Consider the following 72,089-nt stretch of genomic DNA (forward strand, 5'->3'; position numbering starts at 1 on the left):
AAAAAAGACTAACAACTAGTATAGGAACAACTGCTAAATATTAATCTAATGCTAGTATGAAAATGTCTACATTAATATCAGTGCTAAGCCTCTGAATATGTGTAGCACGAACTGGATGCTTCCAGAAGCCTAAGCAAGTTCAGACAGAGGTGCGTATTTATGCAGTTAAAACAAATGCTGTGACTTCTTTCCAACGAGCCTGTCTCTTGAGTGTTTTGTAAACATTCAAGGTCTCTGCATGGAGCAAATGTTTTAACAATTAAAACAGTTTCACATAAAATTGGGCTTATTTTCACTGAAAATAGTATACATTTTAATTTAAGAATGGAATTATCACAACAACAAAAATCAAAAATTGCTCAAACTTTAAACATTTTACATTTTTGCCAATATTTAACCCACCTCTCATAATGAGAACATATTTGAGAGAGAGGAAAAGCTACAAAACATTAGTGGCCCAGAGAAAAAGAGTGACAAGTGACTTCTTCCTTAAAATTCTTTTGCAGTCCAAACAATCTGTCTATAGATTTATGTATTTTAAAACCCAAGAGAGACCATTATGATCATCTAATTTGGCCTCCTGCACCTCAAGTCATAACTCATGGCTGAATTGGAGCATATCTTTTTAGAAAGCCATCCAGTCTTAATTTAAAGACTTCAAATGTTGAAAAATCTTCCATAGTCCTTAGTTAAATTTTTCCAATTGGTAATTACCTTCTCTTAAAAATATGCACCTTATTTTTTGTTTGAATTTGCCTAACTTCAACTTCCAGCCATTATACCTTGTAGTACCTTCATCTGCAAGGTTAAAGAACTGTCCAGCATCAGATATCTCCTCCTCATGAAGGTATATATGCAAGGTGATCAAGTCCCCTCTTAACCTTCTCTCGGTCAACTGAAATAAATTGAGTTTCTTAAGTCTCTCACTCTGATCATGCTAGAGAAAAGGGTACGCGGATTGTGAAAACTGGGGCAGAAGAAACAGGACAAGTGAAGAGAGCTGTGGTGATGCTAGTGCTGATTTCCCTCAATTCCCCAAGGCAACTCCCATCTCAGTGTCCCATTCTGCAATAAAAGGTGGTGCACACCCAAATCCTACAGCGGCATTAGGGAGTCCTCCAGGTATCAAAGCCAAAAATGACACAATGGGTGTAGCTGTTTTATTAACAATGATTCAGCTGATCACAAAAGAAGTTTGTTACTTGTGATAGCAGAAGATTAGCCGAAGACTTGAGTCTAAATCAAAGCCATAAGGGTACCTCCATTTTATTATTAACTATTGTTATTATTAATCATTTATAGGGTACTGTAAATGTATACAGCACTTTTTCATAACAGAGTAAGGCACGTTCCTTGCACTGCAGAGCTCTTTTAGCCAAACACCTGCAGCACAGACATACTGTTGCATTCAAGGAACACCAGCATGGAAGTCAGCGTTTTAAGGAGAAGCTTGCGGTCTCATTTTCATGTATACACACACACACGTATGGAGAAGACATCTCTTCCCAGTTGATTCTGGCAGGATAAAGAGAGCATCTCTCAGCTGGCAATTCAACAGCCCAAGCCTGACTAGATGTACCCTTTTGGTCTCACATCTCAACTCTGAGACAGAGAGGCTGCATGTACCTCAGAAGATTCTTCCTGAGGATTTGAAGGAAAGTAGGACTTTCCTTGTTAGCCCCCTGAATAATGGAGGTTGGAACCGGCCTGATCAGCACCCAAAGTTATTGGGAGAGGAGGCCCCTAGAATAAAGCAAAATGCAAGGACCTGTTGGTGGGAAGGGGGCCAGTGAAAAGGGTAATCCTGGTTTAAAATTTTAGATCAAGACCTGGAGAAGAAACTCAGTGCTTTTGGCTGAACTTCTCATACCAAGAGAGCATGGGCCAAATCCCAGAGGTCTTGCTTAAACCTCCTATTAAGTTAGTAGTGCTTTTGCCTGAGGAAGGGCTGAGTAAAGATGTAGGACTGTAACTATGTGACAGAAGGAAGATGCAGTTACATTTATAAGAATGGGGAACTGCAAAATTCCTGAGTAGTGAAGGATAGCAGGAACTGCAAGGCAAAGGCAAAGGAAAGTTGGGGGGGGGACCAATTTTCCATTCTAAATGGAATACTCTGACACCTACTCTTAATAGCAAATACAAAACACCTTTCCCAAAAGAGACCATGTCCCAATAATTAAATTTAAAACTAGAGTTGGGAAGATTCAGTGGGATCTGTGCTGATTTATTTCTTTGACTTTTTATTAAAAAAAAAAAAAAGACTCATTCATAAATAAACCCAAACCCAGTCCACAAACTCAGTTCATCAGCAGGAGGGCAGGATATTGTAAAGATACGTTTGTAGAAGATAATATAAAGATGATCCCTCATAAGGGACATGTCATAAATATAAAGGGAAGGGTAAACCCCTTTGAAATCCCTCCTGGCCAGGGGAAAGCTCCTCTCACCTGTAAAGGGTTAAGAAGCTAAAGGTAACCTCGCTGGCACCTGACCAAAATGACCAATGAGGAGACCAGATACTTTCAAAAGCTGGGAGGAGGGAGAGAAACAAAGGGTCTGTGTCTGTCTGTATGCTGCGCTTGCCAGGGACAGAACAGGAATGGAGTCTTAGAACTTTTAGTAAGTAATCTAGCTAGGTATGTGTTAGATTATGATTTCTTTAAATGGCTGAGAAAAGAATTGTGCTGAATAGAATAACTATTTCTGTCTGTGTATCTTTTTTGTAACTTAAGGTTTTGCCTAGAGGGGTTCTCTATGTTTTTGAATCTAATTACCCTGTAAGATATCTACCATCCTGATTTTACAGGGGGGATTTCTTTATTTCTATTTACTTCTATTTTTTATTAAAAGTCTTCTTGTAAAACACTGAATGCTTTTTCATTGTTCTCAGATCCAAGGGTTTGGGTCTGTGGTCACCTATGCAAATTGGTGAGGCTTTTTATCCAACATTTCCCAGGAAAGGGGGAGTGCAAGTGTTGGGAGGATTGTTCATTGTTCTTAAGATCCAAGGGTCTGGGTCTGTAGTCACCTAGGCAAATTGGTGAGGCTTTTTACCAAACCTTGTCCAGGAAGTGGGGTGCAAGGTTTTGGGAAGTATTTTGGGGGGAAGGACGCGTCCAAACAGCTCTTCCCCAGTAACCAGTATTAGTTTGGTGGTGGTAGCGGCCATTCCAAGGATAACGGGGGTAATATTTTGTACCTTGGGGAAGTTTTGACCTAAGCTGGTAAAGATAAGCTTAGGAGGTTTTTCATGCAGGTCCCCACATCTGTACCCTAGAGTTCAGAGTGGGGGAGGAACCTTGACAGGACAGTATTAGGAACATAGAAATTTGGAGATGTGCCCTGGAGATGGGTGTTGGGAATACCACATGGCTGTGTGCAGTAACTCACTACAGAAGCTCTCCAGTTTGTTTTTCTTAAACTTTTATTTCTTTCTCATTCACTGGCTTGTTATTTAATAAACCCTAAGATTGTTATATGGTGTCAGAATTGCTGAATGAGAAGGAAACTGTAGTGATTTTGAAGTTAACTCCTGTGTTTGCAACTGAAAGCAAAGACAAAGGGAGGCACCAGAGAACTACATGGAGCACCAGGCACAGACGCTTTTGCCTGTATTTGGTGAGCACAATAGTAGCTTGACTAGTTTAAGGAGGGGAAATAAAAGCCAAAAATGGATGTTGCTGTTAGGATATAGATATTCAAGCCTGTCTGTAAAGGCCTATACTCTAAGAATTTAGGTGTATTCTTATCACTTGGCTAATTATAGAGGTATTAAAGAAAGAATCAAAATCACTGTCTGTCGGTGTAAGAGCCTTCTCTTACTGAGACAGTCTGAGGCCCTGTTCTTAGGCTAAGGCCTTTGGCTAAGCAGCAGAGGCAGCCATAAGCTGGGAAGCGACCGGTCACATCCTCACATTCCAAACTAGTCACATTGAAATAAGGTGCTATTGGGCTGTTAAGAATACAATCCTGTCCTGATAATGCCTATCACCTCCAGAGAAAGGGAAGAGCCTAGAAGATGTAAAAGGAAACTTAGTTTGATAGCATCCTGTCTGGCAAGAACTCACTTTCAATAGCTGGGTTGTGAAATCCTCAATTCTGTATTGTTTTGTCATTATAGTTCCCACTTTGCCATTGTTTGTCTGTATAATCTCTGTCTGGTTCTGTGATTGTTCCTGTCTGCTGTATAATTAATTTTGCTAGGTGTAAACTAATTAAGGTGGTGGGATATAACTGGTTACATAATCATGATACAGTATGTTAGGATTGGTTAGTTAAATTTCAGGAAAATGATTGGTTAAGGTATAGCTAAGCAGAACTCAAGTTTTACTATATAGTCTGCAGTCAATCAGGAAGTGAGTGTGGCGGGGGGAAATGGGAACAGGGAATGGGGCTGAGGAAATTGGAATCATGTTTAGCTAAGGGCAGGAATGGGAACAGGGACACAGGTGTAAGGCTCTGTGGTGTCAGAGCTGGGAAGGGGGCCACTAAGGAAGGAAACTGGAATCATGCTTGCTGGAAGTTCACCCCAATAAACATTGAATTGTTTGCACCTTTGGACTTTGAGTATTGTTGCTCTCTGTTCATGCGAGAAGGACCAGGGAAGTAAAGTGGGTGAAGGAATAAGCCCCCTAACAGTTCCAACTGCCTTCCAGTCTGCAACATTACCTGATAATTGCAGACAACTGGGAAAAAAAAAATCAGAGATTTGAATTCTATTTAGCAGCCATAGGGGCACAGGAGAAAAATGATAAAGTGAAATCATCAATCTTTTTGCATGTTGTTGGGGAGGAAGCATTGGATATTTATAACAACTAAGTTTGAAGAAGGTGAAAGCATGAAGCTAAGTAAAATACTGACTAAATTTGAGGAACATTGCTTGCAAAAAAGGAATGAAAACTTTGAGAGAGAGAGTTTTTTACATGCATGCAAAAAAACTGACACCATATGGTAATATGTCACAGAATTAAGGAAACTCAGTAAAACCTGTGACTTTGGTGAGCTGACAAGGTTTCTGGCCAGAGAGAGAATCATTTATGGCATTAAAGACAAGGTGTTAAGAGAGAGAAACTGCTCTATGAAGGAGACTTAACTTTATAAAAAGCTCTACAAATATGCAGGGCAGCAGAAACTCTGAAAGCACAAGCCAAAGAATTCACCAGAAGAGGTTATCCATGTAATAAGTGCAAAAGAATATAGCCTGAATAGGTCAATTCAAATAGTGGAACCACTTGCTATGAAGACCACTGCTAAGGGGAAGACTGGGTACAGATGGTCATGTGGAAGGTGTGAATCACAGCAAGGCCCATAATAGTGTGTTGCCTTTGGGAAACTTTCATAAATATGGGGAAAATAATCATATTGCAAAATGCTGCAGATCCCAAATGCAGAAAAAAGTCAAGCGCATTCAGTTAAAGACAATCTGGCTGAGGAGTTTTTCATAGACTTACTGGGATCTAGCAAGCCTGATGAGAGGGACTGGATACTGCCTCTGACAGTGAATGAAACAGTTATTCCCCTAAAACTGGACACAGACGCTCAGGTTCTTTCTGAACAAGATTATGAGAGACTGAAAATAAGACCAAAACTGGAACCAATATAAAAATAACTGGTTATTCTGGAACAAATATATCAGTGAAGGGGAGGTGCATTGCTAGCTTCAACCATAAAACCACGATGTACAGGCTCCTGTTCATTATAGTGTCAAAGGAGGTGACATCGATATTAACCCTGGATGTATGTGAGAAACTCAGTGTGGTAAAATGAGTGCTCTCACTACAAAATCATAGTGAACCTGGCTATAAAACACTCTTTCAGGAATATCATGCCCTGTTTCAAGGGTTGGGTTGCTTGCAGGGTGAACATACAATCTGGATAAACAAGCAGGTCCCTTCAGTTATCCATCCATGTAGAAAGGTACCATTTGCACTCCATGATAAACTCAAGGCTGAGTCTGCAAGGATGGAAGCAATGCAAGTAATACAAAAAAATTGAGGAGCCAACAGAATGGGTGAGCTCCCTTGTCATCACAGAGAAAAGTAATGGCCAGCTATGCATATACATAGATCCCAGAGACCTTAATAAGGCTATTAAAAAACAGAACATTTGAAACTATCAACCAGAGAAGAGATCATGGCTCAATTTGCAAATGCTCAATATTTCAGTAAATTGGGTGCCTCCTCTGGTTTTTGGCAGCTAAAATTAATGGAGAAAGCTCAAAACTATACACAATTAATACTCCATTTGGAAGATACAGATTCTCATGCTTACCTTTTGGCATAGCTTCAGCACCTGAAGTGTACCACAAAACCATACATCTGATCTATGAACATATTCATAGCGTTGACACTTCAATGCATGATATCATCATCTGGGGCTCAACGAAAGAGGAACATGATCATAGACTTTGGGAAGCCCTGGATGCAACTAGAATAGCAAACTTCAAACTAAATAGGGAGAAATGTGTTTTAGGAGGTACAGAACTGACTTTTGTTGGGGACATTATTTCCAACAAAGATGTAAAATCTGATAGAGGAAAATTTCAGCCATTGAAATTATGCCACGTCCTCAGTCAAAGAAAGATGTCCAGCGGTTCCTGGGAATGGTTAATCATCTTGGAAAATTCATACCTACTCTATCTACCAAAGCAGCAGCTTTGAGAAAACTTCTAGAGAATAAAACTGAATGATATTGGGGTGCAGAACAGGAGGAATCATGGGATCATTCAATTTATACAAAAACCAGTGTTGAAGTTTTATGCACCTGGAAGGCCTATTAAAATTTCAGCAGATGCTTCACAGTCTGGGTTAAGTGCAGTGATTTTTCAGAAGCATGAGAAGTGTTGGCAACCAGTGGCTTATGTATCCAAATCACTGACTAAGGAAGAAACCATATATGCAGAGATCAAAAAGGAGCTTTTAGGAATACTGTTTGCCTGTGAGAGATTCAATCAGTATATTTATGGACAGAAAATGGAAGTTGAAACGGACCACAAGCCCCTAATAGCATTATTTAGCAAACCGCTAAATGACTGTACCTTAATGATTCAAAGAATGATGATAAAGCTGCAAAAGTATGATTTGGTTGTGACCTACATGCCCGGTAAATTCATGTTCAGTGCAGATGCATTTTCCAGAGCAGTGGCTCCCACAAAACCAGAAAAGACTTTAGAGACAGAGACGCAAGCCTATGTAGATTTGATTGTAAAGTCAATTCCCATAGCTAACTGCAAACTGCAACAAATAAGAGAGGAAATGGAGAAAGATGAATTGTTGGGAATCCTTAAAGAAGTGATCATTAAAAGGTGGCCTGAAGAAATAAGCAGTTGCTGTCCATGTATAAGAGAGACTATTGAAACTGCAGAATGAACTTAATGAGACAGATGGGGTGATTTTCAAGGGCAGTAAGGTTGTAATTCCAATGAGCCTCTGAAAAGAAATGCTACAGAAGATCCACAAGGGTCACTTAGGAATTGAGAATGGCAAACAACGAGCACAAGAGATGCAGCATTGGCCGCAGATCAATCACGACATTATGAATGTGGTAGGAAACTGCTTTTCCTGCTTGAAATACAAGCCACGGCAACAGACAGAGCCACTGAGACCTCATCCAGTTCCATAAAGGCATTATGAGAAGGTCGGCACAGATTTATTTATCTGGCGATCAGAGGTTTATTTGGGGTCACCTATTATTATTCTCTGTATCCAGAAATTTGCACTCTGCACAGTACTAATAGTAAATCAACAATAGCTGGCATGAAGGGAATCTTCTCCAGACATGGAATTCCATATGAAGTCTTTTAGCGATAATGGGCCACTGTTTTCCAGTGCAGATTTTAGGGAATTTGCCATAGATTGGGATTTTCATCACAAAATATCAAATCCAAATTACCCCCAATCAAAATGGACATGTGGAAAGATCTATATGGATAGTAAAGTCCCTTATGAAAAAGAATTTTGACAGTGGGGGTGACTTGTATAAAGAGAGTTACTGGTATACAAAGTACATCCCTGGAGAATGGCTTTTCTCCAGCTCTGCCGCTAATGGGAAGAAGGATCAGATCTATTTTACCAATTACTGATAATTTGCTGAAATCTCATAATAATGTAGCCATTTGGAAGATGAAAGAAAATTGGAGATGGCAGCAGAAATCTTATTTTGACAAAAGGGCCTGGATCGCCCATCTCTTAATCCAGGTGGAAGAGCATGCCTGAGGAATCACACCTCAAATGCTTGGAGCCAGAGAGGTGCCATTAAAGAACAGCTGCATCCAAGGTCTTCTGTTGCCAGTCCAGACAGACTGGGGGACACATTTTGACATAATCCCAGGGATTTACAAGTAATCCCAGAAAGTTTCAACTCATTGACAGTAAATGGACTCTGGCATTTCCCACCTGACTGATCCTTTATCAACGCGCAAAGGAGAAACTGTCATGGAACAAGAAAACAACCCAGATTCTAGTGAAAGACTGATAGTAAGATGATCAGAGCAAGAAATTAAACGTCCTGAAAGACTCAGAGACTTGTTAACCTGCCTGGAGAAGGGGTATTTGAGGAAAGTGAGTGGCAAAGACTCACTCAAGAGTGATGTTCCGGTAAGTTCTCCTCTCTAGGTAGTTGACAGTTTGGGTTTATGAAAATGTACTACATTGGTTGAGAATTTGATGCATGTGTTATTAGATAGTTAACTCTTATTTACATATATAAAGACAGTTGATTTTTTTCTTTAAGGAGGAAGATGTAGAGATATGTTTGTAGGAGATTATAAATTAGAGACACCCCCTCATAAGGACAGTATTATGAACATAGGAATTTGGAGACGTGCCTTAGAGATGGGGTTTGGGAACACCACACGGCTGTGTGCAGCAGTTCACTACAGAAGCTCTCCAGTTTGTTTTATTAGAGTTTTATTCCTTTTCATTCACTGGCTTGTTATTCAATGAACCGCAAGATTGTTACAGATTGGAAGGTCATCACTTATGAGACCCTGCAACCGAGGTGGTCCTGGGGTCCTGGCCTGCTTCGGAGTGTTAGTGCAAAGCATCAGAGGCCAAGAAGAATTAATAACACTGCAATGCTAATAGTGGTCCAGACCATTTAATTAAAGAAACAGTAAAGGTCAGACATGTTTCCCATTGCATTTCAGTAAAAGAAGTTGCTAGGAGAAATTTTAGGTTTATTGAGAACACAGAGGATGTTATACAGCATATTGCAGTCTTCAAAACCTCGATATTGGATAATATATTAATATAAGGTAATGGACATGAAGTCTAGGTAATAAAATTTATAAATGGACTTCTGAAAAAGTATTTTAAAAGAAATATCTTATCTACAGAGCACAATGATAGTACTGCTAGCTCTGCTAATAAGAGTTGGATTCTGCTGTACTTCAGCACACGTTATTCCCATGAATGACAATGGGGAGCCAAGTGCATATATTGAGAGAATAGTCACTATAATAAATAAAATGCTGATACAAAATGTTCTGTTTTCTAGTTATTTTTCACTCAAGATATTAAATTTTAAAGTTTATGAGATTATCTTAAATTGCCTGCATTCATTCCTGGATACATGGCAGATTTTGAGGACTGTAAAAATACAAAACCAAGGAAATTAAATTTTGAACACAAACAGCGTGTGCCAAGTTTGTAACAGCGATGTAAAAGATAATGCCTTGTAGAATTGCCATAACTAAGGGTCTGTCACCATTATCTTTCGAGCGTATATACCTTTTTCTAACAAAACATGCAAATTCTGCTGACACAGCAATGGGTGCTTTGTTATGGGCAGTATGTGACTCAATTTTCTCCAGGTTACAATTTACTTTCAGACTCTGCATTGCTAAGTCTGACCTTTTAGGACAAAGACCATTGAAATTATGCCTCAGATTCTTGCTACCTTCAGCTAAGATCAGAACTGCTTGCTCTAATTAGTACAGATTTTTTTATGCAGTTAGGATTCAGGGATTACCATTCACATCCATGTAAGGTGCACTTGCACATTATTCGAAAATTTACCTTGAGGGTTTTATCAGATTCACTTTTAAGACCGAGCAGAGCCAAAACAAATAAAGAGTATTTGATTAAATCCCCAACCTTTTAGATTATGTTTCAGAGGAACAGCCGTGTTAGTCTGTATTCGCAAAAAGAAAAGGAGTACTTGTGGCACCTTAGAGACTAACCAATTTATTTGAGCATGAGCTTTCGTGAGCTACAGCTCACTTCATCAGATGTTTACCGTGGAAACTGCAGCAGACTTTATATACACACAGAAATCATGAAACAGTTTCCACGGTAAACATCTGATGAAGTGAGCTGTAGCTCACGAAAGCTCATGCTCAAATAAATTGGTTAGTCTCTAAGGTGCCACAAGTACTCCTTTTCTTTTAGATTATATAATTGTTCAGTGTTTTCTTACAAGCCTTTTTTTAAAATTAAATTTGGGTTGGGGAGAAATGGCTCAAAGAACTGGCGATCTGACAAAAATCTCTCTCCCCTTTTGGTCAATAGTTCAAATCAAGCACAGTACTGAGTGTTCATGTTTTCCCATGGCTGTTCAAAAGTCAGTATTAGTTGTCCATGCATGTCCAAGCATTCGTTATTACCGTGTGTTCAAAAGTAATTAGCTAGGTACTACTGGATAGGTGCTTCAGAAATCCAAAAGTGACTGGTTGAAATAAATGGATGGAAAGTGCGTTCTGCATGGATGCACTGGTTTTCACAAAAAGTGTTGCCATGCCATACTAAACTGCTGCAAGGACAAACAGGGCAACCAACCACTTCATGCAATCAATGTCTATGCAGCAATGTACTTGATGATGACCCAGTCAGACCAAAGCTGACTCACAGAAGTAGTCCTTATTCATGTGAGTTGTCCCAACAGAGTCACTGGCTCTAAATGCCTACAGGGCCTTTGTGCGGATGGAAACTGACAGGGCAAGGATGCTTCTTTCAGTCTCCAGTGGAAGTAAAGCGACAGTGCAGAAGCACAAACTGGGCTCTGTAGGACCCTTCCAGTCCTGCTGCTACTGAGTTAGCATCATTACCATTGAGAGGCCTCACAAATTAGTTGACCTGTACCCAGTTCTGAGAGGGTAAATGTCATCATGAAAGCGTCACCACAAGAAGCCTTACATTTGTTGCAAAAAGGTGAAATTTCACCACATTCCTCAGATAAACTACTATATGCCAGAGAAATAGCACATTTTCACCTGTGCCCTGCCTGTTGTTTCTCTGACAGCTGTAAATATTGAGAATAGAATGTATAGAATGTTCTGTTTCACCAGAGGAGAGAATAGGTATTAAAAAGGAATCATTTATTTGGTGTTGGTGACTATCTATGATTATGGTGCCACTTTCGCTACTTTATACAAATGCACCAATTTCTACAATTACCTTGATCTCCCATTTCCTTTACCGCCCTCATTTGTGTCTTTAGTCACCTTTTGCATACTGTCTAAAGTAGTGGTGGGCAAACTGCACGCCGTATGCAGCCCGTCAGGGTAATCCATTGGCAGGCCACGAGACAGTTTGTTTACATTGGCACAGCCACCTGCAGCTCCCATTGGCCAGGAATGGCGAACTGCAGCTACTGGGAGCCGCGGGATGTAAACAAACTGTCTCACGGCTTGCCAGTAGATTACCCTGACAGGCCACGTGCAGCCCACAGGCCGCAGGTCGCCCACCACTGTACTAGATCAGAAGCTCTCTGGGGCATGGGCTACCTTTGTGTTATGTGTTCAATCAATGGTTCCAATTCTCATCCTCTATCCCCTAGTGAGTCATTTTTCCTCACTAATTTAAGGACTTTGCTGGATCAGGGCCTAAGTACATGCTTAAATCCATGCCTATTTATCAAAGAAGTTAAGCACATGCCTTCATGAGAAACAGTAGAACCCAGTTCTTAGCATTTTAAATCCAAAAAGCTTAAAATTAATAAAATACAGAAAAGTAACATTGAGAGCTACGTTGCTAAAATCACTTCTAAAAATGCTTGCATCTGTCCTTTTCATCCACAAAATCTTGCATTATGCATTTAAATACGTATTTGTGCATTCAAATACCAATTTTCATGTTCACTTACCTGATTTATGAGCAATACATGTTGTTGAGTTGGTGGTTTGTTGTTTGGGGGTTGGAGGGGGATGGAGGTTGTGCAACTTGGCCTCAAGTTTTTGAAAATGTGGCCTTGTGGGTCTGAAATGTGGATCTTGAATCACTCAGAGGCTAGGAAATTTAGGTGTCTCAAAAAAGTTTTCATGATCATTTGTGGTGTGTACTACTTATGCAACAATGGGGTGGACTAAGAACAAACAGAGTTGCTTCTTTAACTCAAGCACTCCAACACTTATGGGAGCTTGGGCAAAGGCAAAACACTGATGTTACTTTAATAATTTATGGTTTTACTTACCACTGACCTGAAAGTTTTTATTATATTGTGCCCTTCTCTAGTGACTTTCATCCTAGAATACTTGTCTTATCATACGCCACACATCATTTCATGGCAACAACAAAATATGGAATCAGCAAATATGTAAGCCATCACTCTCTGTCTGCAAACAGATGTGTGCCAACTACAGTGTGTAAGATAATGAAACACTTCACGTATTATTGATAAAGTATATGAGCTGTTAAAAAGGGGACCTCATAATCTTACAGCCAAACACCTGGCAGAGTTCAAATGAATTCTGCGGCTTTGGTAAAATCTCATTCTTCTTCACTTATTCAGTGTCTGCTTAGAGGAATTTTGCATGTATAATAAAAATGCTTTATTACAATGTACCCTCCTGGGAAGGGAATCATCCTCCTCGCCCTAAAAATGAAAAACAAGAACCACTCAATTTCCCCAAATTGATCCAAACTTTTTTCAAAGTTTAAAAAGTTTGGTAAATTCACCCTCACCATTTTCCCCCTGCACTTCCTGATACCAGATGCAGAATGAACAGAATGCCACAAAAAAGGCTACGCTTCTGATACTTCCAATCCTACCAGAAGTGGAAAGTACTGGCAATCTTGAAATCAAGCTTGTTCTCATGATTCTTTCAGAACAATCTTCTGCTGAGCATCCCAACTCCTAAACAGAACCCAAATTCCAAACCTTGTAAGATCTGCAGCATCATTTTTACAAGGTTGTTTCTTTAACTTTAAACAATGGTTTCTCTTACGAGGAGCCACGCACATTCAAACTCCCATGGATTTCAGTTGGTCTGGCAATTGCTCAGCCCAGTTCTCGTTTGCTAAAATCCATATTTAAACATGAAGAGTATTTTTTTTCCCCAAACAAAACGCTTCAGATCCGCAGCATATTTTCCTAAGAGAGGCACCATTAAGAGCCCAGCACTCTTGAATGACAGTGCAATTGCAAAGCAGTGGGTGCACCCATGCTCTGCAAGGAAAATCAGTTTGGGGATCTCCGCTTTGCTGATGCTACAGTCACTCACAATGTTATCTGCTGAATCCTCTTTTCATAGCCTGATGGTTTTAGCTCACAACCTGATACAGCATGGGTCCTGTCAAGACAAATTAAAAAAACCTCTTGGCGATGAGATGCTGACTGACAGGAGATACACAAAAGAATTTGGAGTCGCTCCTTAGTGATCTTACCATAGATAATAACTTGCATCAGAAAAATGTAATGAACTCCGTGCTCCAGTGCAACTGTTTGAACTATGCAGCCAGCGCACTGTAGGACTTGGTGTAGAAACCTACTTAGAGGCTGAAAACACAGAGCAGAAAAGGATCTAGTCCAAAACAAGCAAGTTACAACTCAAGGACTTGATAAAGACTTAAAGAAACTTTCATATCTAGGACACTGATTCAGACCTGTAATAACCAGGATATTCTCATCTGACAGATGCTCAGTGGCCTGTACAAAACGAAATGGTGGTTTCTGTGCAGTTGCTCAGTGGACATATGTTTACATGATGGCTGGAACTCCATGGCAGTCTCATCAGAGGAGCCAAGCAATTTCTGCATGTTAATACTCCAGAGTTAAGAGGAGAAAGTTTCCAACTTGTGCATTACTAACCCCCACTCTTCATTTATGGGGGTCACGCCAGGTCATATCTAAGCATATTACTGGGAAAGCTTGCATTGCTGCTACCCATTCTGTGTACAAATAAACGAGTCCAGCCAATACATCATCTCACACAAATGCTAAATTACTTAATGAGGTGTGTGCTTGCATTCATTTATTTTAAGCGACGTACAATTTTTTAAATGACATTTTCCTTGGATAATTTTATTTTGCATGACCAGGCTAGAAGCATGAATAACCCAAAGTCTCTGTGTTCCTGGCACCCATGAGAGGCAATCGTCACATGTGGTTTAACTGCTCTTGAATATTTTCTCCAGTGTAATCTACACAGCCGTCCAGATGCTGGTGTGCAGTCATGTGCTCTGGAAGATTTCATTGCTGAATACTATGCAGCAAATGTATCTGTTGTTCTGAAGAGAAGACTGCAAGGCGGAAAAGAAGAAGCACATCCTCCAGAAGTGCAGCACAGAGCTTTGCTATTGCAATTTTAATATTAAAAGTGATTTGCTTCAATGGGTTCTCTCGTATAAAGTGTCATCTGAGGTGCTTTTCACTAAAGGACAGCAGAAAGGAAATAAACACGAAGTCTCCATCACCGACATCTTTGCAATAGCTAATCTATCAATTTGCCTTTGATATGTATAATGCAACCACCATTGAAGTAGCTATGTGCTCATAGAACACTAGTGGCCAACGGAAATGTCTCTTTGGTTTAGCGTTGCTGCTCAGTGCCTAGATGTGTTTAGAACTTTCGTCGTAGAAATGAAAGAACTTGCTGCTTCAGGAAAATAGCATAAAGGTAAACAAGCTCTTTCAACAGTCATTTTTTTAAAAAAAGCGTTTCAAGAGTTAAGCAATGAGAGACTTTGAGAACCATACCCTGGGATGTTTAGCTCTTTTTGATTCATCTTTTAGCCTTCATTTTTAGCTTGGCACAAAACCACTGAAAATGGTCCAAAAGCTATAAACTTCTACTGAGGTCATTTTTGCAATACTGTGGTGCTACAGTTCTGTTCAAACACGGCAGGCTGTGTGTGACTCACTCAGTTCATTAGTAAGACCTGTCTATCCTGTGAACATATTGGAAAGAGCGGCATCTAGTGGTTCCTATTAGCAGCTGATTTGCACATGTCAAACCAAAACCTTTACTAATGAGAAGGTTACAGAGGTGAAATGAAACAAAGATAAATGGACAGTTATAACATGGCTCTTTAAAAAACAAACTGTACATTAAGAACAAGAATGCTGAAGAGAAAGCTTAGCCAGAAAATTTCCCTTGTTTGTGTGGGAAATTGCTTTCGTTAGGCTTTTTCATCTGGCTAAACCACGAGCCAGAATTGCTTTGCCGGAGGCAGCAAACCTTACGCTGAAGCAGGTGGGTGTATCCTCATGAGCTGCTCTTCAGGGTGAGACTCACTATACAGGAATGAGACGTGGCATGTCAGAAACAATCAGACAGGAAGGAATTTGCCATGGATAAAGCATGAATATGACTGGCGAATGATCATCAAGCTCTGTGTCAGCTTACAAAGCGTTCCCTATGTAACTAACTGTTCTCCTCCCTGGGCTGATTGGCATTTTCACTCTTGATGCTGTATGATCAAAAGTGGGGGCATAGATAATAATGGGGCATAATGTCAGCAGTGATAAGGAGATTGCTGGGTCGAAGGAAAACAGACACAAAACCTGCAGACATATCCCTATCACTACCATGATCAACACCCCCCGCAACACACCTTTTAAGAGCCATAAATCCTACACTTGCCTGTCACAACATGTGGTATACCTGATCCAGTGCACTAAATGCCCCAACAACAACTATGTGTGTGAAACCAGACAATCACTACTCTCTCTAATGAACTCACACAGGAAAATGATAAAAGACCAAAACACCTTCTCACCTGTCAGTGAACGCTTTTCACAAAGCGATCGCTCTATGTCTGACCTCTCAGTTCTCATCAAAGTAAACCTGCATGACACTTTCAAAAGATGAGCCTGGGAACTTAAATTCACTACTCTGCTAGACACTAAAAATCATGACTGAATATGACCCACATACTGGATGTATGGCTTATTACAACAATCCCTGCCGTGTGTGTGTGTGTCCTATGACTGCAAAGGTGTTAACAGGCACTCCACCTTGTATGGTCCCTTAGAATATGTGCTAACTACGTAAGCAAAACAATCTGTTTTACCTTATATTTAGCTGTGATGCAGAGTGTATCTTTCCCAGATTGGAAAAAGAGCTTTGTGTAGCTCAAAGCTTGTTTCTCTCACCAACAGAAGTTGGTCCAGTAAAACATATTACCTCCATCACTTTGTCTCTTGAAGGCAAACAAACAGACACAAATGCAACATTGAATACAATGCCTTTTCTAAACCGGAATCTTAATTGGTGCATAAAAATCCATGTATAAGATTTGCCAAAATCTAGTTATTTAGTTAAGTGTGTACAGTGCTTTGAACACGTAAAGACCCATATAATTACTAAAAAATAAGAACCATAAATAGACCCTTTACAATATCTTGATGCTCATAGTATAGATATAATTAGAGAAGAAAAGTGAAGGTATGCTATCTAGAGTAATAGCTTACATTCATTTAGAAACTTTGCAGAGCATTTTTTGATTGAACTATATGCAGAAAGAAGAATCATTTCACCTACCACTGAAATGCAGCCACCTCCAGGTGGGAACATTAAAATAGGTTAAAAGGACACAGCAATATAACAAAAATTTAGAACAGGATGTGAAGAATTCTGTGTCCAATTGAAACTGGAAGGAAAATTAGGTTGCACAATGTAACTAACACAACTGGAAGTTATCCAGGATGCAGGCACCAAAGTCCCTACTTACACAAAAAACTGACTCTCAGTGACCTCAAGCGGTTATTACCTCAGTGTCCAATCTTGTCTGAAAGACAGCACCTCCAGTAACACAGTCCCCCTACATCTCACTGGGACATTTGTTCAGTGATGATCCTGAGGGAAGACTCCTATCACTGAATCACCAACACCACTTCCTGTAGCCTGGGTTTTTCCATGCAAGTCTCCCATCCAGTATACTAGCTCCTGGAATGATACTGCTTATCGTGCAAAGCTGTGATGAAATCACAGCCCTCCTCTGTCTACCTCTATGCTCATTCTTCCTCCTCCAGTCTTTTGTCTGGAAATCCATTGCTCATATTTTTCATGAAGAAATTTTTCTCACCAAAAAATCTGATAGAAATCAATCATAAAATGAATTAGGTTTGCTAGTAATTGTACGTACAAGTGTTTTTTATCAATGGCAGCTGAAAACCCATTAGGTAATGCTCCTCTACCCCATCAAAAATTCAAGTAGAGTGAACCCAACCCTGAAATACTTAATTCAGAAAGAACTCACATTAAAATCAATGGGACTGAGAAAGGGTTCCTACTCCTATCAGTAGACCAAAAGAAGATTCAGTGTCTTGTGCCATCTCAGCCAGTCTATACTCTATCTGCTTCAGAGCAATTGAGGAACAAAGCCAAATAGAAACATAATTCACTCCCACATAGGACACATGACAGGGGGATCAAATTCCTGTATTCGGCGAGATTCTTAGTTTTGCACACTGTTGTTGAAGCCTGCCTCAACATACTAATGAAACAACGCTGAACTCCAAAACTCAGAACACAAAATCTATACCTAAGTTAATATACAAATCATGGAAGGAAACATACAACAACACCCCGCAGAGAAATTTCATGCTGACAAACTACTGCAATTCACTACAATGTGCAAAATGAAAACTATCACTGCATTTGGGATCACGTGTCATGACTCCACTCCCATGTACCATGTTGAATAATGTGCACTAGTATAGAGTGAGTGGGTGGGTGTCATGGGGTGACGACTCATCGCTGCAGCGCCTCCTGCTGGTTGTCCAGGGAATTAGCTCTTTTCAGCCAAGAGTGCCCTCTACCGGTCGGTGTCTTGCCTGCCACTGGCCCTGTGCCCCTCCCGGACCCCGGTGCCCTTCTAGATTAGGGTTCTGTCCCCTGGCAGTATCCCCTCAGTCTGGGTCTCCCCTCTCAGGGGAACCCCCAAACCCCTATCCCTCCCTTGCCTCAGTGGATACTGTCAGTCATCATCTAGCCCCCACTCCCTGGGGCAGACTGCAGTCTGTACCACTCATCATCGGCAAGTGGGGGGGGGGGTCACACCAGCTGCCTCTGTCTAGGTCTGGGCTGCTCCTCTGCAGCCTTAGTACGCTTTCATGGGCCTTTACCTCAGCCTACGGCTCTGCTAGGCTGGCGCTCCTCAGCTCCCTCTGCCCTTCCCCAGTACTGCTCTGCCCTAGGTACCCCCCTCAGCTTCCCAGGCAGCCAGGTCCTCCTCTCTCCATGTAGCTAGAGAAAGTGTCTCTCTCCTTCTGGCCCACTGCCCTCTTATAAGGGCCAGCTGGGCCCTAATTACACAGGCTACAGCTATGGCTGTTTTCCCAAACAGCCCAGCTTTTTCCCTCTCAGCCCTCTCCCAGGGCTGTTTTAAGCCCTTCAAGGCATGGCGGGGGGACCACCCCGCCACAGTGGGCATAAAATCGGTCATTCTGATTTGGTAGTGTTTTATATCCACTTTGAAAAAATGTAAATGGTTACACACAGTGGGTAGGGGGCCATGGGAAATCAGAGCTATTGCTCTTAAATTAGAAATAGAAAGGGGGTACACGAAGCATAGCACAAACTTGGAGAACAATCACTACATCACTAGTGTCTGAGAAAAGAGATTTAGAGGAAGGATGGTTAGAGGACTAGCCTAGGCTAGGGATTCCAGGGTTCAATTCCAGCTCTTCCACAAACATCCTGTGTGACCCTGGGCAAGTCAATAAGTTTTTCTGTGCCTCATTTGCCCGTCTGTAAAATGCATATAATAGCACTTCCCTACCTCATGGGGGAAAGATTCTACAATGATGGAGCCATATAAGCATCATAGGTAGATAGATTGAAACAGAGCGTCATTTTTTCTGCCAATGCCCAGACTATGTGGGAGCATGAGAAAAATATTTCCTGAAATTAGCCCAAACTAGGGCTGTCGACTCCCGCAATTAACTCAAACAAAATTAATCGCTATTTAGAAAATTAATCACTAGTAATCACAGTTTTAATCCTACTGTTAAATAGTAGAATACCAACTGAAATGTATTAAATATTTTTGGATGTTTTTCTACATTTTTAAATATATTGATTGAAATTACAGCACAAAATACAAAGTGCACCGTACTCGCTTTATATTTTTTTTATTACAAATACTTGCACTGTAGAAATGATAAACAAAAGAAATAGTATTTTTCATTTCATCTCATACAAGTACTGTAGTGCAATCTCTTTATCGTGAAAGTGCAACTTAGAAATATAGAGTTTTTTTGTTACATAACTAAACTCAAAAACAAAACAGGGTAAAACTTTAGAGCCTACAAGTCCACTTAGTCCTACTTCTTGTTCAGCCATGCATAGAGAAAAAAGTTTGTTTACATTTATGGGAGATAGAGCTGCCCATTTCTTATTTACAATGTCACCTGAAAGTGAGAACTGGTATTTGCATAGCACTTTTGTAGCCAGCACAACAAGGTATTTACGTGCCAGATATGCTAAACATTCGCATGCGTCTTCATGCTTCAACCACAATTCCAGAGGACATGCTTCCGGCTGATGACACTCATTAAAAAAATAAAGCATTAATTAAATTTGTGACTGAACTCCTAGGGGGAGAACTGTATGTCTCCTGCTCCGTTTTACCCACATTCTGCCATATATTTTATGTTATAGCAATCTTGGATGATGATCCAGCACATGTTGTTAATTTTAAGAACACTTTCACTGCAGATTTGACAAAATGCAAAGAAGGTACCAATGTGAGATTTCTAAAGATATCTACATCACTCAACCCAAGGTTTAAGAATCTGAAGTGCCTACCAAAATCTGAGAGGGACGAGGTGTGGAGCATGCTTTCAGAAGTCTTAAAAGAGCAATATTCTGATGCGGAAACTACAAAACCCAAACCACCAAAAAAGAAAACCAACCTTCTGCAGGTGGCATCTGACTCAGATGATGAAAATGAACATGCATCGGTCCTCACTGCTTTGGATTGTTATCTAGCAGAAACCATCATCAGCATAGATGCATGTCCTCTGGAATGGTGGTTGAAGCATGAAGGGACATATGAATCTTTAGCACATCTGGCATGTAAATATCTTGCGACACCGGCTACAACAGTGGCATCTGAACACCTGTTCTCAATTTCAGGTGACATTGTAAACAAGAAGAGGGCAGCAGCATCTCCTGCAAATTGTAACCAAACTTGTTTGTCTGAGCGATTGGCTGAAGTAGGACTGAGTGGATTTGGATACAATTTTACATTATTTTATTATTTAATGCAGGGGTTTTTTGTACCTAATTCTACATTTGTAAGTTCAACTTTCATGATAAAGAGATTGCACTACAGTACTTGTAATTAGGTGAATTGAAAAATATTATTTTTTGTTTTTTTACAGTGCAAATATTTGTAATAAAAAATAAATATAAAGTGAACACTGTACACTTTGTATTCTGTGTAGTAACTGAAATCAATATACTGGAAAATGTAGAAGACATCCAAAATTGTTTAAATAAATTATATTCTATTACTGTTTAGCAGTGCAATTAATCATACGATTAATTTGTTTAATCGTGCGATTAATTTTTTTAATCGCTTGACAGTCTTAGCTCAAACAATAAAATAATTTCCATTAAAAAGTGATAAGGAAGATGCAAACTCCATCAAAGAAATAAATGCAAAAGAAGATAAAGGACAGAAATATGGGCAGGAAATGACACAATGAAATTCGGCTTGGAAAAATGCAGCTAATTCAGCTATAGAGAAATACTGGGAAACCCAGATATCCAATGGGAGAGAGAAACCTGAAATACTCAGAGAGACTTAGGGGTGATCATGGACAGCAAATCCAATTTGATCTTACATGGCAAAGTGTCAACCAAAAAGGCCAACACCATTTCAAGTCCATACCCTCAAGAGCAAGTCTTGTAGAGGAGAAGCAGCAGTCCCTCTGTATGGGATTTGGGGAAGATCTCACCTGGAAAAATACATTCTGTTCAGGTCATCTGAAAGGAGTAGAAAAAGTGGAGGTAGGTCAGGGCAATCTAACAAAACAGACTATGGAATTGGCTGGAGTCCTCTATGAAGAAAGAAAGTAAGAGCTAAATGTCTCTAACTCAGCTCAGAGGTAACTAAAAGAAGATATAATCAGAGGCAGCCAATGGGCCTGCTCTCTTCTGTGGCATTCTCCTTTCAAGCTTTCCCTTCCAATCCCTCCTTCCTTCTTCCAGTTCCCAACTCTGGAGGCTCTTCCTTCTGGTCTTCTTTCCCATCCCCTCTCCTCCACCCATTTTTATGTTCCCCTTTTCTTTCCCTCAATCCCCTGTAAGGTTCCTGCTCTGTCTTCTCTCACTCAACTCATGGGAGGTTCCCTGTGCTCTCTCTTCTCCACATTCACTACAGGGTTCCCCGTTACTATCTTTGGTCTCCCAGCATCATCACCACCACTGAGTGACCTGGTACTTCTCCCCTCCTCTCGACGCACACCACCACTGCACACACTGCAGGGCTTTCCCCCTCTATGGGTTTTGAGCTGGAGCAGCCCCTTTCCTCTGCCTTTTCCTCAGGAAAGCAACAGAGGGGAGGAATCAACAGCAGTTGCAGAATGGGGTTCTATGGCTATTCAGCATCTCTCAGAGGAGCAGCCTCTGCTGTCCAGAGGGAAGACTTTTAACCCACAAAATGCTAGATTCAGGGCAGGGACTTGAACCTGTCTTCCCACAACACCGGTGAATGCCCTGACCACTGGACTATGCACTCAGTCTCTCCCTGGCCCGAGGAATGTTTGTTTATACAGAGTGGAACAGCTCCTGCGGGAGAACTTGAGAAAGAGACTCTATAGCCTGGTGATTAAGGCACTCACCTGGGAGGCAAGAAAGCTGGGTTCAAATCCCTGCTCCAAATCAGGCACAGGAGGGATTTGTATCTAGGTTTTCCATATCCAGGTGTATGCCCTAACCACTGAGCTAGTGGCTATTTGGGGTACTCTCACGCCCCGTGTGGAGCTGAGAAACCCTTCCTGATTTCATGGACCCTAGTATGTTCCCACAAAATAGTTCAGTTTGATGAATCACCACTTTCTGATGAGAAAAGGTTTTGCTGAAAAAGTCCAGACCAGCTTTAGAATGAATGTCCAAGACCCAGGCAATTGTGCTGAGAGCAAACCCCTTCCCTAAAATTAGAAGGTAATCAATTTATTGATCACCCAAGGTGCACTGACAGCTCTGTTGACTGAAATCCTCTCTTTATAAAAAGCAGGTATAGCACAGGCAACATTAACCCAGATTTTACTGCACTGCCTCACCAGTTATTCTCCAGATGTAGGCCCATGGGGACCACCTCTTGCAGCGATGGGTAGTTCTTTTTCCATTCCCATTCAGTTTTTGGCTTCTCAGTGAAGAGGCTGGCATAAAGGATGCCGCTTGGAAAGGTGTCTTTCTGTGGTGTGAACACCTGATCACTAAGAATCTACACTTTTCACATATGTCAAAATACACATCAGATGACAATGCTTTAACCATCTGAACTAGATTCAAACAGAGGACCTGGAAGTAAGCAAGTCCAGAGCAGTTTACCAATACCTTGTGTCATACAGTTCCCCCAGACCACAGGACACTAACATACCTTTTTCCATAAAAAATAAATGTTCCTTTTGCTATTTCCAGTCTTGCAGGCTCCTTTCTCACTGGCCAGTAACTTCAACAGGGACAAGTATCATCATTTCCCATTGGAGAAGTAAGTAATGTGAGGTGGGGAGATAAACTTTTCCTCATTCTCCACTGGAAAGACCGTGATAACCTACTGAACGGATGCAGCCAAGAATATATAATACCTATTTAAAAGCAGAAGTGTTCAATCAAATTCCCCACTTGCAAGTTAGCTAACACCTGAATCAAGCCACATAGATCAACAGAACAAAAGGAAAAAAAACGACATATTTTGGGAACAAGATACATTTGAAGAGTCAGATCGTGTGTGTACTTCTCCACTGCCTCCTCATTCTCCAGTCCTAAACCAGAAACTTTTGGTTGCTAGGAGGAGTTTGAAAACCGAATCATACCAAATCCAAAGTCATGAAAATGTAACAATAAGCAAAGTTTTGCAAAGTTAAAAGAGAGTTTAAATTACCTTTGCCCTCTTTCAAGTATGACATTAAACATAGGTATATATACACTATAGGGCCTAGACAAATTGGAGGATTGGGCCAAAAGAAATCCAGTGAGGTTCAACAAGGATAAGTGCAGAGACCTGCACATAGGACGGAAGAATACCATGCACCGCTACAGGCTGCGGATAGACTGGCTAAGCAGCAGTTCTGTAGAAAAGGACCTGGAGATTACAGTGGATGAGAAGCTGGATATGAGTCAGCAGTGTGCCCTTGTTGCCAAGAAGGCTAACAGCATATTGGGCTGCATTAGTAGGAGCATTGCCAGCAGATTGAGGGAAGTGATTATTCCCCTCTATTCGGCACTGGTAAGGCCACATCTGGAATATTGCATCCAGATTTGGGCCCCCCTCTACAGAAAGGATGTGAAGAAATTGGAGAGAGACCAGTGGAGGCCAACGTAAATTATCAGGGGCTGGTGCACATGACTTACGAGGAGAGGCTGAGGGAACTGGGCTTGTTTAGTTTGCAGAAAAGAAGAGAAGGGATTTGATAGCAGCCTTCAGCTACCTGAAAGGGGGTTCCAAAGAGGATGGAGGTAGGCTGTTCTCAGTGGTGGCAGATGACAGAACAAGGAGCAGTGGTCTCAAGTTGCAGTGAGGGAGGTCTAGGTTGGATATTAGGAAACACTATTTCACTAGCAAGGTGGTGAAGCACTGGAATGGGATACCTAGCAAGGCGGTGGAATCTCCATCCTTAGAGGCTTTTAAGACCTGGCTTGACAAAGCCCTGGCTGGGATGATTTAGTTGGGGTTGGTCCTGCTTTGAGCAGGGGGTTGGACTAAATGACCTCCTGAGGTCTCTTCCAACCCTAATCTTCTATTCATAGTGGCGATAATGATGTGTTTGGCTGCCAACAGTCCTCAGTGCTGAGCTGTGGTATTCTGAAGGCTAGCCAGATAGCTTGACCATTATATTTAACTATGTTCCTCGTAACTGGGACAATTTGATGCATGCCAGTACCATGGCTTCCTGTGTTAAGCAACATTCCTGTGTTAAGCACTCCTCCACACATCCATTGTGAGGATGCTACAGTCAGAATGGTTAAGAAGATCAGGGCAAACTCAAGTCTACCACAATACACAGGCTTCTACAACCTCTCAGGAGCAAGCTTGTCATCAAGGCACCTGTTGTATGCCTGCTGGCACTGCCCAGATTTCTCTGTGCCGTCGATGTGGCGTGAAGAGTTGTCTGCAGCTGATGTCAGAAACCAGTCTCTTATAACTGACCTGCCCATACACGTTCCTGGTTCCACCACATCACCAGTTTTGAATGGGCCAGGGTCAATGTGCAGGCAGTTTTCATACCTGGGACTAATGAGAAGATTCCACATGCAGCTGTGGCCGAAGACAGATGGACAATGTCTCACATCACTGACGACTGCCCTCTGACAAGATTTGATGGTGGTTTTAGGGCTCTGCACAGCTGATGAGGCTGCCACAAATTAGCTTGGCAAGCTCCACATCCAATATGAAGACATTCATAATGTGGGCTGCATTTTAATAGATAAATTGTCTTTATCACACGAATTACTTCACCATCACATAGCTTCCTTTTAGCAACTACAGCAACTGCTTACACGGAAAAGTAACATTTGGAACATATTTAATGTATTTAGAGCTTCTTTCAATGTAGTTTGGCAGCTAGCAACAAGGCAGAGGAGCCAGCACCATGTGACCAGCCAGCTGTCTGTGACTGGGGCTGCAAGTGCCCCAGTTTGAGAATCACTGGTGTACGATAATCTCCATAAAGTTACATTTTTAGGGATTAACATTTTGCAGAGTTCCAAGTGAACACAGATTATTTTTGCACCATATTACTTAAATAAATATAAAGTACAATGAGATCCTCAAAACATGGCACTATTGGAAACTGCTGGGAGAACCAATATGAAAATTAGTTTAGGGAAAAGAAAGTTCCAGTGGGATACTTTATACATAGAGCTATAGATTTTCTTTAGAAAGCTTTCTTACTACAAAAAAAATCATTTTTCATCATTTGGGTGGATTTTGTGTTACTTTAGGGAAAGTGATGTAAATGATTTGCCATCACTGTAACCAGACCACCCACTCAAGAATGGGAGAAAAAGTTTAGGCACTATAAATAAAGATGAAGTGTGGCGTTAGTCTATACTTTGTAATGGTTATAATAAATAGAGCTCTTTGTTGGCTTTTGCGTAGTTGCCTTTTAGATATTATAATAGTAATAATACTAATATAATGAACCCAATAACTCATTTAGAAACCAAGGAAATTAAAAAGGATCATGCATTATGATGAGTTACACTTTAAGTACTAAACAGCTAATTCCAAAGTACATATCAGCAGTGCCGTGTGATAGGAACACTAATACACTGAATACTGGAATAAGTACTTAAGAACACATGGGTCATAAAGTGGTATTACATTCTCTTAGGAGACATGTGGCAGAAAATTATTTACCTCAGCAATGGCCCTTTATAGGATTTTATGCTCACATACAGGGATTTGTAATAGCTATTGTCAGACACAATGTTGATAAAAAGAAACCCTTTTAATTCAAAAGGGAGTTTTTTGTCTCAATATACTTTATTTTGGATCTTTCTGTCTCAAATCTGGACAAAACAAAAGCCATGTCATTTGCAAAATAGATTTCGTTCTGGGGTACAAATAAGTGGTGGGAAACAATCATCATAAAAATGGAGTCAGTGGGAAGATGTATGACTGCATACAAAGACCAAAAATGATGGTGAAGGACTTGAAATGGACCTTCCCTTGAGGATTTCTTCCCCTTCTTCACTGGGATGTGTTGGCAAATTGTGAACATCCATAATCTAAATACATATCTCATGCAAAACCATAAGACAGTTTCATCTCAGTTTCTCAAATCATTATGCCTAAGTACCAAAAGGTTCACCTCTCAGTAAAGTGGCGCTCAAAAACAGAGAAGAGTAGCTGGCATCATCCCTTGTAAAAAACACACTTTGCTGAAGAGCCTGGTCTGTTTGCCATTTCCATTCTTTAGAACCTGTTGAATGTGGGGATCATGAGAGCCAATGTGTTGATGAAGTATCACGAAGAGTAGACTGCAGAATGCCATTTCTTTTCACCATTTTGTACATAGTGTGTCATGAGTGTTGTCAGAGTCTCTGAGTGGGACACTTGACTGTGGGGCCCACAATCTCTCTCTTCCCTTGAGCCTCATCTTCATGTCTCTTGGGAAATGTTGAAAGGAATTCTATCTGTGGTAGTATACGCACATCTTACCCTTGTATCATGTATGATTTTACCATTTTAGGCATCGTCTGTTGGTGATATTGGGCGTAACATGTGGGAGAATGCAACCCCCATAATACATAACAGGGCATTTAGGTGATATGTGGTGAATGTTTCCTAAGAAACATTGTCATGATGGCAAAATTAGCACTGCTTTATCATTGGTATAAGATAAATAATTATAATTTAAAATTAATAGTTCATATTTTTATATAGAACTTTTCATATGCATTGCACAAAGCCCTTTACAGAGGTGGATCACCATTAATGTCCCCATTTTTCAGATGGAGTAACTGAGGCACAGGAACTTAAGTGACTTGCTCAAGGTCATGTGATGAGACAGTGGCAGTGCTGGGATTTGACTCGATGAATCTTACTCTCTAAGCCTTATGTTCATTTCAGTAGACCACAACTACAGAACATAGTTGATACTGTTTTCCTGAGGTAATCAGCCTGAGATGTAATTAGTGGAAAGATGAAGGAGACTTACACTGCATGGGTGGGCACATAATGACTGAGTACTAGTGGAATGGCATTGTTTATGCACTCAAGGAATCAAGGAGCCCATTTACCAGCTGGAGTACTGGGCCTTGAACCAAGAGCACAAGTTTACAGCAAGCATGCTCCAGATATGGGATTAGTTGTTAGTTACCAGAGGGAGTGGGACTCAAAGCCAGCTTCATAGCACCAGTTTTTTAGGGGAATTCACAAGAGGGCTCTAGATTAGATCTATTGTCCTGCTGATGCTCAGTGATCCACAAAGCTCAGGACACTCCATCCCCACATCCCTGGAGTACGTGAAGCACATGTCAGTAATGACGGTGACCCAGCCAATATACTAGTTATTATAATATTACTGGTTTGAAAGGGAGATGATTAAAAATCCACCTGTTCCCCACCGCCTACCAGCTAGATGGTCAATAAGACATTCCTCGTTCATTATCTCTCCTATACCTAATTATGGCTTTGGACTGCAAGCTCTTTAGCATTTCATTCTCTGCCCTTTGTCTTGTAAACTTCAGACACTTTAATGCGCTCTGTACCCTCTGCAGTGCTAGAAAAACTGCATTACTAAGTGAAGAACTATATCGGGGGAAAGTCCTATAAATCTCTGACTAATAGGAGGCTAGAAGCTGCACAATTCAAATACCAGAAATCTACTTTCAGATAATCTGGCAACTTTTTATAACCAGTAAACAGTTACTAGTTTTTCTTGGTAATCATTATAACATTAATCATGGTAGACCCTTGGGACAAAAGTGTGGTTTTAATAAGCATGTTTATGGGAAATGCTTTATTATTTAGCAGAACAAAAATAACAATTAATTATGATGTCAGAGAGGAAGTCTACCAGTCTCTTATCCAAAAGATTTGTCATATTCATTTATCAACATTTAATGAAGTTTCCATGGAAGCATATAATGTTTGAAACCAAAAATCACAAAGGATGGGGCCTTGTATATTATATTCTGGGTGCCTGGTTTCCAAATATGCTAAAATATAAACAACAGCTACATCCAAACCAGAGAGCAATTGTGATCATCTCCTCTGTGTGTGACACTCAATACATATGAAATTACACCAGGTGGGTGAACAGAAAGAGAAACTGTTCTAATAGCTGCAAACATGAAAGGAAATGTAGTCAAGAGCAGATGTACTCAAACTTTGCACCACTGCGAGCCACATTAGCAGTTTGCCCCCTAGGGTCTCAGGACTACGCCTGCCTGGCATACTCATTGAAACTAAGATTTTAAAATATATCTCAGACAAGTAGGATGCCCAATTTCCATTCATTTTAGTTGGTTGTACATTTTAAAAGCATGTACTTGTAGGCGGTGTTTAAAATCAGCCTACAAGTACATGCTTTTAAAATAAAAAAGAAAGGTGCACACAGTAAATTTTTTAAAAGCGTCTAAGTCAGTTAGGAGCCTAGGTCCTATTTTTTAAAAGTGAGTTAGACACTTAGGAACCTGAGCTCTAGTCTGCACTTAAAGTTTTACTGGCATAATTATGTAGCTAAGGGGTGTGATTTTTTACTGACATAAATGTGTCAGTAAAAGCTTTAGAGTAGATACAGTTATAGTGATACGTTGTGATACTGATATAGGTTATTTTGTTTCGCCAAACCAGCATAAGTTTTACCAGTATAAGATCATCTGTGCTAGGGCATTTTTGCATCTAACTTTGCCAGCATAGTTATAGCACTACAACTTTAAGTGCTGACAACGCCTAAGTGAAAATCAGCAGGCTGCTAAAAATTAGGCTGCTAAATGACTATGTCATTTTGAAAATAGATGCTTTTGGACACTTTAACCACAACCTTCATATCTGATTGTACTTCTGCCTTCCATGGTAGATGAGTAGAAAATTCCTGATTTAGTTCACAAGCCTTAAAAATATAAGAACATACATAAGAACAGCCATACTGGGTCAGGCCAATGGTCCATCTAACCCAGAGCCCTGCCAAATCTGCTGTCAGTGAACTTTGGCATCATCCTATGGTTCAAGGGAGCTAGTGGTAGGATACATTTAAGGGAGCTGTGTAGGATGCCTTTGAACTTCCCTGCTCTAAAGGAATCAAACAGTACAGTCTTATCCATTTTTCCTTTACCTAAGAAGAATGCAGGCTTATTAAAAACAAAAAAATAAAGTTTGTCAGCTTAAGAAACAAAACATTAACAGTTCTGTTCTCTTTTCCTAATCTAGGGGCTGCTCATCTGAGTCACGTTTTTGCAATGCCAGCTGGCACACCAGCCTCTCCTCCAGCTGGAAAGACATCAGATCATTCCTGGTTATTATCCCAACAACTCGGTTCTGTAGGTCAACAACTGTCAGGTGGCGAAGCCCCAAGGTCCGAAAGATGATGTATGTGCATTGCAGAGAGAAATGAGCCTGAACTGACACCGCTGATTTGTTTATGTACGGCTCCTGCAAGACAAAGAGAGAGAAGGTGGAGGTTGGAGAAAATAAGTGTGTAGCCATTCCTGTTGCAGCAGGCTTCATGAGTGGTGGGGGGTTAGATTACTACACTTTCTTTTTTTATTTCAGCTGTGCCCAAATCAGTATAAAGTACACAGTAATAAGCCCTTTCTTTTCCACTAAAAGATCAGGTTCACATTAAGCTGTTATGACTGGAATATAACCAAATCTCACAGGCTGGAACAGCTAAGCTGAGCTCCATTGATATGATCTGAATTCCTGTTTGGAAATAGTAAATGACCAAGTATTTATTAAGTCAAAGAGATGTTTAATAATTGCTCTTTCATTAAACAACCCATTTATGACATCCTGTAATATTCTTTAGTTAATGTTAGTAAAAATCAGCAAATCAGAAATATATACTGCATGAGAGAGGACAAAAAGAAAAATTATATACTATGAGGTCTGCTGGGTGCTGAATGCTGATCATTGAATCCCACCTTAGACATAAATGTTTCTAGATTTAGCTATAGCTAATTTGGTAAGTTTCCCAGGTAAATATTGGTATTTTAAGTAGGTGTTCACCAAGTTTCTATATCTTACCTATCCATACAGCATCCTACTCATAACTTGGGCCAAATTCTATCCTTGAGTGCATATGGGTGCACAGGGAAATCAGTGGAAGCTCCCCACACCCACCTGAGGATGGTGCGTCTTGTAGTCTCTCCAGGAATATTTTTGGATAGTGGGTAGATTGGAACCAGAGGAGAGAGAGCATTCAGATTTCTTTGAAAAATAATTTTTTTAAAAGGACTAATGAAGGGCAAGATCCACCCAGAAAGTATTAGGAAGTACAAATTGGACCTTTCTGCAACAGGGAGGCCCTCAGCAGGATTCATCCTCATAGGTCAGTTTGAGTTCTGACCAGGAGCTCTATAGGAGCCTATCAGCAAAGGCCATCAAGAGTTTGCTGCACTGAATCAGTGCATCTCTCAACTGCCCTGCCCATACCCTCACCCCAGCCATTTCTGGTATCTAGGCCACCTGGCAAAGTGAGGTTACAGCCACTTTATCCTCCACGAACTCCTCCATAGTAGACTTTCCACCACCAGAGACTCCATGCATTGGCTTATGCCTAAGTTAAGGTTGTATTTCACCCAAAAGGAAACACTACAAATATGCTCCCAAGCTCTTTCTACAGGCATTTTTCTCCCGTTAGCCCTGACCTGCTATATGGCTATTTGCCAGAGTTTCTTTTTCTGGTACTATGAAACAGATTTCCTTGCTTCCCATTGTCAAACTTTTGACATTTCTTGGTGCAAAACTGACTAAAACAGTGTGAAATGGGCAAGGTGTAACATAAAAAATGCAGAAACACCTCGCTGATTAACCTAGTAGGGAAATCAGCAAGTGTTGGTTAGTAGTTAAGATTAAAGCTCAGTGAATAATGCACTTTGTAGTTTGTTGGGAATTTTGAAAAATTGAAAAAAAATTGTTTCGTAAACATAATATTACAAACATAATATTAATTTCAACAACAGAACATTTTGTTTCAGTTTCAACCTTTTCATCATTCTGGAATTTTTAAAAAAAAACCTTAAAAGAAATTTTGAAAACATTATTTCAAGTAAAAATATAGAAACATTTCATTTAAAAAAATGTCAAAATAAGATGGGTCAACTTTTTTCAGAATTTTGGAGTTTGTGTTTCTTTGATTTTTAATTAACAATTCAGTGAAACAAACAAATTCATGAAATGTTTCAGTGCCACTGAATCTGCATTTTTGCAAAAGAAAAAAAAGTTTTGGCCAAAAAATTTTGCCCACTTCTACGTGCAGCCCAGATAGTCATCACAGACAAAGTAGTTTCCTTAAACCAAACAAATGTGCATGCTTTCCCTTGAAGGAACTTTTTTAGGGTTACCAACTTTTGTAATGAAAATTTCCAATTTAGCTGTCAGTTCAGGAAAAAAAAATGTCAAATCTGTTGAAAAATAGAAGCCTTAAATATACCTTCTTGCCAAGTCAAGTCTTCAGATGTACTTCACATTCTCCATTTAGTCTATTTAGAGAATAAACTATACTGTGGTTGAATAATAATATACTCCTTAGTATTCTTTTGTCTGGTCTGCAGTCACATCACCTCTCCAGATGTAATCTAGTCAAATCTCACAAACTAAATAGGGCCAATAGTGGTTGAGAGACTAGCAGGGAAAACTCAGAGGCTGCAGGAAATTAAATTCATTATCAAAAATCCCAAGCAAAATCTTTGCCTACTGCCAGTTTAATCAGCTGTAGGGAAATTTCTAATTAATGATCCACAATGAAGGAAATGAGCAACTACTTTTACCTTCACATTTCTCTACCATTTTGAGGAGCAGATAACTAAATGTGTAAAAACAAACATGAAATTCTTTAAACGTTTCAGAAGCAGAAAGCTCACAAAAGGATTAGTGGCTTCACTGGATCACCAGTGGATGAAGAGAGCAATTAAGGAAGATAAGGACACTGTTGAGATGCTACAGTCCTACTTCTTGTTCAGCCAATCGCTAAGAGAAACAAGTTTGTTTACATTTATGGGAGATAACACTGCCTGCTTCTTATTTACAATGTCACCAGAAAGTGAGAACAGGTGTTCAGATGGCACTTTTGTAACCAGTGTTGCAAGGTATTTATGTGCCAGATATGCTAAACATTCATATGCCCCTTCATGCTTTGGCCACCATTCCGAAGGACATGCTGACATGCTGATGATGCTCATTAAAAAAATAATGCGTTAATTAAATTTGTGACTGAACTAGGGGGAGAATTGTACGTCTCCTGCTCTGTTTTATCCACATTCTGCCATATATTTTGTGTTATAGCAGTCTCGGATGATGATCCAGCACATGTTGTTCGTTTTAAGAACACTTTCACAGCAGATTTGACAAAATGCAAAGAAGGTACCAATGTGAGATTTCTAAAAAATAGCTACAGCTCTCAACCCAAGGTTAAGAATCTGAAGTGCCTTCCAAAATCTGAGAGGGACGAGGTGTGGAGCATGCTTTCAGAAGTCTTAAAAAAGCAACACTCCAATGCAGAAACTACAGAACCCGAACCACCGAAAAAGAAAAATCACACTTCTGCTGGTGGCATCTGACTCAGATAATGAAAATGAACATGTGTTGGTCTGCACTGCTTTGGATTGTTATCAAGCAGAACCAGTCATCAGCATGGACGCATATCCTCTGGAATGGTGGTTGAAGCATGAAGGGACATATGAATCTTTAGCACATCTGGCATGTAAATATCTTGCGACGCCGGCTACAACAGTGGCATCTGAACACCTGTTCTCAATTTCAGGTGACATTGTAAACAAAGAAGAGGGCAGCAGCATCTCCTGCAAATTGTAACCAAACTTGTTTGTCTGAGCGATTGACTGAAGGAGGACTGAGTGGATTTGGATATAATTTTACATTATTTTATTATTTAATGCAGGGGGTTTTTGTACATAATTCTACATTTGTAAGTTCAACTTTCATGACAAAGAGATTGCACTACAGTATTTGTAATTAGGTGAATTGAAATATACTATTTCTTTGGTTTTTTTACAGTGCAAATATTTTTAATAAAAAATAAATATAAAATGAGCACTGTGCTCTTTGTATTCTGTGTTGTAATTGAAATCAATATATTGGAAAATATAGAAGACATCCAAAAATACTGAAATAAATGGTATTCAATTATTGTTTAACAGTGCAATTCATCACATGATTAATTGAGATTAATTTTTTGAATCACGTGATTAATATTTTGAATCACTTGACAGCCCAATACGCATTACAGGTCGTAAATTAACTTTATCAGCTCAGAAAAGGGACCTGGGGTTCCCTGTAGACAGCTCAATGAAGACCTCTGCTTAATGCGTAGCTGTGGGTTAAAAAAAAAAAAAAAGCTAACAAAGTGTTAGGATGCATAAGGAATGGGACTGGAATAATACAAAGAATATTATAATAATTGTATCTATATCAGTGGCATGGCCTCATCTGGAATACTGTGTGCAATGCTGGTCAACCCATCTCAAAAAGAATACTGCAGAACTAAAGGGGTAGGGGCGGTCAAAGAAGAGCAGTGAGAATGATCAAGGGCCTGAGAAAACTCACAAATGAAAAAAGAGATTAAAAAGACAGATTGTTTTGTGACTCTTTCTCAGGATGCCCAAAATTACAGGTTACCATGCCTCTACCTCAGTAAGAGAGAGATTTGCTGGTGCTAAACTGGGTGAAACTCCCTGTTAGCCCAATCTGCTAGCTATCCCAGACAAATTTCTCAGGACTCTGATGGCCCTTACTTTGCTTTGCAGGTAATACGTGATGCACCCCTAGTCCTAAGCCCCTGAAAGATCGTTCTCCCGGAGTACCCAGCCCCTGTCACTGGACACTCACAAAAATTACCAACTTCATAGATTCTAAGGCCAGAATAGACCATTTTGACCATCTAGTCTGACTTCCTGCATAACACAGGCCATAGAACTTCCCAAAAAAGTCCACTATCTCCAAAGAGAGTGTGCACACCAGCTTGTTTGATTCACATTTTGCTAATATTACAGCACAGAGATCTACTCATAAAACACAGAAGTTTATTAACAAAGACAGAGGTTTAAGTGATATAAAGCAAGGATAATGAAAACAGAATTAGTTACAAATGAAACGAAAGTACAACACACTTCTAAGAGACTAAACATAACTTTAGCAAGCTACAAAATCCTTTGGATAAAGCCATTTTCTTACCCTCAGAGTTTTTCTGTAGAGCTTGCTGGTTTTCAATCAAATCCAGATCCAGATTTTCATGATTTCCCCTACTCATTACCAGAGGTCTCCTCAGTCAATGGATAACAGAACGTCCTTTTGCTTCTTCTTCTATTTCCCAAAGTTCCTAGGGAGTTTATTCCCAGAAACAGGGTGAACCGCTGGGGTTCAGATTACAGTGTTTTCCCAAGCAGAGTTCACACACCCCTATCAACCTGGCTTTTCCTGTTGACTTCCATGCAAAGGTAGTTCCCACTGTATTTGGCTCCACAATGCTCAATTTACATGAGAAACAGGGAGATAACTACCTTCCCTCCTGTCTGGGAAAAAAACCTGTTTCTCCTTTTGTTTGGTTACAGACTTTAAAGCATAATATCAGTGAGTATCCATAATTCTTCATATAGTACTAACACATACGTTTCACAATTATATTAATGGCTGTTATGTTACCAGTTTTCATCTGATACCTTACAAGACATTCTTTATAGGTAAATACTATGACAGCAATGTGTTAGGTGTAGTGAGTTTGTCAGGCCTGTTAAGAGTAGCTGTTACATGACAGTGAATCCTTTGCCAGTTGGAACTGTGGGGCTCTTAAGGTCACGTTTACTTTGGAAAGGAGAAAGAGAGGACAGAATAAGATAATGAATGATATCAAGAAGGTAGATCAGGAACTTGGGTTCTCCCAATCCTATAGTATAATACAAGAACAAGTGAACATTTACTGAAACTGAAAGAAAGGAAATTCAAAAACAATAAAAGGAAATATGTTTGCACCCAATGTGTTATTAAACTGTGGACATTGTCACAGGAAGTCATTGAGGTCAAGAATCAAAAGGAGATGAGACATTTATGTGGACATCAAGACTATACAGAGTTATCACAATTCATAACAAACATGTAGAAGGGATATTAAACCTTATGCCTCAGGGTTTAAACCCATCTCTAACTATTACAGATCAGGATGAGATCCATGTAAGAGGCAGGTTATCTTGGAAGGGAGGCAAGGTTCTTATGCTTTCCTCTGAAGCACCTGTTCCTGGCCAATGCCAGAGACAGAATACCAACCTATATGGACCTCGGTGTACGGGGAGACTTTGGCAAACCAGTAAAGTACCTGAAACCACTATGACTTATTGCTAAAAGCAGCCAAGTCAGCAGGCCGTAAATTAGCCAAGTCAGCAGGCTTAGCTTAACCAAGGCAGGAGGGGAGGGGGCTTTTTGGGTACCACAGAAAGGGCAGCTTGACCCCATGTCCTTCCTGATAAGAACTGTGTTGAAGTTGCTGATACATGCATCTTAGAAGAGCAGGATGTGCCCCAGGAATGTCTATTGGGGCCTCAAGGCTACAAACTCTGGAAAAACCCACAGCTGGTTAATCGATAATCAGAAGGAACCTCTCGCTTGACCATTGAAACTGCTTACTTAACAAGTTTGCTTTAAGGGACATGTCATTCTATTACTAATGTGTAAATAAGGGGGAAAAGTTTGAGGTAGTGGGCCTCTTCAGGACTGGACTCTCTCTTTCTGGATGCATCTTGTGTTTCCCTGCGGCCTCTGGAGAGCCACACTCAGCTTTGGTAATTATCAAGGGTTGGGGGTGTTTTACTAACCTCTTGAGGACGTGTGTATAAGTGCTTGAGACTATGTAAAGTTTAGCTTTAAGTAAAAGCACTCTTGTGTTGTCCTCTTTGTGCCAGCCATCTATCGGTCGGAGGGCCGTGACTCCCCTGATTTATTTCCTGACACCACCTCGCACAGAGTAAAAGTTACTAAGAGCTTTGGGTTGAAAGAACCCTGGGTAACATCGGGTCTGACCCAGTATGGCAATTCTTGTGTTCAACAGAATCACTACAGTGAACTCAAGCAGAGCTCAAAATATATATATTTTTTACGTAAAAACCCTCTAAGTCAGTCCCAACTCTGAATTTCCCAGGGTGCCACATTTTATCCTTGTCTACTCTGTGCATTGTAAACTCATTGAGGCAAAGACTGGTTTTATTTAATTAATTATTTATTTTTCTTAAGCTTTGTACAGTGCACCAAAAACTATAATGTGCTTGGGCCCAATATTCTGGTGCAGTATTTAGGAAATAAACATGGAAATGCTTTCTGTTTGCTTTATAATGCTAAAGGAGCCAAATGATGACAGTTAAATGATCTATTCCATTAACGTTGTATCTTTTGGTCAATCTGGAATGTATTTTAATCAAAAGCCCCCTTGAAATGGTCTCCTTTGTTGTATTTTCTTGTTGGCTCATTTTATCAACATCTGTTACGTTTATACAATATGAATTAAAACTCTGGAATGCTCTTTGTACTCAGCTACTTTTGTTGAGAGTGTAACATCCCAGGATTGGCAGTGTTTATGTAAGTCAGTGCGGCTGACACAGCCATCATAAACAAATGAGAAAATATAACAAATACATTGTTCATGGAGGAAATGTTTGTTTTTAGAGTTGGCTTCACTCTTACCAGATTGATGAAGAGTTGCTGATACTGAGGATCTGTACTGTAGCGATTCAGCAGCGTGGTCGCCTGTGGTGGATCAGGCAACTTCTCCACTGTTATCTGCAATAGGCAAGATTCTATTTCTCCGTCCAAACCTTTCTAATTTGACTCTAAACCATATGATGGATTTTCATCTGCATCTGTACATCCTAATTTATTTTTACCAAGCTCACACTTAGGATTTTTTTAAATCCTTTCTTCATTTTGATAAATTAACTTAGCACTTCTATAGTTCTTTGCACCTTTGTTATGCTTTACCAACATTAATTAAAATTTGCAAAGGTGATTATGCTCACAGAGCTAAGTATTATCTGCCCCATTTTACAGACAGGAAACAGAGAGAAGATTGGAGTAGCTGATTTAAGGACAGTGTCAGAGCCAGGATTAGAACACAAAAATTTCTGGCTTCCACTCCTGCGTGCCTCCCAGGAGCGCCTGTAACTTATTGCAGTTTTATCTGGCTGTTTATGGGCTCCCCTTTTATTTAGTTTATAATTTTACTACTTATTTAACAACATATTAATAACTATTTTCATTCCTAGTACAATCCCTGGACATATCAAATAAGCATCAATTAACCAAATAGAGAAATAAAGAAAAAAGTGATTACCTTTTGGTAGAGGAGAAGAGGACAGCAGGAAAGAGAATCATGGTTAGTCTCTGTTTCAAAGACGGGTTCATGTTCCAGCAGCATGCATAGCTCTAACCTAGTTTTTACAAGGAATACATTCACCATCAAAGCCAAATTTTAAAAGGTCCAACGTAATAGATTATGATCTCCAGAAACTAATGCCTGACAATGCTAAAAATATACAGATATGATGAGTCTAATATTAGTGGGGAATACATTATTTATACAAAGCAAGTTTTGCTTTCCTAGATTTCCAACAAAAATTGTGTGCATGTCTTCAGGTTTTGGTGTGGAACTCCTCACAAACCTACATTTTTTTTAAATGGATTTATCTCCTCTACATTTTTATTTTTTATCTGAATTAATATGATTGGCAAGAACTGCTTATGTAGTCTGTCTAGTTTGTTCCAATCAAGTCATAATTGCAGTTACAAAGGGGGTCAGGTTTGTCATCTTTGTTTGTATAGATTTTTTCAGTTCCACCTTATGTCCACATTAAAGCATGAGACCCATGTTTGTAAAATTCTTTCAGACTCATTGTGGTTTAAATAAGGGGTGAAATCCTGGAATGCAATTACTTCAGTGGGACCAGGATTGCACCCACGATCTGTGTGAGACATTCATCTTTGCTGTCTGAATCAAATTCAAATGGCCATCTTTATCGATATATGTAAAATTTGTGGCCACAGAGGTACACCTGGAATAGCAATCACACAACTTTTAATTAGGAGTTCGGCAGGGAAGAGATTGAAATACAAGGTGACTTTTCTAAACGGGGAAAGAAGAATTAGGGTCAAAGCTCCAGTTCACAAGTTGTTGTTATAAACTCCCATCAGTGTTCTCAGAGTGCAGAGTCTAGGGGAGTGTAATATGCTCACGTACACAGGGTTGAAGATGGAGACCCAACCTCAGATCCCTCGCTTCCAGACAGGAAACAGTAGGAACACTATCACTGCTCTCTAGTGAACCTTCTGGATGACAGAAGATGAGGCACTGACAGGCTCCCAGATGGAGGAACATCCAACTTTCCTAAGCCAGAAAATGATCAGAATGGCATGGGTCCTTCGAAGGTACTAGCAGTCCTCCTGGCTGATATAAGGGAAGACTATAATAGACTCCAGCAGGAGGAACATCCCCATCTCTCCCCAGCCAGAAGGAGGGTCACATGTCTGGTGCTAGTGGGGGAAACTAATGGAGGGGGATCCATCTATGGTGGGAAATGATGACAGAAACTTCCAGGATACGTATCAGTGCATAGCTCAATTCGTAGGCAGTAGGAGAAATTTAAATAAAGGGGGACTATGAGGAAAAATGACCAAAATATTTAATGAATTTGAAAATGAAAAACATCAGCAATATAGTGTTTTTCCCTCTGATTCCTGGGACTTTTTATAAAAGCGGGGGGGGAAGAAACGCATGTTGCCCATAGTAGCTAGAGACATGACCAAGTCACTAGTTTTGGTTACCTGGAAGTAAGTTAAAGAGGGATTTATGCTTTAGATGAATATACAGTAACTATAGATTTGCTGATCCAGTTTAATAGTGATTCAAGTTGTTCTTGGTTTACTCAAGATAATCTCCAGGAGACCGTGTTTCTCAATCTTGTGTTATGGCAGATAATCATAGAATATTAGGGTTGGAAGATACGTTAGGAGGTCATCTAGTCCAATCCCCTGCTCAAAGCAGGACCAACATCAACTAAATCATCCCAGCCAGGGTTTTGTCAAGCCAGGCCTTAAAAACCTCTAAGGATGGAGATTCCACCACCTCCCTAGGTAACCCATTCCAGGGCTTCACCACCCTGCTAGTGAAATAGTGTTTCCTAATATCCAACCTAGAGCTCCCCCATTGCAACTTCAGACCATTGCTCCTTGTTCTGTCATTTGCCACCACTGAGAACAGCCTAGCTCCATCCTCTTTGGAACCCCCCTTCAGGTAGTTGAAAGCTGCTGTCAAATCCCACCCTCACTATTCTCTTCTGCAGACTAAACAAGCCCAGTTCCCTCAGCCTCTCTTCTCTTCTATTTGTTCAGTATTTTGTAAAACACTTTTCATCAAACCTTCCTGAAATTTAAAATGAGATATTTCGCCCTTCTTCCAGGGCTCTCAAAGAGCTTTAGGATTATTAAGCATCCCTGTAAATGGGGCATATATATATGCCCTTTTCACAGATGAGGTACAAAGAGATTAAATGACTTGCCCAAGGTCACATAGTAAATCAGTGGCAGAGCCAGGAAGAGGTCCCAGGAGCCCTGAGTCCCAGTCAGCTGCTCCAACCATTAAACACACTTTCCCCTCCCAAGAAAAATGAGTAAATAACTAAACATAGCTCAGATTTACTGTTGCAACAAAATTACTCACTCCACATCCCCCCCAAACAACCTTTTTTGGCACTGACATTTTTTAAAATCACTTTCACATTATTAATGAGAGCAAAGCTCTGAGACAGCCCTCAGTCTGTACCTAACTAGTGCAGTTATAACTCTTGATAGACAGGTTTCAGAGTAGCAGCCATGTTAGTCTGTATTCGCAAAAAGAAAAGTACTCCTTCTCTTCTTGATAGACAGTTGTTTCTGAAGATCAGCAAGTACTCTTCCCCAAAACAGATACTACAGCCTGGGGACATGGACAACATGAAAATCCAGTAATGTCTGGTCTTTAATAGTATTATGCCCTCTGCTTGCAAGGATCGCCTGTTCAGTTATACTTATTGGTTCACATTATATAACATTTTTCACAAGCCTCCGAATCACATTAAGTAACTGTGAATTATACACCTGGGGCCAATATCTGCCCCCAGATATTCATTTACAACTCCTATGGGATCATTTCATTCACCACTGAAATGCAGCCACCTTCAGGGAGCAAAACTGTATGGTTGATCTCTGGGCCAGAATTCTATCTGTGGCTTTCAACGATACATTGCTATACCAACTAGACATGGGCCCCAAATGCTAAGTTTTGATCCATAGCGGTACTTTTCCAAAGTCTGGAGGTGTTCATATCCAGGATATGGTTTGAGCCTGTCCATGATACAAACCCTTTTGTTTTCCACTTTAACAGTGTCAGACTGGAGGAAAAAGCAGGCAACATTTACAATGAGCTTAAAGAGCAGAAACATTTGCTCATCACCAGTGGTTTCTTGGCTGGTTTTCGCAGCTTGCAATTTGCTCAACCGTTCTTAACTAAACTCAGTGGGGAGTCACTTAGCAGGGCTTTGAGAAGTGAGAGGAATTTGGCTAGTCAAAAAAGGCACACAGAAACACAATGAAGGAAATTGTTGGAACATTTCTGATAAGAATCCAATTCTATTAAAGCCTGCCATATTCAAGAGAAAAATGAGTGCACATTATTTGATTTAGGCCTCCAGAAGTCATGCTTTGGAGGTATAACATCACAACTCTTTGATGTTACACACAACATCCTTCCTATCACATCATCAAGCCTTAGAAAGAGCAGACCAAACATGTTCCTTGCACTATTTTTTGGACTTAACAGGAAGTGCTAGGATTCAAACTTGGACTCAGCAATTGTTCGTTTACTCTGTTTATTTAAGAAGGAAGAAAACCCTTAAGTAATGAATCTCATTTCAAAGACACTGTTGCAGTTTGATATACTATATCTGTTACAAAACATGCATCACGAGGACACACATAATTAAGATAACACATTATTATCACGACCTCCAAGTGTTACATTCGGCATGATACTCAGGAATTAAAAGTATCTGACAACTTAGAGTGTCACCCTTTTCTTGTCAAAAAAGCCTATTTACCAGAGGACACTGCAAATTCTGTGCATGGGGGACTGACATAAGAGGAACACAAGCTCAAAAATAGCTATAAATACAAAGACAGTAGATTAAACAATCCTATCACTGGCAAACCATTCAGGGCATGATTCTTTCACCATGAATGTAAAGGATAGCCATGGATTTTATTGAGAAAATTGGAGAACCTGGAGTATTTATTTCAGTTTTTTCACTGAAGTTTAAGACCCATTTTTTCTTCATTAATTCACCAAAGATACCTGCACTGCTTCTTGCATGTGTATTTTGTTTCTGAAATTTTATTGTCTATGTGTGGCTCGATATGGACTGTGAATTAATGTGTGTCATGTATGAAGCAGAGCACAGTGAAGGAACTTAATATAATTATCCCTCCATCTGCAAAAAGAGCCGCTTCTCTGTTGCATCTTCATTAAGGCATGATCCAAAGGTCCAGTGACAAGTCTTGGTTTCAATGGGCTTTGGGCCAGGCTCCATATCCTAGCTATGCTTTTTGTAAAGTAAAGGAGATAAATTTCAAAATAGGATGATAAAATGAGACAGAAGCCCCTCTGTGGTCTCTAATGATCCTAATTGTGTAGGGGTGCTGCTGATTGCCCCATCCACTGCACTGGCAGGCAAATCCTTAGTTAGGGTTGCCAACTCTCCAGGACTGCTAATCTTTAATTAAAGATTAGGTCATGTGATGAAACCTCCAGGGATATGTCCAACCAAAATCATCAATCCTATCCTTAGCTGGTGTAAGCTGTAAAAGCTCCATTGAAATCAATGGCGCTATGTCGGTTTCCTGCAACTGAGGATCTGCCACCATGTACCTTCAACTTTTTACAGAAGTCAATAAGAATTATGGGTGCTCAGCACCCTACAGGAAACCCTCAGCAGGACTGGATGATAACTGTACTACTCAGTAAAAGTTAAGCACTTTTTCTAATACTCACGGTAATGTGGCCTTCACAAGATAATACAATGGCAGAGACTTTATGCATGCAACTATAAGAGGGATAACCAGTTTGAGGCAAATAGGCCTACTTCTCTGAGTCATTTATATGCTTTGTATTAACATAGCTGCTGTTAAACTAGGAAAGATGATTTTCACATGTGTTTCTTTAAATTGTGGAAAAACTGACATTTTTGTAAAATGGGAAAATGATTTATTAAGTTTGGGGAGGATTAGCAAGGGGATGAGGATTAGATCCCTGGGTACATGGCATAGCTAGACAGCTTAGATTTTTCATTTACGACAGGAAAATCTCAGAACAGTTAGAGGGTCAGTTCAGGTTAAGCAGCCAAAATTGCCAGTGTTTATCCAAACCACTTGAGCCTACAAACTTGGGCTGGAAACTGTAAGAACAAAAAGAAAAGGAGTACTTGTGGCACCTTAGAGACTAACCAATTTATTTGAGCATAAACTTTCGTGAGCTACAGCTCATTTCATCTGGAGTACTGTCATGGATGGTTATAAACTGTTCAGGAAGGACAGGCAGGGCAGAAAAGGTGGGGGAGTAGCACTGTATGTAAGGGAGCAGTATGACTGCTCAGAGCTCCGGTACGAAACTGCAGAAAAACCTGAGTATCTCTGGATTAAGTTTAGAAGTGTGTGCAACAAGAGTGATGTAGTGGTAGGAGTCTGCTATAGACCACCGGACCAGGGGGATGAGGTGGATGAGGCTTTCTTCCGGCAGCTCACGGAAGCTACTAGATCGCATGCCCTGATTCTCATGGGTGACTTTAATTTTCCTGATATCTGCTGGGAGAGCAATACAGCGGTGCATAGACAATCCAGGAAGTTTTTGGAAAGCGTAGGGGACAATTTCCTGGCGCAAGTGCTAGAGGAGCCAACTAGGGGGGGCGCTTTTCTTGACCTGCTGCTCACAAACCGGGTAGAATTAGTGGGGGAAGCAAAAGTGGATGGGAATCTGGGAGGCAGTGACCATGAGTTGGTTGAGTTCAGGATCCTGACGCAGGGAAGAAAGGTAAGCAGCAGGATACGGACCCTGGACTTCAGGAAAGCAGACTTCGACTCCCTCAGGGAACAGATGGCCAGGATCCCATGGGGGACTAACTTGAAGGGGAAAGGAGTCCAGGAGAGCTGGCTGTATTTCAAGGAATCCCTGTTGAGGTTACAGGGACAAACCATCCCAATGAGTCGAAAGAATAGTAAATATGGCAGGCGACCAGCTTGGCTTAATGGTGAAATCCTAGCGGATCTTAAACATAAAAAAGAAGCTTACAAGAAGTGGAAGGTTGGACATATGACCAGGGAAGAGTATAAAAATATTGCTCGGGCATGTAGGAATGATATCAGGAGGGCCAAATCGCACCTGGAGCTGCAGCTAGCCAGAGATGTCAAGAGTAACAAGAAGGGTTTCTTCAGGTATGTTGGCAACAAGAAGAAAGCCAAGGAATGTGTGGGCCCCTTACTGAATGAGGGAGGCAACCTAGTGACAGAGGATGTGGAAAAAGCTAATATACTCAATGCTTTTTTTGCCTCTGTTTTCACTAACAAGGTCAGCTCCCAGACTGCTGCACTGGGCATCACAAAATGGGGAAGAGATGGCCAGCCCTCTGTGGAGATAGAGGTGGTTAGGGACTATTTAGAAAAGCTGGACGTGCACAAGTCCATGGGGCCGGACGAGTTGCATCCGAGAGTGCTGAAGGAATTGGCGGCTGTGATTGCAGAGCCATTGGCCATTATCTTTGAAAACTCGTGGCGAACCGGGGAAGTCCCGGATGACTGGAAAAAGGCTAATGTAGTGCCAATCTTTAAAAAAGGGAAGAAGGAGGATCCTGGGAACTACAGGCCAGTCAGCCTCACCTCAGTCCCTGGAAAAATCATGGAGCAGGTCCTCAAAGAATCAATCCTGAAGCACTTGCATGAGAGGAAAGTGATCAGGAACAGCCAGCATGGATTCACCAAGGAAAGGTCATGCCTGACTAATCTAATCGCCTTTTATGATGAGATTACTGGTTCTGTGGATGAAGGGAAAGCAGTGGATGTATTGTTTCTTGACTTTAGCAAAGCTTTTGACACGGTCTCCCACAGTATTCTTGTCAGCAAGTTAAGGAAGTATGGGCTGGATGAATGCACTATAAGGTGGGTAGAAAGCTGGCTAGATTGTCAGGCTCAACGGGTAGTGATCAATGGCTCCATGTCTAGTTGGCAGCTGGTATCAAGTGGAGTGCCCCAAGGGTCGGTCCTGGGGCCGGTTTTGTTCAATATCTTCATAAATGATCTGGAGGATGGTGTGGATTGCACTCTCAGCAAATTTGCGGATGATACTAAACTGGGAGGAGTGGTAGATACGCTGGAGGGGAGGGATAGGATACAGAAGGACCTAGACAAATTGGAGGATTGGGCCAAAAGAAATCTGATGAGGTTCAATAAGGATAAGTGCAGGGTCCTGCACTTAGGACGGAAGAACCCAATGCACAGCTACAGACTAGGGACCGAATGGCTAGGCAGCAGTTCTGCGGAAAAGGACCTAGGGGTGACAGTGGACGAGAAGCTGGATATGAGTCAGCAGTGTGCCCTTGTTGCCAAGAAGGCCAATGGCATTTTAGGATGTATAAGTAGGGGCATAGCGAGCAGATCGAGGGACGTGATCGTTCCCCTCTATTCGACATTGGTGAGGCCTCATCTGGAGTACTGTGTCCAGTTTTGGGCCCCACACTTCAAGAAGGATGTGGATAAATTGGAGAGAGTCCAGCGAAGGGCAACAAAAATGATTAGGGGACTGGAACACATGAGTTATGAGGAGAGGCTGAGGGAGCTGGGATTGTTTAGCCTGCAGAAGAGAAGAATGAGGGGGGATTTGATAGCTGCTTTCAACTACCTGAAAGGGGGTTCCAAAGAGGATGGCTCTAGACTGTTCTCAATGGTAGCAGATGACAGAACGAGGAGTAATGGTCTCAAGTTGCAGTGGGGGAGGTTTAGATTGGATATTAGGAAAAACTTTTTCACTAAGAGGGTGGTGAAACACTGGAATGCGTTACCTAGGGAGGTGGTAGAATCTCCTTCCTTAGAGGTTTTTAAGGTCAGGCTTGACAAAGCCCTGGCTGGGATGATTTAACTGGGAATTGGTCCTGCTTCGAGCAGGGGGTTGGACTAGATGACCTTCTGGGGTCCCTTCCAACCCTGATATTCTATGATTCTATGATTCTATGCATACTGTGGAAAGTGTAGAAGATCTTTTATACACACAAAGCATGAAAAAATATACCTCCCCCACCCCACTCTCCTGCTGGCAATAGCTTATCTAAAGTGACCACTCTCCTTACAATGTGTATGATAATCAAGGTGGGCCATTTCCAGCACAAATCCAGGGTTTAACAAGAACGTCTCGGGGGACGGGGGGGTGTTAGGAAAAAACAAGGGGAAATAGGTTACCTTGTATAATGACTTAGCCACTCCCAGTCTCTATTCAAGCCTAAGTTAATTGTATCCAATTTGCAAATGAATTTCAATTCAGCAGTCTCTCGCTGGAGTCTGGTTTTGAAGTTTTTCTGTTGTAATATCGCAACTTTCATGTCTGTAATCGCGTGACCAGAGAGATTGAAGTGTTCTCCAACTGATTTATGAATGTTATAATTCTTGACATCTGATTTGTGTCCATTTATTCTTTTACGTAGAGACTGTCCAGTTTGACCAATGTACATGGCAGAGGGGCATTGCTGGCACATGATGGCATATATCACATTGGTGGATGTGCAGGTGAACGAGCCTCTGATAGTGTGGCTGATGTTATTAGGCCCTGTGATGGTGTCCCCTGAATAGATATGTGGGCACAGTTGGCAACAGGCTTTGTTGCAAGGATAGGTTCCTGGGTTAGTGGTTCTGTTGTGTGGTATGTGGTTGCTGGTGAGTATTTGCTTCAGGTTGGGGGGCTGTCTGTAGGCAAGGACTGGCCTGTCTCCCAAGATTTGTGAGAGTGTTGGGTCATCCTTCAGGATAGGTTGTAGATCCTTAATAATGCGTTGGAGGGGTTTTAGTTGGGGGCTGAAGGTGACGGCTAGTGGCGTTCTGTTATTTTCTTTGTTAGGCCTATCCTGTAGTAGGTGACTTCTGGGAACTCTTCAGGCTCTATCAATCTGTTTCTTCAATTCCGCAGGTGGGTATTGTAGTTGTAAGAATGCTTGATAGAGATCTTGTAGGTGTTTGTCTCTGTCTGAGGGGTTGGAGCAAATGCAGTTGTATCGCAGAGCTTGGCTGTAGACGATGGATCGTGTGGTGTGGTCAGGGTGAAAGCTGGAGGCATGTAGGTAGGAATAGCGTTCAGTAGGTTTCGGGTATAGGGTGGTGTTTATGTGACCATCATTTATGAGCACTGTAGTGTCCAGAAAGTGGATCTCTTGTGTGGACTGGACCAGGCTGAGGTTGATGGTGGGATGGAAATTGTTGAAATCATGGTGGAATTCCTCAAGGGCTTCTTTTCCATGGGTCCAGATGATGAAGATGTCATCAATATAGCGCAAGTAGAGTAGGGGCGTTAGGGGACGAGAGCTGAGGAAGCGTTGTTCTAAGTCAGCCATAAAAATGTTGGCAGACTGTGGGGCCATGTGGGTACCCATAGCAGTGCCACTGATCTGAAGGTATACATTGTCCCCAAATGTAAAATAGTTATGGGTAAGGACAAAGTCACAAAGTTCAGCCACCAGGTTAGCTGTGACATTATCGGGGATAGTGTTCTTGACGGCTTGTAGTCCATCTTTGTGTGGAATGTTGGTGTAGAGGGCTTCTACATCCATAGTGGCCAGGATGGTGTTATCAGGAAGATCACCGATGGATTGAAGTTTCCTCAGGAAGTCAGTGGTGTCTCGAAGGTAGCTGGGAGTGCTGGTAGCATAGGGCCTGAGGAGGGAGTCTACATAGCTAGACAATCCTGCTGTCAGGGTGCCAATGTCTGAGATGATGGGGCGCCCAGGATTTCCAGGTTTATGGATCTTGGGTAGTAGATAGAATATCCCAGGTCAGGGTTCCAGGGGTGTGTCTGTGCGGATTTGATCTTGTGCTTTTTCAGGGAGTTTCTTGAGCACATGCTGTAGTTTCTTTTGGTAACTCTCAGTGGGATCAGAGGGTAATGGCTTGTAGAAAGTGGTGTTGGCAGGAGAGTGGGGTGGGGGGAGGTATATTTTTTCATGCTTTGTGTGTATAAAAGATCTTCTACACTTTCCACAGTATGCATCCGATGAAGTGAGCTGTAGCTCACGAAAGCTTATGCTCAAATAAATTGGTTAGTCTCTAAGGTGCCACAAGTACTCCTTTTCTTTTTGCGAATACAGACTAACACGGCTGTTACTCTGAAACCTGTGTAAGAACAGTCTTTGATTAGATTTTGGCACTCTGACTTCCAAAGGGATCGTCTTGTGGGTGATGCACTGGACTTGGATCCTCAAATTCTGGGATCACAAACTGTCTATGCCACAAGCTTCCCATGTGACCTGGGGCAAGAAATTTAATCTCAGTGCCTCAGTTTCCAACTCTGTAAAATGAGGATCATCTTCCCTACCTCAACGGCATGTTATGAAGTCAAATATTTAAAGGTCGCAAAGTTCTCAGATACATATTTATTAGGACCCCATCACTGCAATAAGTAAATGAGAGAATGAATAAATAGACATAGTCCTAGCCTCAACGTGAAAATGCAGAGATCACACCAAAATTGGAAAATAAATGGGGAAATGCAAACTTAATATTTCTGAATTTTCAAAAGGTTCCATTTGGTTTGATTCTAGAAATGGACAAAAGCCCAGAATTGGATTCATATTTGTTCCTCTCCCCCAAAATCTGGTTTGTTACCATCCAGATTTTCAATTTTAGAACTTAACCACACATTTAAACTATAGAACAAAATATGTGATCAGTCTTTCCATACACACACCAGTTTTCCCCATGCCCATATTTGATTTCCACATTAACAACAGTCTGCACTTGCCTAAAAGCCACCCACATGTGGCTGAATACTTTTTTAATTTAGCTTTGTGAGTTAAGCACATACACTCTGCATCACTCTGGCTGTGTGGCAGAATCCTGCAACACCTGCACAATTATTTGTATAATGAAACAGGCCCACTCATTTTGAAAGTATCAAATAATGTTGTTCTTTGTAAGAAGTTTCACATTAAGATCCAAAATAAAAATCTCTGCCATAAACTCCGTAACCTTCCTCCATCTTCATTGCCCATGAGCTACACTGTCCTAGGAGTCTGACAATATATGGGGAGGAGTATAATGTCAAAGGGGTTTTTTGAAAGTGCTGGATTCAATTTATTTTAACAAGCAACCCAAATCAGCAATAGAGTGCTCTCAGTGAGTTGTTCTAATTTAAATGTCAGGTTCCTGTATACTGTATCTTTTTTTTTTTAAATCTCACATTTAAACTAACTGGGTCAGCTTTTCAAACTCAGGAATTTATGACATCATACAAACAAACATGTTCTCAGATCCCATACTTGTACTCAAATAATTTCAAAAGCACCTTTATATGCAGTCAACTACCCCATTTGCACACACGCAAAGTTTTCATGTACGTAATGTGCTTTTTTCTTTTATTGTTGGCTCAATTTAAATTCAGCATTTTAAAGTGTAGTCCACATAATTTGCTCATTTCTATCACTGATCAGTGCTCGAAGGATCACCATTATGAAGAAGGGATGATGGGAAGACCATGCATGATCTTCTAGAAGAAAAGAAAATCTTTATGCAATACATTTATCTCCTCACGTATTGCATGAACTTTGCAGCCTTCTGTATCAGATTGAGTAACTTTGCATTCCTGGGATCTAAATTTAGTATCCTCTCAACAAAGTGCCAGAAGGAAAAGGTTCTCCAACTTGCAAAATGACAAATTATTTCAGAGGGTGCCAGCAGAGAGAGACTTTGCTGATATTAAGGTAAATCTTTCCACAGTCACACTCAAGAATTACTTCACATATTAAGTGTTTTGGGCATCATGAATGTTAGGATCTTTTCTTAAACCTTCCATTCACTCCCAAACTGTTGCACTGCATTTTTCTTTCCAAATGCAAATGCTTCTCATACAAAATATAGGGACATTGGCTTATTAAAAGGGTGTGAGAGAATGTGTGTGTATATGTGGGGAGCCATCTGGTGAAGTGGATGCAAGTAAACTAGAAAAAACCGTCCCCTCTTATGGATGCATTCAAGTGATAGAATCATAGAAATGCTTCTATGTCCTGAACACATCTGTAACTTTTCACAGTGCCATATTCCTTTCCCAGCAGCACATATCAGCAGTCTTTACCCTGCCACAAAAGATTCTTCACTCACAATGGTTTCTATTCACTTTGCTGACCAGATACAAATCATACCTAATAAACTGCCATGAAATATACATATATACAGAACTTTGGAGCAATTATTTCCCTGTTAAAGGATGTTACTGTGTAATACAGCTTTAAGTTTTCAACTTTGTCATATTTTCTAAACTATGATCTCTTCGATTTACTTTCAGGTCTGTGACATTCCCCTTTACTGGAGTGAAAGCATGCAATAGCTAAACAATGTGGTTTGGATTTAGTGTTCCCATGCATCATCATGAAAATGTTTGTCTCAGCAATAGTGTCATTATTGTTACTTGGAACAGCTGCTCTACCATCTCTTTAAATTGAGGAAAACAAAGCATCTCCTTTCCTTACTAGTTTACAAGCAGGGAATTTAAAACAATTTAAAACAAGACTAGCCAATAGAGGGTTTATGAATATAGTGTTTCCTCACAAAGGAAGCAGAATGACCAGTACAACAACAACAAATAATAGTGTTGCAAATATAAATGCTGTTTGGTTCCCTCTGTTGGTAGCAATCTGGATCTGGATTTGCATCTGGATAGAAGGTTATTGGAAGTTCAAGCCCCACACTATAGCTTGGACTCCTGTGTGGACTGCAGCACTGGACATTAAAGGTGTCCTCTGAATGGAAAGTCAAAGAGAATTTTCTAATGGCTGTGTAGTTGAAGGTTCAATATCTCAATGCACATCCTGAAATGAGTAAAGAATAACCCTGGGTATCCTGGCCAGCATTCCCTGCCTAACTAAAACAGGTACTAACATCCAGTGCTGTGCAGGAACTGTTCATGAGAGCATAACAGCAGCTCTGTTTGTCTGTGTGGTAACTACCAGTTTTCCTGTTCTCCAGGAATGCAAACTTTCAACCTTTAATCACAAAAGGAGTCTTACTCACACAAGTAATACCAATTTTATTGAAAGTTCTCACGTGAATACAGACTACTCACATGATTAGGGCACCAATATGCTGGATCAAGCCCTAATTCGGCTTTTAAGCCAAGATTTTCAAAAGTCATTTTGAAACCCATTTGGACCCATTTTCACAAGTATGTACCTTCTTTCCCTCTGCACAACCCCCTCAGATTTCTTTCTTGATTAAAAGGAGGGATAAGCTTGTACGGAATCCTATGCTTACGTTTGGGTGCCTCAAACTTTTCAGTACGCAAAAGTATGATATACTTTAAAGGAGCCTGACTTTCAAACAATGCCAAGTACCAACTCTGAAAAAAAAAAAATAGATCCCTTTAAGCTGTCTGAAGATGGACACCCATTATTTGAAGCATTTAGAATCATTAGCCACTTTTGAAATCTTGACCTCAGTTTCCACCTTTTCAATTAGAGGAAGAGTAAAAATGAACTAAGGTGCCTAAGTGACTGGGGACCCTAATTTCCATTTCCCAAAGGAACAAACTCAAGTTAGTTTTGAAAAATGGGACTTAGGCACCTAAAATCATTGAGATATTTTTACCTGAAAGCTTTTAAGCTGAGGTAGTTTGATCTGAGGGCGACAATTGCACAGGACACAGCCACTCCTGGTCCCGTGCAGCATATCCAAAACAGCTAAAATAGCTGCAACCAAAGTGAAATTGGTTTGTTTGTTTGTGCTTTGTGACAGTTTCAGTTTGGATGTAAAATTTTTGGCACTTTTATTTATTTTTGTCTGAAGTATAATAATTTCCATTAACCATAAATGCTGACGTCTCAGTGAACATCATGGGTGGGAGGAAATGGGGTTTCCTAAGTGAAAAAAGTACACACACAAAATGTGGGCAAGATGCCAGAAATATCCCACTCAGTGGCAATAAGCCAAGATTTTACCAGTTTTTCATTAGATCCAACATATTCTGTAAAGTCCTGCTTAGACTCTATGACATTGTGGTTTCTGTGCAATTACCTTCTCCTGATCAAACTAAATCAACCTAAAAAAATTCCTTCAGTTAAAATGGGAAATAATGGATAACAGCTGTGCAGGTAATGATGCAATGGCAAAAATACGGAAAAGTGCCCCCGTCCCTTCCAGCAGATAAATTGTGTAAGATACAAAGCCTACAGGTTTAGGTATAAAGAAAATGGCCTGTTTTGTGTTACCGATACCCAAATAGGCTAGTCAGTGACCACTTTGTAGGCAATCTCTATGATACAGCTGTAGCACTGGGTACTCAGTGCCCTGTCTGAGCAGAGTTTAAAGCTGCAGCAATTAGGATAGGGTGGGAAGAACTCAGGCTATGAAAAATTCTTCCCTCACCCCTCAGTGTCACCTCATCAAAAGGAAGCAGAAGAAACAGATCCTGCCATGAGAAGCCATCCATCCACCTGCCTTTCCTGGGTGAATGTTGGGAGGATCTGACTGAAGAAATACCCAGTATTTCACTTTCTTAGACAATGTGGAATTAAGTCTTGAGATGCTATCCCTGGTTTTGGAAGAGACACTGGGTAAAAGGTGCTATTTCCTCACTCCTCAAAGAAAGAAAGAGAGCAAGTTGGAGAGGTACACTTGCATGGGGGTGGAGAAGGCCAGTGTCTTGGGAGGCACAAACGTTGCCAGGCTAGATATCATGAAGGATGGTGCCCATATAAGGGTTGTCAAGTGGAGGGAGGACACCACGTCTGAGCAGCACATGTTGTCTCACAGAGGAGTGAGACACATGCCACAGCAGCCAAGACAATGGGAAGGCCAGAGCATCTCCCAGGCAGCTTCTGCTGAAAATGCTCTTATTGATCCCCAGCAAGAGTTTAAAGATGCACCTCGTTTCTCCTACAGAACCCCATGGGAGGGTAGAAGCAGTACCTCTGGCCTCTGTCAAGGGTAAATCCCATCTTGGACACAGTTACTTCCATAGGAGCAGGGCAATGCAATTTACAGCCCTCTGAACCTCCAGGGGTGACCCATTTATACAATGCTTTTCATTTGCTGTGTTTGCTAAGCATCCTGCTTCACCTGCCCTGATAGAAAATAGCTTATTTTGGCGAGCTGGGATCATCTGGGACATTTTTAAAGCCAGACTCTGAATGTCCTATATTCAGCAGCATAAATCCCCCATTCTTATTAATTCCATGCATCAAGTTCTCCAGACACACGTTCCTCAATCTGAATTCTGTGCGGGTTTCCCTGGACTGCACTGTGTACTGAATGTGGCAAAATGGCAAGATCCTTACTCTAAGGAGTCATTTGCTTTGGAAGCTTGTGCTTCAGTTATAGCTCCTTTCTCTTTAACAATTTTAGTCTCTGTTGCAAATATGTTATTAGTTTCATATAGGACTTTCTCAGCCAGGGAAGACCTCACGCTTAGGTCACCCAAGCAAAAATAAGTGTGGTGATCTCATCCTAACCCCAAGTGGATGTGTGTCCATATCACAAAAGCTAACACAAAATTTGGCTCTATTAAGCAAGGCTGAAAGTCTGAACAGGGTTGGACTAGTAGGGTGTTTGTTACAAGTCAGCACAGAGGTGCATTTGTAGACCTGTGCGAGAAAGCTCACAAAGTGCCTGCCAACACTGTCTGGCTTTAGTCTTTGCTTTCATAAGAACTAAAGTTCACCAGCCTTTTCTTGTTAGAGGCAGAATAATTCACACTTACAATAAATAATACTTTGCCCTCATACAGCACCTTTCATCTCCAGCATCTCACAGTGTGGGAAAGTTCAGTATATGCTTTTATATTCACTGTGGGGTAGCCATAGCTATTTCATGAGGAGAAATGGCAGAGAAACACCAATGACTGAAAATCTTCAAATGAGAAATAGTTTTAAGATTATGTGCTCCAAGTCCTGGTGCATGAAAGAAGCTAGTTTAGCACAGAGTTCATGGCTGAGCTGTTACTTTTCCCCTCTTTGTTCCTCTTTCTGATTTATTTTTACATATTACCATCATATTTTGGTGCCAGAGGAAGCCCATTTGATAATATAATTGCAATGTCGAAACAGGTCCATATGAAAACTTTGGGGCACTGTACATTTTTTTAAAATGGAAAAACGTTGAAACTGAAATTTTTTTGCCTGTAATCACACCACTTTGGCTTGTGATCATGTCAGATCTCATAACATAAGCAGAGTCAGGCAGCTTCAGTACTTGGATGGGAGACATCTAAATGAAATCAAAGGAGCTACAGAGAATGGTGTCTTAGATTCAGTAAGCAACACTCTTCCCTCTGAATCAGTTCTAAAGCATTTCTCATCATGGTCTTACAAGACACAGTGGATATATCTAAACTGCAATTAAAAACTCATGGCTGGCCCATGCCAGCTAACTTAGGCTCGGGCTAAGAGGCTGTTGAATTGTGGTGCAGAAATTCAGGCTTGGGTTGGAGTCCAGGCTCTAGGACCCTGCAAGGAGGGACAGTCCCAGAGCTCAGGCTGCAGTCCAAGCCCAAAAGTCTGCAGCACAATTAAACAGACCTTTAGCTTGAGCCCCATGGCCCCAAACCAGCTGGCATGGACCAGCCATGGGTGTCTAATTGCAGTGTAGAAATACCTTGTGTTACAGGAGGTAAGTCATAAAATCAAGCCCTAACTATCCATGACACATCACAAGTTCAATGGATAGATTCAGACAATGGCTACACAGAATTCCACTCATGAGGGTGTAGGGGTGACACAGCAATACAAGGAAATTGTCCACAACCTTCATTTCACCAAGGCAGCTTAAGCTGGCTAGCAAAGCTTCTGCTGTGATTGACCCTGGAGAGGGCAAGTTGTTAATTAGAGTCCTCAGGCCACCAGGATTCAGCACATCCCCTGCAGTCTTTGCCTGCAGAACTCCACTGAACTGAGCGACAAACTCTAAGACAGTCAAAACAACATCTTCTACCTTCTTCTTGTTGTCTCCCCAGCCTACAAGCATTACCTCGGTCTTTTTCCAGATTGAGACTCAGATAATATATCATGTATACCACAAATCCTACAGAAAAGTCATTTCCATTCACCCATCTGTAAAATATGGTACTAATTGATTTGACTCTTCTTTTGACATAAATTAATAAATGAAATAAATGAATGTGTTAGTTTATGTTATGAAACATCTTCAAACCAGCACACTGCAGCTTGTCAACCATTGGATTTGTGTTTCAATGGTTTATCCTTTACTAATAACATTAACAAGAGCAATAGTATGAGGGAACAAGCAAATCTGTGTTATCTATGTGACATTCCACTTTATTGGTGCCTACATTCTGTTTGGAAAACTGCACACCAAGCAAACCTAACAGTGGATTTCCTTGTACTAAGCAGTTATTTCCCTCCCTTTGGGAATCCCACACAGTGTTGTCCCTCTTAGTGAAGCATAGTCAGTTTTTATTAAAGCAAATGTTCTCGAACACCTTTTTGCCCTCAATTGTTCACCTAAACTTTATCTGACCACAAAGCCATCAGATAAGCCTAATAATGACCAAGTGGAAACTGCTAAGTATCAGTCTATTTATTTATTTGAAAACAGACATCTAAGAACAAAACTGTAAGCTCTGGGGGATAAGGACTATCTTTGTGTTATGTGTTTGTACAGTACCTAGCAAAATGGGGCTTTGATTGGGGGCTTGCAGGTGCTACCCTCATACAGACAAATAATAATAAGTACAAGGTTTAAAATCAAGTTCTCCTCTTTTTAGGGATTGCTTTGATAACTGGAACACCCAAAATATGTGGGCAGCCTGATCCTGTTGAAAGCTCATCAGTCTCAATTTGCTGGAACTAAAATGTTAAAGAGGACCTTATGTACATACAGAGTTACTTCCAAATTTCCCTCAGGAAAAACACATTAATGGTTAGGGTGTGGGAAGGACATTTTCTGGGCAGTCACAGAAAAAGATGTTATTTAAATGTTCCCAGGCTCCCGCCTCCCAACCCGCAATGAACTCATTCACACACTTCTTGATGTTTGTCCATCAGGGTAGGGCTAGAGGTGGTAATGTGAGTCTTTCCAAAAAACAGTTAATGCTGTGCCTCAAGCTGAGTGTCATTTTGGGACAGTAATTTGGCTAGCAGGTTTTGCGCAAGAATCTATAGAAGTCATCAGCATGGCCTATGAGGAACAGAGGCAATGGTTCTTGGCTAGACACTTCCAACAGAATGGAGAGATTATGATACACCTCTCCTAAGTGGTGTTTCTAGACCTCTGATGTGTCGGTTTGGAGAGGATTTTAGCTGTAACTTCCAGAGGCCAGGTCTACACAATGGACCTATATCTGTATGATGACATTGCTCAGGGGTATAAAAAAATCCACACACTGAGTGATATAGTTATGCCGACCTCCCCCACCACCTCCAGGTAGACAGCACTACATTGATGGGAGAGCTCCTCCTGCTGACATAGCTACCACTTCTCCCGTCAAACTAATAGCATCTTCTCTAAAGCACTACACTGGTGCAGCATACCAGTACAGCTGTGCCACAAAGAGCTGTACATGAAGACAAGCCCTTAGTCTTGTTCCAGGGGTTAATTCAAACAGATGATAAATGCCATCTCATTGACTTGTCCATAAAGATCCTTTAGTACTTCTTCTAAGAATAAGTCCTGGCCAAATTTCAATTGAAGAGCCTCTCCCTTTACTCTACCAGTTTAGTTGGATACAGTATTTGTATCCTTGTGTTGTTATTAAACAGCTTCTGGCTTCCACTCCAGTGGTGGTAGAATTCTAGCAATAGATTAAAGGACTTCTTTTAAGGAAAGTTTGAAAAGACTCAAGAGTTTGAAAAGACTCAAGAGGAACTTGTATCTACATAGTGTCTTTCATTGCACAAGACACTATAATATTATTATTATGAAACTGAGTGGCTGCATGTTTATGGTATGGTGATTATATGGATTAATATTTTATTGCTTTTTGAGATGTGAATTCCTGTTTACCAGCATTTTTGTGCATTATTTTCCTTCTCTTCCCCCCCGCCCCATAAGCAAGGTTGTGATTAAGCTGCAATTTCTTCCACTTCTGGCTCACCCTTCCCAAGAACCAATCTTAAGGTCCATTCCTACAGGAATGGAGTCAAACTTGTGTTATTATGAAATGGAGTTCCAGCAATAGTTTCTTTATCAAGAGATTTTCTTTACCCTTTGATAGTCCTCACTATGACAGAGTTTGCTTAGACTAAATCCTGTTTACGGTAATCTGTTGTTTGCGCTTCTGACTTTGTTGTTTTATCTTGACTATGATATGTTTTATCTTATAGCATTTAATTCTAATAAAAGCACATATTAAAAAAAGGAAGATAATTGTGATTACTCAGCAGGTTATTTTTGTTTTGACGTGGCTTATTTTTATGGTTAGTTTGATCACCTAATTCCTTCTGCTTTATAATTCTTGTGAGTCGTCAAGGATTAGGGGTATTTCCCATTTCCTGTGGACCCACACATACCACACATACCACACAGGGTCACCTCTTTGGAGCTCTTCAAGCAATATCTGATACGACACACATCAGCATCCCAAATCTGCTTCAATCAAAGGGAGATTTGCTATTGGCTTCAATGAAAGCAGGACCAAGACCTGTATTTACATCCTGTAATCTTAATAAACACAGTGTGTGAAACATTTCTTTCATAACCTGAACGATGGCCAGAAAGGCCACACAACAAAGAAATAGCTTGATAATGTTTTACCTTGTAATAGTTCCTAGGAACACCTCTGCTTGGTCTGGCTTGGGTTTGTAAACCACTGGGAATCCACCATGGCTGGTGCTAGCAAGAAACTGAGCCAGTGAGGCAATGTTTTCCCTTCAGTGGAGGACTCTAACACAAGGCTCCATGACATCTCTGGCAAAAAACAATTCCAGGTTTAACCTGAAAGACACAAAACAGACGTCCAAAGGATTATTTAGTAAACAGGAAATGAGGCGTACTGTACCATGTTAGCATCTGACGAGTTTATAATGTGTTAGTAAATTACTTCAAGCTGGAAATCAATCTGTTTTATTTGCGAATATAAAAAAAGTAATTATCCAATAAAATTGCTTATCAAGCTTTGCCTCTCTGTGTGTTAAGATACATATGCATGGCAGGATGTTGTAAAAGCTATTCATCAACCTCCATGACTTTTCTCACTTTAAAAGAATCTTAATCCGAACTAAAATCCTCTGGAAATCTGTCCCAGATTAGACAGTTTGAAGTAAAGCACTTTGGAAAAATTCAAGCTTCCACTCAACTTTGCTGAAGTATTCATGGTAAAGGTGGTGACTGGGGGGTGAGCCTTTGAAGATTTCTGACAAACCAAATGTAAGGAATTTTTTTAAGTCTCTTGTAGCATCTTTAAGGTCCTGGGCAAGCTTTATGGGTTGTAGCTCTGCTGTTCATTAATTGCAAATTATGTAGATACACTTTATGGGTGGGGGTTGTTTTTTTTTAATGGTGGAAAGAGATGTAAAATAAAGATATTTTCTGCAAAATTCTAAAGTAACCTCTAAAGACATATACTGGGATAGAGCCTTACCACTGAGGTCAATGGAACTACATCTGTATACCTGGCCTGTGTTGTTTTATTATTTTATTGTCTTTCATTTTAGGTAATGTATTCATTTTTAAAGAGGTCTGTGTGACAATCATGGAGACCAAAATCCTTTAACATCAGGATAAACTTATCTACATCCTGACTTATGAAGGTACCTTTCAGCCCTGTCCTGAAAATACCACCTCAGGAGGTACAAGAAGAATGCTGTCAGTTGTTGTCCTCCCTGTTGAGAGTCGCAACAAAGGTACTAAATAATGCCAGCTGTAGTGGTGGTTTTGTGATGTGTCACCTGTCCAGGAAGACCTGAACTGAGATGACAAACTCACTTCCCGTGTGGCATTAAGTACCCATGAAACAACAATGAGTTTCGGCCACTACCAATCTGGACTGGATTTTTGAACAAGTCATATACAGGTGCAAAGTCCTGTAATCCCTTTGCAAGTCCCCTTGCACCACACAGTACTCTATTCCTACTGATCCCACACAGGCTTCAGGCAATAACAGACACGGCACACCATCCTCAGTTCTTATGGCCAAATAAAAATCTAGTAGCCACATTCTGTCACTCTTACTCACACTTACATGGATCTGCATGCAGAATGTAATGCTATTCAGTGCAAATAAGGCTGCTAGAACCAGGTCAGATTCTTCTATCCTCACTCTCATTGAGTAACATCAATTCTTCCTTTTTAACCAATGGAAGTACTCACAAAGTAAAGGTGCTACTCTTCATGACATGACTGGCAGAATTGTTGGGTAAATTGCTGTATTTGGGTAACCTTTTATTTTTTTAATATCCCTGTTTCCCCAACATTTAAATAGACTACTTAAAATATACTTCCCATTTTAAATTATATCTCCACAAATCATTAGTTATACTATTTCAAAATGTACTGCACGTAGTGTACTGGATTTGAATGCAAAAATACGATTAACTCTTTCCAGTATTACAAGATGCAAATGAAAGATGTATATAATTTGTAAATAAAATAAATGTGGAAATCAATGCTAGGTGATTACAATTGAACAGCAGCAGCTTCTACAATTTATTTTTATTGGTGAAAAATTGTTTCTTCACCACCAAAGAGTATCTGGGCTTTGCTCTCCGCTCACCCCTCAACATTGCTATTTAGCATGCAGGATGAATGTTTCAAATTATTGTAATATGCCATGAAACGTCCTTAAGTTTGCTCAAATAAGTCATTAGTGTAGGAGAAACAGCTGGCTTGTTATATGGTTAACTATTCTTGGCTGTGCCTGGGATCACGAAGAGTCTATTACAGCTATTGTAATGGCAGAGCCTGAATTATCACAGGTCAGCTTTTACAGATGTGAGACAATTCACGTTTCTGTTCAACGTCAGCAGTAATTTTTTTTTTTTTTTACTTGTCCATTATTCTAAGGGAGAACACTGCTTTAAGGAAAAGCATACAACAGTATTGTTTATAAAACAGAGTTACATGGCAAAGGGAAATTTAAACATAATTGGCCAATTTCATCCCTTTCCGATTTGGTGCTTCTTGGAGGACATCAAGCCACAGTGGAGTTATATCCACTTATGCAATGTGTCCCTTGACTTCATCAACCAGGCTGAATTCTAAGCAACAACATTTAAATTTGTCTCTCTTCAAAGTCCCTTTAAAGAGTTTAGACTTGAAACGACAGATACTTAACTATGGATCTATATCCTTTAGACCTTTCTGATGTGAGTAGTCAATAAGGGAGGGATGCAGGATTGGATTTGACAGTGGCATTGCCTAAATACTGTTATATCACTAAAATAGAGATGACACAGGTCTTCTTTTATTAAGACACATGAGAACAATGTTTTCCAATGGGAATCACTAAGTATAACATACCATACAATAGCACTGGGGTATTTCAAAGGACACCAAAGTTTCAGATTCTTTTTTCACCAGAGCACAGATGTCTTGCATAGTTCCTATGAACAGTAACAATTGCATAGACAATTCTTCAAGCAATACAGAACAAAAAATATCTGCCCCTTAATCAACAGGAACTCAGCAAGACACATTCATTTGGTAAAAAAAATGAATATCCCAAGAGGTAGGCTGTCTTGAAATGGTTAATGAAAATATAGGTTCTGGTCCTGCTACTCTCTAATTCAATGGAAATTTTCCCATTTAACTACATTGCAAAAGGGTCTTCTAATAATACAGAGGTCTCCTTAGACAACAGCTCACTTAATAAAAGGGGACAATACTTTGCCTCTTCAAATATAGTTTTCTCTTAATTTTGAGCAACTTTTAAATGACTAAAGGATTTAAAGTTATTTTTTAAAAATCCAAATCAGACCATTTTCTAAGGATTGAGTTGCATTAAGAACACAGGACATACTGCTTGTTCAGATTTATTTGCTTTCCTCTTTTTAGCAGTGACTCCAACCCTTCACTTTATGTGGTGAGAATGTTTAGCTATTGACTAGCTACAGACCATCTTGCTCAGAAGAGCATTGGATTTTATTTGGGCTTCTTGTAAACTATTGTTTTATTATCCTGTCTGATTATTGGCTTTTATATAAATAGTTCTCAAAAGTTTGTTGTTGGGTTTGCTTTATGTTTGTGATGGTTGCCAAGAGCATTTAGACAGAACAATTCAAACTCCTAATAATTGAAAGTTCAGCGTGATTAACTTAAAGGGACAATTCCTAGGTGGAAATTGTAAAAAATACTTACTTGTGTTATTAACACCATTGATCATCAAAACTGTTCAATTGTTTAAATATAATTTATGTTCACCAGGTATGCTTTAAAAAATACACTCAGTTTGGACAGTGAAACTAGCTGGATTTGTTTCATTACTTCTATTCAAGTACAGCACCCACTCTTATTACTGGGGCCTCTGGGCTCTACTGCATTAACGTTCACTTTCTGGTTCTCAAGCATACAGGAATCCAGCTGTGCTGGGGCTCACAGCATAGCAGGGGACTGTTTACATTTAAAATCCACTTTCTTTTTTTAACTTAATAAAAAGGTTTCAGTGCATATTAGCTATGTATTAACCCCTTTTCTTTTACACAAATTTTTAGCTTAAAAGTACACACTGTCATTAATAAAAGCCCAGCAATGAAAGTATCCTAATCAGGAACCTTGCATTCTAGAATTGATCTGGTCATATTTTGGAGTCAGGATAATAATACATACAACATATATACTGCCCTTAGAGACCAATCCTGTACCACTAAAGGCAACGGGAGCTTTGACACTGATTTCACAGGGAGAATTCCCACTGATGTCAATGTATGCAAGTCAAGAGCAGTATAAGACCCTGTCTCTGCTAGAAAAATCACACTGGTTAACTAGATTTATTTTAAAATTGATCTACTTAAATCCATGCAAGCACCTAAGATACAGGTATTTAAATTTATTAAAAATTACCAAACTAAACCAATAAAAGCAAGATTTAAACCTATTGAAGTGTGTCTACAGTGTGGGTATGCACTGTTTGAACTAGATCTATTTAAAATCAATTTTAGATAAACTTTCTAATACAGATATGACCTGAGACTCTATGCCATCTACTGGTTAGCTGAGTACTAACTGAGAGTGCCTTCTAGTTAAATCAGGAGGCAAAGGTTTGGCAGAGACTTCAACCTCAGTTCAATACAGTTACAAGTGTATGTATGTATATATATATATATATATATAGATCTCAAAAAGGCAAGCTTCCCAGCATCCTCTGGTCCTGGCTTTCTCAAGCTGTTCAAATGAGAGGAGATTTGGCTGTTCCCGCTAGAAGTCATTTAGATAGTACAGTACTTAGTTTGAAATGTGTTGTTTAGGTTAGCTGAATGTCTCTGTCACTTGTTTCCCAGAGAGGATTTAAAAGGTCTATCTGTTTAGCCACTACTGTACACGGATGACAAATGGATTTCCACATGGTCTCAGATGTCTGTTGGGAAACAGGACCCCTCTACAATGTGAGAACATGCAGAGCAAAAACGGGGGGGGGGGGGAATGGATGAGAATGCTTATGACTAAGGCTAAAATTTTGTCACAGAGCTCACGGAAGAATCTATGACTTCCAGGGACCGCCCTGACATTTTCCGCTTCAGCCCAGGGGCAGCGTGACTGGATGTATCAGCTGGTGGAGACCCCACAGCTCCCAGCCACCGTGGGCTGCGGTAGGGACCCCACAGCTCCCAACTAGCAGTAGCACCATGGCGGACCTTGCACTCTTAGCCACTGTGGGCAGCAGGGGGAACCTCTGAGCCCCAGCAGCCATGGTGGCTGGACCCTCCTCACTTCCCATTTTGTCATAGTTATTTCCAGAAAAAGTCAGGGACAGATCACAGGCTTCAGTGATTTTTTGGTTATTGCCTGTGACTTTTACTAAAAATAACCATGGCAAACTCTTAGTCTTACTTATGATTTCTGGAAAGGAGACATTCTGCAGCTTAGGGCGTTTGCAGAAAACAACACAAACATTTTTTAAAAACACAAATCCTGATGCTTTGTTGCTGTTCCTAGGGTTGCCAGGATTGTCCTGGAGTCTCTAGGAATTAAAGATTAATATTTAATTAAAGATTATGTCATGTGATCAAACCTCCAGAAATATGTCCAGCCAAAATAGGCTACCCTAGCTGTTCGCCTTGTGAAGTCTTTTACATCAGTGCAAAGTGAAGATACAATACTAGCTATTCAGAACAGCAGCAGTTTAGACCCAGTTTGAGAAGGTATAAATGATGGCACAAGGAACAGGCCAGTAGAAAACCATGCCCATTGTGTGTAGGGCTGCCAGGCGTCCGGTTTTCAATCAGCACGCCTGGTAGAAAAGAGACCCTGGAGGCTCCGGTCACCACCGCCAACCGGGCCGTTCAAAGTCCAGCGGTGCTGCGGATCTAATGCAGGCTAGTCCCTACCTGCCCTGGCACAGCGCTGCACCCCAGAAGCGGCCAGCAGGTCCGGCTCGTAGGCAGGGGAACCACAGGGCTCCATGCGCTGCCTGTGCCCCGAGCACCAGCTGCGCACTCCGATTGGCTGGGAACCGCAGCCAATGGGAGCTGGGTCGGGGGGGGAGTTGGTGGTGCCTGCAGGTGAGGCCCCCCCCACATACACACACACACATACCTCCACCTAGGAACTGGACCTGCTGCTGGCCACTTCCAGGGCACAGCACAGAGTCAGGACAGGCAGTGAGCCTGCCTTAGCCCTGCTGCGCCACTGACCGAGAGCTGCCCAAGGTAAGCCCCTGCTCCAACCCCAAGCCCCAACCTCCTGCCCCAGCCCTGAGCCCCCCCCTGCACCCCAAACCCCTCATTCCCGGTCCCACCCCAGAGTCTGCACCCCCAGTTAGAGCCCTCACCTCTTCCCGCACCCTGACCCCCTCCCCCAGACCCGTGAAAGTGAGTGAGGGTCGGGGACAGCGAGCCACCCAGGGAGGGGGAATGTAGTGAGCGGGGACGGGGCCACAGGAAGGCGCAGAGCTAAGGCGTTCGGTTTTGTGCGATTAGAAAGTTGGCAACCCTAATTGTCTGTTTAATTAATTTTTAATGTGATTATCTAACCCACTGAGGTAGACAAAATACTGTCTGAGACATTTGTTAGCATGATCAATGTGCTGGAGGTATCCAAGTGGCTTCTTAACCTAGTCATGCCTCAACATACTCAAAACTGAGTGGTTATGGTCTGGGTACAAAATATGAAAAATGCAGTTCTTGACTACATTTCCACAGGGCATGGCGCAACTCTGAGAATTGCCTCAGGAACTGTGACTCCCTTTGCCCTTTCTACTCCACCAGTAATACCAGCCACAGCCCTCCTATTTATCTGCTTCTCCAACAGTCTTTGTGTTCTCTTCCACACTGCCATTTACATATGGAAAGCCTTCCCTGAACTAGTTCACAAAGCCATTATCCTCTCTTGCTTCAGATCCTGTCACAGACCATCTTCTAACTGCGATGCCACTGGAAAATTAGCCAAGGATACAGTTAAAGATATCTGATACTGACAAAATAAATAGAAAGTAAAATTATTGTATGTTGTATCCTTTCCCTGCACCCTCAGTTCTGCTGCTTCTGGTCTTAGATTGGAAACTCTTCAGTGCAGGAATTGGGTCTTGTGTGCATGTAGAGTGCCTAGAATATTGTGAGCACTAACAAAATACAAATAGTAACAATATAAATGGCTCCTAAATATTGAAAGATAACCATATACACAATTCCCTATTCCTCTCTAATCAAATCATAATAAAGCATGCCAGCAAGAGATGAACTCAAGCCATTAGGTTCTGACCTCAATCTGCACATTCCCCAGTTTTGATTGCACAGTCTAGGGAATCCAAATTCCAGGGCTGGAGCTCGTCGCTCTTACTGGCATAATTCAAAACAGGAAAAAGTACTTGATACAAACCTGCTACAAAAATGAACTTCAAATCCATTCATTCCAATTGGATTGCACCAGTGAAGTATTTAGCCTATTATAGTTTATTATTCAGGGAATATTTACAGCATAAGTAGCTACGTTCATTAAAAGCAGGAGACATTGATACACCTTGTGGAACTTACAGTCTAAGGACCTGATCTTGAGGTGCTCCAAGCACCCATAATGTCCACTGACTTCACACTTAGCACTTCCAAATGTCAGGCCCTAAACAGGGAGGCAAAACAATACACACCACTGTGTGCTGAACTGAAGGCCAGGGTGGGTGGGGAGGATACATGGACATACCCTTACTGATGGGAACCTATCCCACAGAGGAGAATGGGACCGCGAGACACATGAACTACAGCTCCCAAGAGCTACTAGCAGCATTTCAGAATTGAAACCCTTTAGTTTATGGCCAGAAACATTTTGGGTTTTGGACATGCCATTTTTTGTAATGAAAAATTGAATTTTTTTCACAGAAAGCAGACACTTTTCATAAAATATTGTTTAGACGATGATCCAATTTTTTCATAGAACAGCAGTTTTCTTGGAAATTTTTGACTAGCTGTAATTCTTATCCACACTGACATATCCAGGAGGGAAGGGCAGGACTGATGCATGCAGAGGATACGTGGACAGATGGAAATATATAATGCATATGAGTGAGAAAACAAAGAAAGAGAGAGATAATTATGTTTGTATATATGTAGCCGCTGACTTAAATGGGTTAACACTGGTAGAGATAGGGTATGTCTACACTGTGATAAAAGACCCCTAGTACAGACACAGCTGGCTTGGGTCAGCCTACTCAGGCCCATGGATCTCAGGCTGTGGGGCTATAAAATTGCAGCATAGACATTCAGGCTCAGGCTGGACCCCAGGTTCTGACTCTCCCACCTTGAAGGGTCTCAGAGCCCAAGCTCCAGCCCAAGCCCAAATGTCTATACTGCAGTTTTACAGCCCTGCAGCCCAAGCCCCGCAAGCCTGAGTCAGCTGACGCAAGCACTGAGATTTGGTGCTGCGGGGTTATTTCACAGGAGTTGTATGGTAATAATTCAGCTATCCCTACGTTCTCCAGACCATTACAAGAGTCTGCAAAAATGTTCACTTAAAAAGCTAGGCCTGTCCACAATCCAGCTGTTCTGGCAGTATAACCAATTAGAGTCCGAGAAAGTTATTTCCCAAAATGCAAGTTATTTAAATTCAAACAAATGTTCCAAACAAAATTCCAAAGGCATAAAGAGAGAAACCTGTAATACTGTGTGCTAAAATAAATAGCCCATAATCCGAACAGGGAAATAAACATTTTTTGGATGGATCATTTCAGAGCACCTTCCATGGGAAATTTGAAAAATACTAAATTGGCTCTTGCTGTTCAGATGCAATAATCTGATGAGTTTCTTGCAGTCTGTGCCAATAAAGCTATTTCAAAATTGGAGAGATGGAGGAGGGCTCCTGTGGGTCCATTTTTCTGAAAGCTTCATGCAAGGCCTCCGCCATCATATACAGTACCAGCCACCTTAACATTTCCATTCTGGCTGATGCACGATAGCACAGACTAAAATTCGAAACCCTGACTAACACAGTATTTGGACAGGGCAGAATGACAACAAGTGTTTTAATGTTCAGGTAGAGTTTATCAGATGGCCTTTCAAACAAACTGAAGTTTGGAGGTCTGGGACTTAGGGAGACCATAAAAGTGGAGATTGCAGTCATCAAGATGAGGGAATATAAACTCATGGATTTGAGGGCACTTGGCCTGTCTTTGGATCAGGCCGTTAATGTCGGAAAAGGCTAGTCTTGTGGCTAAAGCACAGCAGTGGCAGACAGGAGATGGGGGTGAAATCCTGGCCACAGTAAATTCAGTGGGAGTTTTGCCATTGACTTCAATGAGGCTAGGATTTCACCCATGGACTCTTTTCCCAGCTGTACTACAAACATCCTGTATGACCTTAGGAAAGTTGTTTCACCCCCTCAAGCCTCAGTGTTCCAGTGTGTAAAATGAGGATGATACTAAATCCTACTTCGCAAAGATATTGCCAGGTTACATTTACTATTTGTACAAGTACAGATATTTTAAAAAAAAAAAAGAAGATACTATACAAATCGCCAAAACTCATCGTCATTGTTAGAGATATTCCCTTAACCAAAAACATAGATCTATAAGCACCACCCCTATTTTATAGGGTTTTGGTCCCAGATCAGAAATTCATAGCTTTGACCCATCTATAATTATTGGCCCATCTATAATGTATGTTTGTCATGGCCATGACAAAAAAATTGACTTTCAGGATTTGGTTCTTTCCTCCTCCTCCTCCCCCCCCCCCCTCCTTTCTGCACCCCCCACCCCCAAAAATCATGATTGTGTCACCTTGGCCATTCTACAGCTGAGCAATTCTCCTCCATGTATTTTTCCTAATCTGATTCTACATATTTCCAGTGTACTGAAGTATGGGTTCCTCCAATGACTATTTGTCAAATACTATAAAAATGTTTTTAAATAATTTATATTATTTTGAAAAGGATATTTGACTTCTCATGACGTGCACTGACAAACAACTGAATATTAATTAAAGTACTGTATGCTTCCACTTTTATTGTAAATAAAGGATAATTTCTGCTGTGACAACCACAATTGCTAATTAATTATTATTATTGAGGATGAGGCAAAAAGTGGGAAGGGCTATAATAGAGAAGAAATTATAGATTTGAATATCAGCAAAAAATAACAATAATAATTTCAGCTTGCAGTGAATTTGGAAAGGTTTCCAAGAAGGATAATAAACATATCATTGTACCTCAACAGCATTAAAACATTTACAATGAATATATTTATTCTGATACCATAACATAGACATGCGTTTTCCCCTATACACTCACTCATGGGCCTGATCCAAAGCCCCTTGAAGTTAATATAAAGACTCCTAAATGACTTCAATGGGCTTTGGTTCAAACTAGTTATTCTGCTGAACAACTGTTTGAATTCAAATCACTTGTAATGACATCTTCAAAAAAATGGGCTTGTCTGACTGGCTGCTGTGAAAGCATAGCTGGCTTTCTGGTGGGTTTGGTTGTTAAGTGGAAAATGTCAGTAATTTGTTGTGTCTGCCAACTGGAGGCCAGACATTAGAACAGGCTTAACCAATTAGTGGAATATCCCATCCGGTTGCTGAACTTGCTGTGTGTTCCACCTGTACATTACCACATCTGAAAGCTGAACTGCGACCCTCCTGATCCACAGGCAGCAAGTTGCACCAGGTGAGCCAAAAAGGAGTCTCCCTCTAGCTGAGCCAGGAGAAACTGTATCAAGCTTCCCCCAGCTGGAAGTGACTCAATGCATCTTTTAGATAATGGCCTATAGGAAGCTGGAATGGCTCATGCACTACTGCTGAAATAAAACTTATTCATTTCATGTGCTGCTGTAGTGCATTTCTTTCTGTGGAAAGTGTGTAGAAGTCTCTCCTTTTGGTTTTGTGGGACTCCTCAGAAATAGAAAACATATCAAGAGACAGTATGGATTTGACATTCTCCTCCCTCAACAGAAAATGAGTTATACTGGTAACTAAGATGTTTTTGGAAAGAGTTCTGCAGGATCTAAAAAGCTGCCTTGGTGAGATGTCTAAAGTTGCTAGCGAGGTAGATTCTGTTCTCACTAACACCAGTTTTACATTGTTGTAGTACCACTGGTTTAAATTATGTTACTTCTGATCTATACCAGTGTAAATGTCTGATTCTACTGGCTCTCAAGTCAATGTTGAAACACCCTTGACTTCAATAGTGCAAGATCAGACCCTAAATGAAAGACAATGATTCTACAAGGTCAGATGCACAGTAAGGTGCATATTGTGGGCCAAATTCTGTGCTCACACCAGTATAAATCCAGAGTGACTCTATTAAATAAAACTTCATCATACTGCCCTTCTGGTTGGTAAATTGCTTGTCTTAAGACCTCCACTCCAGACTGGATCAAGTCCCCATGTATTTTTACCAAGACAGAATTTGATGATTTATGCTTACATACACAGAGCCAAATTCCAATCTTAATTAACGCTTCTCTGTATTTACAGCAGTATAACAGAGACCAGAATTTGACTCTGTGTATCTAAGCCTTTGGGTTAGTCTTAATTGTGTAAATTATCACCCATGAAAATTCTGTCTTGATAAAAGACCAGCTGACATGATCCTGTCCAGACAGGAGGACCTAAAAATATGCATTTTACAAACCAGAATGGCACCATAATCAGACAAATTACACAGCCAATGAATCCCATGGTAAGATCCAAAGGACAAGGTACAAAGCAAAAATGTCAAGAAGAAATAGGACAGGTAGGTTCAAAGATGTAAATCTGATAAGGAGAAACTTATATCAGAAACATCAAAGATTTATGGGAAGGAAAGAAATGCTCTTGGCATGTGGTCTGATGTAATATCCTCTCTCAAACATACCTGGCTCACCAAAACCAGGTCTCACCATACAGGATCTAGGTTCAAGAAGGGGTATCCTTTCTCACCTCAGAGCCTATCCTTTAAGTCCCCATTTACACCATCATTAAAACAAATCAAGGGACCCGGTTGCAATATAGTTGTCCCCTGATCCATTTATTATGTATGGCACAAACAGGTGCTTTCTGGTTTAAGCTTTGGGCATGTTAGAACTTTGGCATACTAACTGGTCATGGAACCACCCAGCATTAAGCATCCAAATTTGTAGAGGCACAAGTGGCACTCAGCCTACAAACTAAGACTGACTAGCCACAGCTCTGTGATGGTCTTACACGTCCAGGGCTTCACTTGCAGTGCACTGACTGGTTCCATGTGTGTCCACTCCATGTCAACAGGAGCAAGTAACCTGGAGAACACCATTCATGCTGGAGGTTGAAGTACGAATCACTGTACTTTGTACAGTTTGTACACGTCACATACTTAAGCCAGATTTGACATCTTTAAAGTTCCATTCACATGACAACTTGAAACCATCTTGTAAATGGATCAGAGAACAACATGATTTATGAATGATATAATATTAATATATTAAGAAATCCATTCAAATTATCTAGGAACAAACTTCATATTTTAAAATTACTTGAATCTATCAGAGAAAGAGAGAGAGAGCGAGAGAGAGGGAGAGCGAGAGAGATTATCCACCTTGCATTAATATATAATCGTTATGACCACCATTCCATATCTTGAGCAAGACTGATTTTTAGAAAGACAGACTTTTTCTATTATGGCAAGAATAAAGAAACTGTATGTGTACACACACACACACTTTATTTATTTGTGCCATAATAGAAAAAGTCTGTCTATTAGAAATCAGCCTTGCTAGAAATCTAGAACAATCAACATAATAAGATAATATATATTGTAACGTGGAGAGAGAAGGACAGCATATATAGAAGGATAGACAGATAGATCAGATCTCATACAAAGAAAAATGCAAAATAGCCCTGGCTATGGTTACCTGACAGTTAGAAAAACTCAAAAAAAAAAAATTGGGCATTCAGGTGAACACACAGTAGTAAGACTACATCTGGCAATAATTTCAGCATCTCATTCATGTTCACATAAAACAACATTTCTCACTCGGTTACAAATCTACAAAATCCTGATATTTTTATGAATGGTTCTTGAGAGTTCAGAACCATACATAACCTGGAGGCTTGTTCACAGGTAAGTGGGCTGACCAAAACTCCTCTCTCAATTAACAGAACTTATAAATGGAGACTGGTTGTACTTTAATAAGTATCTTTACTATTAGGCTGTAGATACTGTATTTGGCTTCCCAGGTAATGAATGTTACTAAAATTCTCAGCTATGCTGAGCAGCAGAGCTGAAAGGGGAAGAGAACAAAGATGGCTTTATGCCACCTTTACACTCCTCTAAAACTGAGGCCATTTTGGGGCCCCAGATTAACTTAGAACACACTCACTCATCTTCCAGCTTGTCTCATGTGCCAGTTGAATGGCACCCCACACTAGGGAACCCTCAGCTGTTCCGTTAGGGAAACTCTCTCCTCCCTTGTGCTGCCAATGCAGGGACCAGGATTTGCCCTGAATTCTCCCTAACAGATGGGCCAGTGCCCTCTGATGTGCAAATATTTCTCTCTCCATTTCTCTTTTGTTTTGTTATAATGCTCATCAGGATGTAAGCACTGATTATGCATGAAATGCATCTGCTTTGAACAGAGGTTTAACAAGATGTGCTGTGTATGTCTTGGAAAGCTCTATTTGAATTAAGACTTGCATCAGCAAAATGAGTATGGAATCTTTTAGTTTGGTTGTTACCAAAACCCCAAGGCTGATCACCCCCAAAGCCTAGGGATTTTCAAAATCCGAAACCACATCTGAAATTCACTAATTGCCCCTATCTTCATAATGAGCCAAACCAAGACCTTGGATCCAAAACAATGCTCAAACTCTGGTTAGTTTGATATCTGGATCTGAAGTCTGCAGCATGAGCTCAGGGAAAAGTAGACAGAGAAGGAAAATCTCATCCTTATTCCATGGATCTTTAATATGAAACCACTTCTGATATACTTTTTTTAAAAAAAAAGGAGGGGACATATAATGAGCCCACTACAACATACTCTGCAGCCAGAATTCTTGGCTCCCAAATATATCTTTATATGGTATGTAATACAGAAACACCCAGGAGACTATAAGAACCTTGACAAGGCTAATATTAAGCTAGAACAAAACAGAACTACTGGCACCAGATCGACTCAGCTCTTAAATAAACTTGTTCCATTAAAAAGTAGCCTCTAAGATACTTTCTCTCTGAAGTGTATAGTAGCTTATAAAAAGCAGGAAGAGTTGCCAGGTTGTAGATGTGTTCAAGTACTCTTTACCCTCATTAAAGAGCATTCCCTGGCAGCTAGCAGCTTTGAGTGTTCCAGTGAACTAGATTTTATAAGGAGGGTGTTTATAGTGGTGTGCAGTATAGCTGGTGCTCTGTAGTGGTGCTCTGTCGCAGCTATGAATTAGATACAGCTGTATTGGGAGCCTTATCATCCAGAGCACAGAATGTAACAGACTGTAAGATCAATGAGGTTCAGAAATGCAGAACAAAGTGAGTTTCTCTGCTCCATAGCAAGAAAGGCAACAAAAGAGTTGGGCCTAATTGTTCACCTGTTTTTTGATGTACAGTTTGCTGGTCTCAGTTTAATATCTGACACATCTTCTGTCTGGGATTGATTATATCCGGCCTTGGAAGGCAGCTGGGATTGGATGACAGGGGATGGATCACTTGATACATTGCACTGTTCTGTTCACTCCCTCTGAAGCATCTGGCACCAGCCACTGTTTGAAGACAGGATCCTTGGCTAGATAGACCTTTGGTCTGACCAAGTATGGCCATTCTTATGTTCCTAAAGGACTAGATGAGCTAATGGAAAAGTTCTTTTCCATCTCTAACATCTATGATGTACTGGGAAAGGGGAGACCCAAGCTGGGCCTCTTTAGCTATGGGTGCTGAAGACCAAAAATGTAGGACCTCTCTCTTTCCCTCATTTCCACCTCATTACCAAATAATAAGTTATTATAATTTAAGAATGGCCATACTGGGTCTGATCAATGGTCCATCTAGCCCAGTATTCTGTCTTCCCACAGTGGCCAATGCTGGCAATCATCAAGCGATCCATCCCCTGTCGTCCACTCCCAGCATCTAGCAAACAGAGACTAGAGACACTCAGCAGGGTGTTGAATCCTTGGCCATTCTGGCTAATAGCCATTGATGGACCTGTCCTCTATGAACTTATCTAATTTTTTT

The 72,089-nt window shown here is 40.7% G+C and overlaps 1 protein-coding gene across 1 annotated transcript; it reads right to left on the bottom strand.

Annotated features, from left to right (window-relative positions):
* Window positions 1-28,459: 28,459 nt before the first annotated feature.
* Window positions 28,460-57,257, bottom strand: LOC140905918 (chloride channel protein C). Its single transcript, XM_073329417.2, has 4 exons — window positions 57,093-57,257; window positions 37,396-37,492; window positions 36,750-36,845; window positions 28,460-29,498 (listed from the first exon to the last, which is right to left on the bottom strand). The coding sequence occupies exons 2-4, from the start codon at window positions 37,477-37,479 to the stop codon at window positions 29,268-29,270; spliced, it is 411 nt and encodes a 136-aa protein (XP_073185518.2). The 5' UTR covers window positions 37,480-37,492; window positions 57,093-57,257; the 3' UTR covers window positions 28,460-29,267.
* Window positions 57,258-72,089: the final 14,832 nt, after the last annotated feature.

The sequence above is a fragment of the Lepidochelys kempii genome, chromosome 2 (genome assembly GCF_965140285.1).
Source record: "Lepidochelys kempii isolate rLepKem1 chromosome 2, rLepKem1.hap1, whole genome shotgun sequence".
NCBI classification, from domain to species: domain Eukaryota; kingdom Metazoa; phylum Chordata; order Testudines; family Cheloniidae; genus Lepidochelys; species Lepidochelys kempii.

Coding starts and splice junctions, on each gene's coding strand:
- LOC140905918 (XM_073329417.2), bottom strand. CDS start 37,479: ATGCTGCTGGAACATGAACCCGTCTTTGAAACAGAGACTAACCATGAT. Junction 36,846..37,395: donor CTCTTCTCCTCTACCAAAAG/GTAATCACTTTT, acceptor TGCCTATTGCAG/ATAACAGTGGAGAAGTTGCC. Junction 29,499..36,749: donor AGCAACTCTTCATCAATCTG/GTAAGAGTGAAG, acceptor TTTGTCTTGCAG/GAGCCGTACATAAACAAATC.